We start from the raw sequence: 72089 nt of genomic DNA on the forward strand, positions 1-72089 counted from the left end.
GCGATAGATGCCATCGCGCCGCTGAAGCTCACCAAATCCAAACCTCCTGCCCATCTAAAGGCCGCACATTGGACTGGGTCACAGACATCAACTACGTTTCCCTCATAACAGCAATTGAACCTTGCATATGGACTGATCACTATCTGATCTCATTGACCATTTCAGATCTTCCCCAACCTAAATCTACTAAACCACATGTTCCTCCTCCCTTTACCTGCTGCAAATAATATAACACTATCAAACCTCCTCCCTCTGATCCAACCTATCACTAATCACTCTAGCCTGATCACCAACCCTAATGATCTAGCTGACCAGTACAATAACACCATCAACTCAGCGATAGACGCCATCGCGCCGCTGAATCTCACCAAATCCAAACCTCCTGCCCATCTCAATACCTGGTTTACCCCTACGCTAAAAGCCCTACGCAAAGAGAAACGGCATGCAAAAGCCTGCTGGAGAAAAAAACCCTTCTCCCCACAACAAAATCCTCCTTGCTGCCCTCAAAAACAGCTACAAAAAAAAAATCATTCAGGCAAAAAAAGAGACCTTCAACGACAGAATCAAAAAAGCGAATTCTAATACCATGGAAATCTTCTCCATCCTGAGAGAATTAGAATCCCCAATTGCACCTTTAGACTCCTGCACCAAAGATAAAGCCTGGTGCACAGACATTCAAAATGCCTTATGCAACAAATTCACAATGTTACAAGACAAAATAGCAGCCAAAAAATCCTCCCTCCACAACATTGCCCTCTCCACGCAAGAAACCATCCTTCAGGAACTTGCCGCCAACCAAACCAAACCAAACCTCTTAACCAAATCAGTTTTAGAGCCATTTCTATTGTGGAAACTAAGAATATCATTATATCTCTTAAACCCTCTCGATGCCTTGGTGACACTTGTCCATCCCCTATTATCAAAGAGGCTGCACATGAACTAGCCCCCTTCGTCACATCATTTATCAACGCATCATTCAAATCATGCTCTGTGCCAACCAACCTTAAAGTTGCTTGGATATTACCGCTCCTAAAAAAAGCAAACCTGGACCCCAATGTCCCAACAAACTATAGGCCCATAACAACTGTCCCGTAATTCATCAAAATCTTAGATAAAGCTGCATATCTACAGATCCAATCTTACTTGGAGATCAACAACCTACCAGGGACAAGACAATCAGGATTTAGACTGAGACATGGAAACGAAACGGCTCTCCTTGATCTCAAAAACCAACTAGATGAGCGTAAAGATGGAGGAGACATTTCCATTTTCCTACTCCTAGACCTATGAGCTGCATTCGACCTGGTAGATCACAAGGTTCTCTGTAATCACCTCAAATTGGCTGCCAACTTCTCTACAAAAGCCACGGCATGGATAAACTCATTCTTGGATAAGAGAACCATAAGAGTCTTCTCACCTACATCAGCAGCGGATCCAGTCCCCATTACCTGTGGAGTCCCTCAAAGGTCATGTGTTTCCTCCACTCTGTACAATATTTTTACAAAGCCTCTCTTTGATATCTTGGACAAACTAGGGGTCTCATATACCAACTACGCTGATGACACACAGATTCTTATCCCAATCCAGGGAGACTATGACAATGACACCAGCCTCATAAATGAAGTCTTCCAAATCATCCAAATCTGGATGGCCACACATGGCCTATGTCTTAACGATGACAAGACCGAGCTCTTAATCATCGGGTCCACTAGTAAACTTATCCCATTTCTGCAATTCCATCACGATTGATGGCATCAAAAGGAAGTTAAAACCTTAGGATTCTACTTAGATTCAGCTCTGACCCTCGATAAGCAAGTACATGCTACAGCCTCAGCAACTAGCTACAACTGCAAACTTATTCACGCATGCAAACCATACCTGTCCACAGACAGCTGTACCACCATAGTGCGAGCACTCATCCTCTCCAAATTAGACTACTGCAATGCACTGTACCTAGTCACCAGTAAACACAACACCAACAAACTCCAAACCCTGCAGAACAATGCCCTTAGGACAGCATTATGCATTCCTAAAGAGCAACAAATATCTGACCAAAGAAGAGCCGTCAACTGGCTGGCCATCAATGACCGTATCAAACTTAAAACTCTGAACATTACACACAACTGTATGAATAATAAAGCACCTGCATACCTCACAGAGAAATTCACAAAGTACACCTCTGACCGACCCATCAGAAAGGCCCAATCAAATAGTATCAAAATTCTGGAGGGTCCAGCTTCCCAATACTAGCAGCTCATCTTTGAAACTCCATCCTAGACTCACTTAGAGCTACGCCTTCCGTCCATGTGTTCAAAGCTAATGTCAAACTCTGGCTTCACACCAATGACTGCTAAAGCTTCAACTGTACCGAATATTCTGTATATTTAATGTAAAATATTTGAAACTGTAACATATCCTACATCTAAGCTATGTGACACTGTAACATAAGAAATGCTGTATATGTGATCCTGTAACATAAGAAATGTATAATATTTATGTACCTGTAACCTAAGATTCTACTTCCTGCAAGTGCCCAGTTGCTTAACGGCCTGGTGCACTCTATAAATAAATAAACAATACCAAACAATACAAAAGACAATACAAAAGACATTGCGAATGATAGTTGGTTTGCGTCCATCTTCTCATGGATTGCACAATGGATGGCGAACATTTTCAAGCTTCTTGGAGCAATACTGGTGATGATGATGTTTGGATTCTGTGTGATCACGATAATATTTACACAGTGCAAGAAGACCACAAAGAAAGCAGTAGGAATGAAGATCATGATCAATGTCGAGTCAGGGTTTGGACCCAATGAATTGACAGATGAAGAGATCAGAAGATATATAAAGGCCAGCCTCTTAGCACCTGAGTGAACAAAGTTCCTACATCCAAGAAATCATAAGAATTATGTGGGGTGATGGGTCTACTGCAATCCGAATGGCCAGTGCAGCTACATGACCTGGAGTGTTGATGAATCATGAGGGTCCCTGAAGGGATAGGTGAAAATCTGGACTCTGAAGAAGCACTTCTTCAAGAGAGGATGCCTGGATGTGAAGATCGATGAAGGTGTGGTTGATGGATCAACCAGAGGGGGGAGTGTAGAGAAGCAGTTGAATGCCTCTGCAGGAGGCCCTGCCCCCATTCTTCCTATATGCCAGAAACCAGAAGTCCTGACATGCACGACACCAGTGATTGGGCCAATTCCACAGTGAGCCTTCGTGAAAAGGTATCCATTAAGAAGACCCTATATGATGTACCCCGAAGAGATGACAATCTCCTGGAAGAAGCCTCCGAAGGAATATGAAAACAAGAGAAAGAAAAGTTGGTGACATCACAAGAAGTAAGCGTGATGCACTGAGAAGAGTGGTTGAAGAAGCAGATGCATTGACCTAGAATCTGATGACGAAATAAAGAATCGAGTCAGCCTTCATACGTGGGATGAAGATTGCACATGTAAAGAGCACTGCAGAAAACACAAGTCCTTTCATAACTGTACAGATGCAGCAACGCAAGTTTACAAAGTAATCATAAGGCTGGCTATACATAATGAATAGACTGCAGTCGGTGCCGCCATTATATATAGATTCTGGTCATTCTAGGTCACAACTTAAGTAAGTTCAAACTCATGGAGAAAGAAGGATTAATGGATATGTGTGTGTCGTAGCAAATAATAAGTTGAAGAACAAAGAGACACCTAGAAGGGCTGCCTGGCCTGATATCAAAGGCTGAAGCAACCAAGAACTAGTTATCTATTCTTAAAAAGCAGTTATCGTGGGAAGCTGAACCAAGGTACAGCGAAAGAAACCCATGGTTGCCAAGTTCTTCATTTATGAAAATTAAATACTATAAATGGGCTGATTCACAGTCTCCAGTCACATGATCTGTGGATGAAAATAGAAGGTGGGCATGCTGCACCAGACAGAAGATAGCATGTGCTTACACTCCCCTATATTCCCAGGAGCAAGTAGTCACTAGTCACTACAAGGCCAATTTCAAAGACAATTTTATGGCAGAAAGCATGAGTGATGAGAGATCCGGGGCTAATTGGATGGGGAGACATGATCAAGTCCACCCACTGGCACCTGGGATACCAGCTTATGTGCTGCTAGTGAGTCAAATGTTCTAGAAGGTTACAAGCATGCCAACCAATTGTAGAAGGGCGTATAATGAAGGGCCTTATAGCCTGATAGCCAATGGCATACCATTTATTTTATAACTGATGAAGATTTCTTGCACTAGGGGTGGGCATAAGTTGTACACCTGACTATAGAGACCCAATCACAACCCGATCCCTTATAAAAAAGTATACTTAGATGCTCCCCTTAAACAAACCACAATTCCCCGTAGGTTTGTCTTAGTTTGCCATGTAGTATGATGTCACATATGATGAATTTTTGCTATATAAGAATTATGCTTTTTTATGAAATGCATTAAGACTATGCTGTGCGACATCCGTTGTTGTCCGTTGTAACTCCCTGTTTTAGAAAACTGATAATAAAACAGTCGGGAGAGACTTTTTTGCCAACTTCCTAAGTCTGTGTTATTATTTGGTGTTAGAGTTATTCTTCATCTCATCCATCGTACGATGTGTTATCTAATTTAAGGACCATAAGGTTTCACTTGATGTTTTTTTGGACATTCATTTTTATTTAGAAATAACATGCTTAGTACCTTGTAGAAGCTTAGGGTGCAAAGGAACTGATAAAACGCATAATGAATATTTGAATGTTATACGTACAAGGTTTTCAAGGCAGTGGTGTAACTGGCAGCTCTGTAGGCCCTGCAGTGTGTCCCAATGGCTGCATATATCCCTGGGCGGCAGAATATAATGGCCCTCGTGAAAACAAGCAATGACGAAGCCTTTAGTTATGACTGATGTACACGCATTGTTTAGGCATACTCCTACCATTCACTAGCTGTTGCAAGAATATGCCTAAGCATTGTTTGGGCATTGACATCTTATCACCATCTTATTCACCAGCTGCCAATCATCATCATACACCCTGTAAGTTGCATCATTTGTCAGGTATTGGCATTATGTATTCTGGTGCTCACCTCAAATGTCAGATATCAATTCTATATATCAGGTAATAACATCAAAAGCACTGGTACTCAGACCTTTTCAAGAGATTGCTATCAGGGTACAAGATACCGACACCTTTGCCAGCAGCTGTCATCAAAACCCCAAGTACTTGCAATATCCAGTGAGCAGATGCATTGTTAAGGCTATACATAGCATAGCAATGCCAGGTCCCGCTATAATCAGTGAGCAGAGCATTGCCAGGTTCCATTAAGCACAGATTGGAAATGAGTGTCAGATTGCATTATGTCCAGAAGGAAAAGGGAACCACGTTTCATTATGCCCCCATTGTCACCGACATGCAAGATTCCATTATGCCCAATTAGGAAAGCAATTCCAGGCTATATTATGATTAGTTACAGCAGCAAAGCCAGACACTATTATGAACAGTTAACACAGCAATCTCATACTTTACTTTACTTTATTGGATTTATACCTCACAACCATGTACCCGTAGGCTTATCGGTGCCCACGAATCAACAGAAACGAACAAAACAGAGAGAATGGAAAGAAAAGAAAACCAACAGAGAAAGATTAAGCAAATAGCAGTATTTTTAATTTTTTCCTAAAGTCTCAGTGGACTGCAGTACTCTGAGGTCAAGCGGCATAGCATTCCATGGTCTTGGGGCTGCATTCTGAAATGCTCCCTTCATAGCTTTACTGGTGTTGCATCTAGTCATGGCTAAAAGATCAGCATTATTGGATCTAAGAAGTCTTGTATTAGTTTTCTCTTTCAGAAGAACCTGTAGGTAGGAGGGCATTTACCCATGCAGCATTTGTGTGTTATAAGCAAATGGCAATACTGTATTCTCAATTTTACTGGCAGCCAGTGGAGACTCTGTCTGGCCTCCGAGACTTGATCTCTCCTTGCAAGACCATTGACCACTCGAACCGCACTATTTTATATCACCTGCAAACGGTTGCAGTCCAACTTTGTGATGACATACAGCAATCTGCAGCAATAATACATTGTGGCACCCACTATGGCCCTTGCAATGGTCTTGGCACTCGTTTGCATGATGAATGGGTGAAGATGGGCTAAGAGTTTAATGTAGTATGCTGAGGAAGAGACCAGACGACTAACATCCGCCTTCAATTTCAAGTGCTGGTCAAGGGCAATGCCAAGCGTCTTAACCTTCTTTTGTGTAGGAATTTTTGTATCTCCTATAAAAAAGTTCTCGTAAGAAGGTCCAAGTTTCCTTACCGTATTAGAAGTGCCAACTACCATGAGTTCCGTCTTGTCTCTTTTCAGAGCAAGACTGTTCTGCAACATCCATCTCTGAATGAGATTGTACACTTTACTGAGAAGGGATTCATCTTTATCATGTAAACCTTTCAGCAGAATGACACACTGGGTATCATCAGCGTAATTCGTAAAGGCCACACCATTCTGTTCCAAGAGGGCAAAGAAGGGACCGTAAAAATATTGTATAAGCATGGAGAAATACAGGCCCCGTGCAGGATGCCATATTCAATAATAATAGGGGAGGCTTCTGCTTCTCCAGAATAGACTCGACACTCCCAATTGTTAAGGAATGAAGAGATCCAAAGGGCCGATTCACACGCAAAATTAGCAACGTCCTTCAACCTGGTGATCAAGATGGAATTTTCCACCAGGTCGAAGGCCGCAGACAGGTCTAGTAACTTCAGGAGAGATGGTTTACCATTATCCATATGGTCCAAAAGTCTGGTCTTGAGCTCCAAAAGAGCAGTCTCAGTACCATAGCCTTGTCTAAACCCTGACTGCTGTTTATTGAGAATATAGTATTTGGAGAGGCGGCCAGAGATTTGAATATATGCCACCCTGTCCAGAATTTTTAACAAAAAGGGCATACTAGTAATAGGTCTATAGTTTAAAGCTATTTTAGGACATCATCCTGGTCTTTTGAGGATGGGAGTTATCCAGGCCTTTTTTATTCCCAATGGCATAGCGCGTTCTGCGAACAAGGCATTCACAAATTTACAGATCGAGTCCAACAGAATAGATGAGCAAGACTTAATGATCATTGCAGAGCAAGGATCACTCTTAAATTTGGTGGATTTCAGGTGATCAATGATGTTGGCTAGCTCAGGCACAGTTATGGGGGAGAACCGAAAATGCTGTAAAAAAGAATGATCCGGGTACTCAACTTAAGCCCTAACTTCCACCTGGTTATCTTGAGCCCTGTTTTTTAGAGCAATGTCCACCTTGATTTTATCAAGTTTTCCTTGCATGGCTTCTTGAATAGATGAGCACCAGGCCACATCTTTTCTCACGGTGCCAGTATCCTGAATGTGGGGAGTTTCCTGCTCTTTTAAAATTTTGAAGATCTCCTTCACTTCAGACTGTGAGTTCTGGATTCTATTGTTAAAAATTGAGTTATGCTCAGTTAGCATTGTAAGTCCGCATTCTATGTTTTCAAATGTATTACAGCAAAGCCACATATCACTATGGTAGCCAGCAAAAACAGTTAGCACGGCTGTGGTAGATTGATTTAAGCACAGTTAGCAAACTAGTGCCATAGTCAGTTATGTCCAGTACAGAAATACGCATGAAGATCACGTATGCCCACTCAACTCAGAAGTGCATTATTGCATTACGGTCAGTTATGAAAGCAACAACAGGTTCCAGCATGCCAACTTAGCACAGTAACGCCAGAGCTAGTATACACAGATAGCACAGCAATGCTACATTCCATGGGGTCATATGCGTGTATGCTGGGGGTTCATATGAATCTGCTGGTGTGGCAAAGTAAGAGGGTGTATGTGTGTGCAGTGCGGTTCCGGGTTTGATGAATGTGTGTGCAGACCAGTGCTGGTGTTGGTATTTGTGTATAGAATGCAGTGCTCTGGTTGATATGTGCACAGTTCTGGTGCAGTCTGTGTTAGTGTGTATGTGTGTTTGTGTGCTGGTCTATTTTGTGTGTGTCGTCTTGACAAGGTGGCGTTGTGTGTGCAGGTGTGCGCACAGTGCAGTGGTGTGGGTGCTGCCTCAGTGCATTGCTTTTCTGCGGTGATATGTGTGCAGTGAAGTGCTCTGGGTGGTGTGTGTGTGTGTGTGTGTATTCTTGGAGTGCTGGGGCAGTGGGAATGCAAATAAAGTCGGAATAGGCTCGTGTCCATCAGGATATTCATTTTATCTGGCATATCTGGTCAGATAGCACAGCGAGTAGAGCCCTCGCTTTGATATATATGCAGAGCCTGCTGACCCAGGTTCGAATCCTAGCAGGGCCAAACTTAGCTTTTCATCCTTCTGAGGTCGATAAATGAGCACCGTGCACCGTAGGTAATAATAAGGCAGCGCTCAGATACCCGAGGGTTAGCGCTATATAAATGCTAAATTATTATTATTAATTTTGCCTGACAATAATTTACATTGCTCTTTGCTATAGAAGCTCAAAGGAGATACCTCTTTCGCAATACGTGTTCACAAATAATACAAGAAATACACTAGAACCGGACTCAAAGTGCTTTCCTAATAGGCTAATTCTAATAGTCCTTCATACTTTTTAATTGGAACATACTCCTACAGTACTGTTCATCCACACCGCCATCAAGGCATCAAGGTCGAAAAATACACTCGCAAGCCTGAATTCATTGACTTATTGAACGCCCACATTACATTTCGATAGTAAACTCATTTAATGAAATGACATTTTAAAATTAGATTCAGCATACCTTTCTAATTTGCAAAATCCTCATGTATACAGATGTCGACAGGAGCCGGTTGCAAATTGTCTCATGTTTAACACCTCTTTGAGATTTGGGAAAATTCTGCCACATTTTCAAGCTGTGAAGGAGAGGCAGTTTATTAGCCTGTAGGAAGCACACGCGTGTGATTGCCTTTTCATGGCAGCGCAATTAACCTGCAGTAAATGCACACTGAAATTCCGTTTTTTTTTTGTGCTGGCATTAAATGACACCTTTTTATATTTCCCACAATTGAACCTTTCAATCAGAAAGAGTGCTGCTGAGTTTTAGAACATTGTAGCAAAGACCGATGGCATTTATAGGCGCGTAAAATCCACTACATAAAATCACTATTATGATGGTCAGGCACCATTCCTTATTTTCCGGTTTTGAGGTAATCAAAGACATCTTCCGAGGCAAAGAATATAATGCGAGTCCTGTAGGATTAAAAAGAAAACTAAAAAAAGCCACGGGGGGTGGAGGGGCCTTCTTCCTCTTAGTTTTGTAAGGTCTGGTTGAGGACTGGAGCACCTCGGAAGCCAATGACAGAGACGGGTTGCCTGCAATTCTGCTGACTGGCCGGTACCTACTTCCACCCTAGGCAATACCCGCTCAAAGGGATGAAGCAACCTGGGGCCGCATTGCACAATGTTTGCACTAGTGCAATTTTGCACGGCATTAACACTTGGGCAAACATTTCCACCGTGCAAACAACACATTCCTCAAATGAATGTTTGCACCAAGGCTAAGTCTGCCCTAGTGCTTCCTTACTAGTACTAAGACAAACATTGACCTGTTTGAAAAATGCATTGGAAGAAGGTTTTTTGCACTGAGGTATTTTTTGACCTTGTGCCAATACTGTGAAAAATTGAACTTGCAACATTGCAAAGTTTTGGTTTCTGTATGGCCCCGAGTGATGTCAGGGTTTTGATCAATTAGGACAGAGCAAATTAACTTTGCACCACGCAAGGGCAATTTGCATAAAATCAAAGATTTCCAAAGTGGGAAAAAAAACATATTCTTTCAATGCATTTTTGCACTTGGGCAAAGGACTATGGCTAAGGGAATCCCTGCCCTGTTGCACAAATGCATTAAGAAAATAGCATCATGTTTGCTCTAGTGCTAATTGCCCTGGCGCAAATCGTCTAGAATAACAGATGTTGTTTGCACTAGGACAGTTTTTGCAGTAGTTCTAATTGCACTTGCAGTAGTGAAACATGTCCATTCTACAGCCTCTGCAATTGAATAACATAAACTGCACAAGTCATAGTGCTTCGTAACACTTCTGTAATGGCAAGCACCATTATGATCACAACTTTCGACCATTCCGAATTTTTGGCAGTGATCATTGGGCATTTCAAGTCTTCTATTTTGTTCATGCTTAAATTCTTTCCACTTTGTTTCTTTCTTCTTTCTTTGAGGCTGAGAAATGTGAAAGGAAAGGTGTATTGAAAGGAAGGGAAAGGTTGCTGCTGCCCTTGGGTCATTGGTGAGGTCTGAGGTGAAAGCTCAGCTGCGACCCACTGATATGTAGTCAGGTGCAAAATTGGCTTCAGCTCTGAATAATCACCAATCAAAAAGAAAAGAGCAGTACCAACAGTAGTTTGTGGTTTGCTCCTTTTTCTGCAATGTGCATTGATTCAAACCCCCAGCAACAGGGGTAAACGAGGAATCAAAGGGGCTCATTGTTGGCCCTCCGTAAAAGGGCCATGGTGGGAATCACTAGCATAAAAGCATTGTAATGCGTTTACTCTCTTGATTCCAGCCACAGTACCCTTTCGAAAATGTGTATGGGGGAGAGGAGGGGCCGAACGCAACTTTCACTTTCGTTGCTTTATTCTTCATTGCCATAGCAATACTCCCAGCATACAGGCATGAATTTTCTTGGCAGTGCAAATACTGTGGATCCCCACAGGGTCCAGCAGCTTTATGCGCCAGCATAAAACGGGCAGACCTCGTTCGGGATCCATGTTAAATGCTGCCTGACATATATACATAACATCCCAAAAAGAAAAAGAAGACACCATTTGCACCCATGTAGCGAGCTACATGGGTGCTAATGTGAAGGGGAAGTGGGGAAGGGAAGCGCCCAACACCAATGAAACTACTTGCAATGTGGGCTTTCCTTAGTGAATACAGCTCACGTTCCAAGCATTCTCATTGGTTGACGGTGGCTCCCAGGGTACAAATGGAGATTCAACTCGTGCTATATCCTCAAAAAGCAAACACCAGTGTGGTATCATTTCAATGTCGATCTTGCTTTCACTTTGTACCTGCAAGTTACTACAGCGGCATGCTATAAATACAATGGATGAAAGGGCTAATAGAAATGTAGAATGCTCCAACTAAGGTAAATGATAGCGGGTTAAGACCGGCCACACTACAAAATGTAATCTTTAGTCATCAGTCTGAACATAAGGTACACCACATTCTGTGCTTCAGTTTTCTGGTGTTTTGAAGCACAGAAAAAGCACACAAAAAACCATCCAAAAATAAAACTATTAGGAATTCAAAGACTTCTATAATTGCTGCAACTGTTTTTAAACATGACCTCGATGTGTTGAGTCACATAAGTATCGTTCAACATGTTGGGGGTATTTCTAATGTCCTTCAATGATTTCCATTGACAATGCAATCACAATCGCTATTTATTTTGACTTTCATTTTGTTGTCAGGGTTGAAGAGTGGAAGAAAGAAGAATTGAAGATTTTTAACTTAACAATTGACTTCCATAATTCTGGCCATGAAATCGTTGACTCACACTTTTTTCCTTATGTATTTTGACGTCCTAAAACATGCAATGCCTTCCAGATTCATAGGAGTGTAGTCATATGTCATTGCCTTTCCAAAAAGTTCAGTGAATCAAAACACAGTTAAGATACCCCAAGCCCTGAAGTCTTATGACAGAGAAATCACAACTCATTTTGTTGTTGGTGTTGCTGTTAAGATAATGAATAAAGTGGTCCATGTCATTATCCCAATCTCTCCCAATCACATCAATGAACACAGAAAGCTTCCAATCTACTGGCACATCCAAGAGCACAAGAGTGGTACTTCGATCCAAAGTTGTGTGTAAATCTTATGGCTTTTTGCAATTCCTTAAAAGAAATAGGTGACGTAGAATGCACCATTCGGCCAGTGGATGGGTTCGGACGGTTGTTAACTCATATCACCTGGAAACTGCCCTTCAACTCAACACTATGCACACACTCCTGTTGAGTTCCACAAGGCTCATCCTCTTACCACTTCTCATCAACATTTAGATAACCCCACTCATCAAAGCACATGGACATGGTTGCTGCTAGCATGCAGATTACATACATATCATCTATCAATACCAGTGGAGAAATATGCCAAACCCTTACTCCGCCACTTAGAGGAATTGCCAAACATGGCAATATGCAATTGTGCATTTGAGTACAGGACGGTACATTTTGAATGGACATGGTTAATAATGGGGTGTGTATAATTATGGATAACCTAAGCATTGAAATCAGGGATGGTACCGGACTACAACCGATGTATCCATCTACTTACTTTAATGGTTACATAAGATAAAATAATTTTTTCCACATACAAATAATGGCCAATGAGATGAAATATGAGTAAAAAATAAAGGTCAACAAGACAAGAATTAAACCCTTCCTAAATAACCATGTGTAAGAAAAAATGTCATTTTTTGCAAACATTGTATAATTGCACTAGTTAGTGTCAAGAATACACTAAGATCCATCATTTTTGAAATTACTATGATAAGAGGTATCAGGAACAAATTACACGTCAACCAAAACGTGAGCAAACAATGGAAGGATACATACAGCTGAGAGTCTAGCAATAAAAGGTTAGGCTATTTTGCCATGATTCAGGGATGCTTGTCAATGAGCATTATAGAAATCTAATGGTTTTAACTGCCCCCACTTCTATGTCTCTTATTCCTTTTCACCCTCCCTTTTCTATCTTGTCCTAGACAACAGGGAACAGAACTTAAGAGCTGCCTTGACAAAGCCTTAGTGGAGAAACTAATGAGTTGGCTTTGACTTTTTAGGAATTATCCAAATTATTTGTTTGGTTTTAACTCTTACTGATACAACTATTTTATGTGGTCTTGCAGATTAGGCACTGATCAAAGAATGTTCTAATAATGGCTTCGATTTCTTAGGCATTAACCACTGTATGTGTAGAGATAGGGTCATTCCTCAGACATATCCCAATGTATCCATCTTTGGAAATAAACACACAATATGCAAGAAAGAGACATTTATCTTCCCCATGGCCAGCCGGAGCATTTGTTTAAGCTACCATGGTACAAGCTGACAAAAGCAAGTCTCAATGGCCTCCTATATCTAACATATATTTATAACTAAAAATATATGATATACCAGTTCTGTTCTAACATGAATCTTACAATATAATTGGTCAATTTTCTATGAGTAAAATACATTGCCCTTTCTTATTGGGTACACATGCTTCCTGAAATACATCATTATTTCCTCTCCCAATGACCTCATACTCTGCTGACCAGCATAAAACCTGTTTTTCCGATTTCCAATGAATCACAGAATCTATTTTGCAACTTTGAGCTGGATAAAAGTGGTTCTGAGATGACGCAGGCTCCAACTAGCCTGCCAAGGACATATGGCTTGCTGTCATATTCTCATTGGTTCATCTGTCTAGCTTATATATTTCTTACTTTACTGCCAAGTCCATTTATACAAAACTGTTGGGAAACACTGCTGAGATCGTGTTCTCTCCTATTTGATTCTGTTTTCTACATGATATTTAGCCAAAATCTGCCTGCAATTCATTTCTAATGCATGCTGTGGCGTCCAGTTTGGAAAGGATGGCTACCTTTTGCTGTAGCATTTCTATGTTAATGACATATATCCACATGTTATTGATGTTGTACACAGATGTATCGATTTCTTTATGTATGTGTTTTCCTGCATGAATGAGTGCAGTGTAATATTTTTCATATCTCTTGAACGTGGTGCACATGTGTACTCATTTCACCTAGCCTTTCCACGTTCAATTTTAATTGTATCTATTGCCTAATGCACCTGCCTGGAATAAGAGTGGTATGGCTGCTTCAATGAATAATGCTTCTCACTTTTTCAATGTTGGACGGGAGGGCAGGGCACAGGCCCTGAGTGACATGTTCACCTGTCCATCACCTGAGGGGAAGAGGTATTTTATTTTGGTCTACTCCTCTTCATATATGCCTGGTTTTGATGTTTATTGATCCAACCATTGTATTTGGTTTTCTTGATTAGGCATTGGTTATGTAGTACAACTCCCAGTGATCAAACCAAGAAAATACAACCCACTAGGGAAAAATGATAGTTGCACCCTTTTTCGAGAAAGACAAAAGCTTTCATTATTTATACAAAAGGAAAAAGTGACAGGCTACTAAAAATCCACTGCCGAAGAGCTCTCTGACATCTTTCATACAAGATTCAGGTTATAAACTCACAAATCGTCACGTATGACACACTTAATATAAAGTATTAATCCCCCACCCTCATTGGCTGCCACCTATGTACATGCTAATGATTACATATAGCCCATCCTTCAATTCATTCCACTGTATTCTTGCTACTCTTGCCCACACATGGGTAACATCCTCGTCCATCAAGGAATGCTGGAAAGAAATTGTTTAACATCAGCTAGCAGCACCCTACCTTCGATCCTAACCATATGACATCCTCCTGGTTATCAATATGAGCTGAGTGGGCAAGGTCAAGGTCAGTCTGGTCCTTGCAAATAAAGCAGCTCTTTTCTCAGCCCAGACATGTTGGCATCCTCATCATGCCCTCCCCACACTATGGGCATAGTTCTTAGCTCTCCTTGGCACAAAACATAGATAATTGTGTTCCTTGATTTCCCCTTTATCAGTTCCCCTACCCAAGAATGAGAATAGTGTCCCACTAATCAATCCAATTCATGAAGGATTTAGAGCCCATTTCCCTGCACATCTGGTAGGTCAACTAGAGTTACCATCGTTCTGGGGGGCACTAGTGTCTTAAATCTTGGTTCGTGTATTAGCATCCTAAGACCTCTGCCTTCGATCCCAGAGGTTCGACCTTGGTGCTAGGCCATAGCCCTTCAATTGTCCAGCTGCATGCATTCCTACCTAATTAGTGCAAAGGCTTAACTGATGTGGAGGTTTACGCATGTTCCTTTGCCACGCATGGGAATTGAGATGCAATGGTGGGGCAAGGGATAAAGCCTCTTTGTTCTGTGTTTCGGTGAACCCATGACACACACCTGCCCCTTACACCATCCCATGCTCATTTCCATTATTTTAATATATTTTTCACAATATGAATCGCCTAGGAGTGACGGTGGTCTGAAAATAAATCCCAACAGTTACTACAATATAAATGATACATTACTTGATGTCCTGTATGTTTTGACGGATCCTGTAAAAATACACAATTTAATGTAAAAGGTATTTTGGTATATCCTGTGAAGTAACAAGATATATATACTGTAATAATACATTCCTGTGTGAATCTCAGCATTACTAGTGTTGGTTGCATGGTACAGTATATGGGTAGGAGCACGCACATAGGAACACTCAATTTTTACATAAATCTTAAGTAGCACAGAGTTTAATGCAAGTATTTCCAGTGCTTCGCCACACCTTTGATAAATACTTTAGCATGGAGCAGAACTCTGTGGTCCAACAACCCACCTACACATACACCCTTACCAACTGCGTCTCACAAATCAATGGATGGATGAGCAACATCAATCCAGACAGAACTGAAATTATTATCACTCCCAACAACCCTCCACTCAACAGCACATACCATGGCCTTCTGAAATGGGAAATAGACCCGTAGCACCCATATTATTTAGAATTATTGTAATTGGATGGACAACAACCTAACACTAGAACCCCAAGTCAAAACAGTAGTGAAGAAATGCTTCTTCCCGCTAAACACAACAAAATGGATACTACCTGTTGTGAAGTGCTTGGTTAGTCTGATGTGGTTTGTCATGTGATTTGTGATGTCACCTGAGTGCCTGTGGAATGTTGATGTATGAGTGGGAGAATGCTGTGGTGAGTGTTCTATGGTTGAATCAGTTGAGCCCTCCCTCCCTGGGTGATGGGTGCCGGTGTCTTTATTGCTTATGTCTTAATCCTGTAACTGTAACTTATGAACTGAAGTAAACTTAAGAAGAAGTAACTCAAAGCGATGTGGACATTGCTTTATAACAATGGCGACGAGGATGGGATAGTAGAAAAGTATCCATGCTGCAAAGGGAAGGAGAAGACTGAAGAGGACTGCTGCGGGGGGTGCAGGAAAAATCAGGATCGGAAGAAAAAGACAACACTGCCCCCAAGTAAGCAAACCCATCACCCAGGGCGGATTAGGGAGGAAATTACATAGATCGTATTAGATTGTATCAGCAGCCCATAGTTCTTGGGAGTGCTGAGCCGTGAATATAAGAAGCTGGAAGTGGTCTATGAGAGGAGGGTACCCCTGGGATTATGAGGCTGGACCCTGGGACCATTTGAACACAATGAGAACCCCTTAAGAATTTGGGAGTCACGGGCCCTGAGCATTAAAGGAAGGAGTGACATTACGCTATGCGAAGGAAAGACCCTTCTAAAATGCAACTGCAGCTTATAGTCGTGTGAATGCTGGGTCCGGGGGTTGTGATGATTGTATCATAAGGAAAGCGCAGTAATGAGCAAGGGCCCTGAGAGCCAGAGCTGCTCAAAAAGTTAAAACGAGCGTGAGACTGGTCAATTCTGAAATATATGAAAGATTAAAGGAGACAGCTCATCATTGTTATGGAAGCAGGGTCATCCTGTGAGGGAGAAGCGTAAACATGATGTTCCTTTTAAGATGTCTCTGTGTTCAAAGATTAGAGGCCCAGAAATTAGTGGATTGAGGGAAGTGCTTGCTTTTGACAGTTGGCTTATGGATCATCGTAGGATCTTCGCTGTCCTCGGTGAACTGTTTGAAAGTGATGACGTCGTCATCCTACAAGGGGGATTCGGCGAAGCTGTGGAATGTTGTGGCTCAACGTTCCGAGAGAGGTTTCCCATCTATAGTGCAAGGAGCAACGAGACAAACAAGTGTTATCGAGTAAAGGACCGTGTTTTTTTGGCGCAACGCAATGTCACGTTACACCATCCAGAAGTCTTAAACAGGACGTGTATGCTACGAGAGAAGGAAAGGTGCTGCAATGCCGTTCCGCCTATTAGAGGTGTAGGATAGCGGCCAACGGTAGAAATTAACAGGAACACTTGTAAGGAAGGTCGCCTATTTTTTTTTTTTCATTTACCTCATGTTGAATAATAAAAATGCTGCTCCGCCTACTAGAGGCGTTTGGTAGCGGCCAACGGACGCGATGTGCAGAGCAAGACAGTATTTGAATTTGTCTTTTTCCAAGGCGTTGGGGCGCATCGTTTAGGATTTATGAGGCCATTGGTACTCAAATTGTGGCTTTTGAGCATATGATGTATAGAGATGCTGGGTGCAGCGTTGGTTCGTAATGTGTGTGAATTTCAAAGTATTGTTGGTTAGCAGCAAAAAGCAACATGCATGGGACAATTAGCCATAGCGGCGCAATAAGTGAATACAGCGTTGTCTTATATTGTCATAATGTTTTAGGCACTTTAAGTTTAATTGCTTATCGATGTTGTATTGTAAACTGAAGAGAGCGTGATGGCGGGTCTTAGTGAATAAGGCAGTGTTTGAATGAATGGTCATGTTAGAGTGTGTATGACAAACGTTAAGTCACTGCTTTTGGAATTCCCACCATATGTTTTTGTGTCCTTGTAGGTAATTGGATTATAGTTAATGTAGTATGATTTAAAGGATACAAGTATTTGTGTCTGCATACCCGTACATGTATGAGCTAGATTAACTTTTTGAGGATTTCTAGGAATCGAAAAGGACTAATGTAACGTTATGCTGAAAAGGGTGTGAGCATATAACATGCATACTCAAAACAGTTAGCATAACACTGTGAGGATTTCTAGGAGTTAGGTTGTTTATTTAACAACATGGACTTTTAGTGAAATGCACCTACCATAAAACATGGCCTGTGTTTGATGTTAGAGTTTAAAAATGTTAAATGAAGATGTAGAAATGCCATTTATAACCACGTACTTGAGTAGTATGGAAGTGAAGACATGTCACGAGTATATTTCCTAATTATTAGGTATGGATGTGTAAGAGAATGAGTGGGTGCAACATTCCTCTTTTTTATTCAGTGTAACTTTTAGATATTAGGGAGGTAGCGCCTCCGTTGGAGTTAACAGTAGGTAGTTCCACTGTTTTGATGAGTATTGTTAGGTGGTAGCGCCCCTCAGTAGTGTACTCTTTTAGTGATGTTAGTAGCACTGTTTAGGTTATGGAGATTGCGTTTTGTGATTGCGTAAGGTGAGGTAGCGCCTCTGTAGGTTTTATGTGTGAGTAGCGTTTGGTGATGCAACTAAGGTGAGGTAGGCCTCCGTAGGTTTTATGTGTGAGTAAGGTGAATCCTGAGGGTAGCGCCTTGTCAGGAATTTTAATGAGTGGTTAGTAAGAGTTGCACTAATGTGAATGGTAGTGGAAAGTCTAGTGCCTTTGGTATGGCAGTAGTGCACTCTTTGGAGAACCTGATTCTTATCCTAAGGGACAGCTAGTAGAAGTTAGATGAAGTTTTACTGGTAGGGGATGCCCTCTAGTTAATAATATGTTAAGGTTAAAGATGCTGTTCTAGGTGAAGAGTCGCAGGGTGATTTGTTTATCTTTATGTGTTATGTGTTAATCCTGGCTATTGTTATATGGTCAGGGTTTGATTATGGGACTGGATTGAACTGCCGTTGAGAAGAGTGGTAGAGTTAACCATATGTTTTTGTAGGTGGTCTTGGAGTTGACTGGCCAGCATCTCCAAGCAGTTTTTAGGAGCTTTACACTATGGTATGGTTTGGTTTGTTCGATTGGCTTGGTCCATCTGTATATCTGTGTTTCTGAGGTATGCGTGTTGCTGTTAGTGAGCTGTAGAGTTTTACTGAATTTCTTATCTGACTATGGTGATTTCGTTGTCATCCTGGATGACTAGTATTGCGTCAGGATGACAAGTGGTGCATCAGGGTGGCAGCCTGATGGCTCGCCTGTGGCGGGGGCGGGCAGGAGGACCAAAGTTTATTTTGTGTTGGTCATGGTATTGTTGGTTAGGTATAGCCTTGGATCTGGGCTGGATTGTGTCTAGAGTGAGAGTCTAGAGTCTGCCTGTGGCAGGGGTGGACGGGAGGTGGTTAGTGTTGCTAATGATGGTGTTTGAAGAATGATAGGCGGAGTTCTGGAATTGCGTAGTTGGGGGTTTTTCATGTAGAACATCCACTGTACTCTGGTCTGGATGTAATGTATGTTGTTTTGTGAAAATGTCCGGTTGCTGTAAGTGTGTTTGGTAAGGAGGGAGATGTGTTGTGAAGTGCTTGGTTAGTCTGATGTGGTTTGTCATGTGATTTGTGATGTCACCTGAGTGCCTGTGGAATGTTTATGTATGAGTGGGAGAATGCTGTGGTGAGTGTTCTATGGTTGAATCAGTTGAGCCCTCCCTCCCTGGGTGATGGGTACCAGTGTCTTTATTGCTTATGTCTTAATCATGTAAGTGTAATTTATGAACTGAAGTAAACTTAAGAAGAAGTAACTCAAAGCGGTGTGGACATTGCTTTATAACACTACCCTTTCTCACCTTCCACATAGAACATTGTCTCTCTCATCATGTCAACAATAGACTATGCCAACATCATCTACCTTGGAATGCTCGACTTCCTCAACACAAAACTGAACATTTGACCTCTCCTCATATTTGCTAAGAGAGAGCATATCACGGCAGCACTAAGATCCCTACACTGGCTACCAGTCATGAAAAAGAGAATTACATGACCACGCTGCACAATTCCTGCAAGAAAAAAACTCTCCATCTTTAGTCCGAAAAGAACCCTGGAATCTAGAAATAACATACACCTGGAAGCCAAACAATATTTGAAAATAAAAAACAGTGGATCAGCCTTTTCATTCATCTCAATGAAACTCTGGAACTCACCCCTCCCAAAAACATAGACAAAAAAGCAACACCCGACCTCCAGGAAATCACTAAAAACCTGGTTCTTTAATTCACCAGCCTAAAAAGCCAAGCCGTGGTCTAAGAGAAGCACGCAACCTCATTACAAAGAGGTACACCATAGATTATGGGGCACCGATTGGTGTGCCAAGGTCAAGTCAACCAAGCTGTTTAGCCCCAGCAAAGTACAGATGTAGCATTGCTATTCACCACCAAATGGATATCTGTCATGATGCCCGCTCCCGGGGAGCCGGTTCAAGCCCTGCGTCCCCGAAAGCGGACATCCAGTCCCCAAGGAAGGACCCAGCAACCCCATATAGGGGCCCTTTGGACAGTGTCCTGGCGCCTATGGTGCCAGGCTCATAAAAGACATCAGTCCTGGCGCCATAGGCGCCAGGCTCATTATGGGAGTGCTTGGGTGCACTTACCTGATGCAGACCATGCTGCAGGATCCCGGCCTCCTTGATGCCTGAAAGGAACTACTTTGCCTGTGGGACTAATTTACCATCCGGGCGTGGTCGGGAAAGGATACATACCTGATTGGAGGAAGGATACATACCTGGAACTTCTTCCAAGGCTATTTAAACCCCACCCGAACAGCCACACATGCTTTGCGTTGTTCTGCATCTAGCAGCTGGACACTCACCGTGTCTGCTCCTGCATCCTGACTTCTGCCACACCTGCCAGCATCCTGGATCACCTGCAAAGGAAGAGAAGAAGAGAACAGAAGAAGGAAAATTCCCTACCTGCTAAAGCCCGCATCCCGGTGACATCTCGCCGACAATCCTGAAAAGGAAGACTTTTATTTAAAAGCTCATCGCGTCGATCGCTGCAGCGCCGCATTCCACTCACCTTTTCAGGGCGCCTCCATGTTCAGCAGCGATCATCCGGATTCGCAGTCACGCCCCAGCGCCTAGGGAGAAAAAGACCAGAACAAAAGGTGAGAGAGAGAAGGGAATAAGGAAAGCTAGATCTCCATGTTAAGACTTACCAGTTGATTCATTCCCTCTTCATTTTGGGTCCGCGCCGCATCCTGGCATTTCCGGACCCCGGCCCCTAAGGGGAAAAAGAGACATCAGCGTTAATGAGCGAATGAAAAGACATTACCAAAAAACGCTCATTAAAGACTTACCTGATTTCTACAAGGATTTCATCTCTCATCTCGGGTCGGTGCCTGTTCCCCGGCATTCCGTACCCCGGCCCCTATGGGGAAAAAGACACTAGCATTAGTACATTAATGCATGGACACAAGGGGAACATCTTATCAAAAAACTTACCTGGAAGCCAAGCAAGTTTGGTTCTCACCAATCCGAAAATCCAGTGAAGTAACTGGATACCAACGCGCCCCTGCATCAGAAGCAGGATGCAGAGCTCGTCCTTCCAGACCCTAAGGTGAGACGCTACGAGGAATCACAGAAGGGTTTCGAGGAGGGTGAGAGGGGAAAGTGGGAGGCCGATTGCATTACCCCGCAGACAGTTAATCCCCTATTTTCGCCTACAGAAGGATACTTCTGCGAGCCAGACAAGCCAGAATTGGGGGCCCGGTCCAGTCCGTCTTCCGAACCCTGCGCATCACCTTAGAAGAGGTCACAGCAGCACGAACCAGGCCAGCGCCTCCGTGGGAGTCAGGTGAGCGTTACAATATCACTCTAAACAATAAACAAATTATGCAACATTGGTACAAGGATGACCCCTTCCTACCATTAAACCTTCTAAAAATGTTTATATGCATTCAAACACAACACACACCAACCAAATACAGAACCCACACATGGCAACCACAACACCAACTGTAAGACCATACAGAAAAGTCCACACCTCCTCCAATAACCTACACAATCGCAACACACTCAAGTCCAAACCTACACCACAGCCACACAAACCACCACTACAGATTCGAACGCCGACCAACCCATCCTAACTAGCAGCAAACCCAACAAACCGTGACATGTTTTTCTGAACTGAAACTACCAACAGAACAGCGAAATCACTCTTGTGCTGTCCCTTTCCTCCCACTAACAAACCCAGCCCTCTGCCTTTACTTTTCAGATCCACCAGAACGCCTAGTGACCATGAAAATGGCAGCAGTGCATGATATAATTAAATCTAACATAACGAGGCTCAATTCTTAAGGTTCAGTAGGTAGTATAGGTAGGTCAGTTGCATGCCACTGTAGTCAGTCTCACTACAGTGCTCTTCAGAATAAAAACAATATTGTGAAGTTGGGTGGTAATGTCTGCCAGCTTGCTGTAGACCAGATATTCTACCACTGTTTTGCTACTTCAGATATACTGTAAAATATGGCCTGGGATTCACTAGGGATGGTAGAGGCATCCTGTAGGTGGAAACAATGTCTCACTGCATCAGGAACACGGTCACACACTTCTGATTCAACATTGTGAAATTCAAACATCACACTTAACAGGGGGACAGGGTAAATCCATGTGCATCTGCTGAATTTAAGGGCAGGGTACCCCCACCACCCTTTACAGGATTGCTACAGTAGCCCCTGCCATGGTTTCAAGATGGGTGAAGTTCCTTGGACTTAAGAACTGAAGTATATTTAAGGAGATTGTGCAGTAGCACCTGGAGCGTTTCAAGTGCCAGATGGAATTACCAATAAACGATCTCAGACCCAAATAACCGGACAGACCCAAAGAATATGGCAAAAGATTACTTTATTATCAGCTCAAAAGAGTAGGGAAACCTGGTGAACAAACATATTGCAGCTCACTCACTCTCAAATACATTTCCATTACATCAAAGCATTATATATCGATGTAGGTCAGCTATGACATCATCCTACGTGGCAAACAGTAAAAACCTATCGACAGGAGGGATTGCTTAAGGGAACATATATACCTATATTTTGTTTAGGTGTTAGTAGCATAATTGGCTGCTCTCTATCTGGTAGGCATGCCTTGAATTACCTCTAACTCCATATAATATCGATTAATAGTAGAATAACAGCAGCGGATTGCCTTCTGCAACAATGTATGATTCATTGAAACATAGGTCCTCATGATTGGTTGGCATTCTCTCCCAACCTTGGACATTCAGCTCGTTAGCAGCATGTAAGCAAAACGAAACCCAGGTGCAGAGAACAACTTCAGATCACTGCCCACTTGACCAATCAGCCTACCATCTCTCATCAGTTATGCCCTAAGCCAAGGTTTCTTCTTTGTAGTTGACCTTGCTGACTGCTCTCTTCCTCAAGACTTTAAAGGGAGTTAAGGTGCAGTGTAATCTTCATCTGGAATGTAATAAATAGACCTTGATTTCCAGGCTTGTACCACGTGTGAGGAGACCATGATTTAGTCCTTTCTGACCTTTTATTTAGTGCTATTTCGATAAATTATACTCAGTACTATTACTCCTCTTGTGCTCTGGAGACTTGGTTGCTCCATCATGCATACGCTTTCTGCATCTTTGATTATTCAATACTTGTCACATGCAAATGTTCACGCCTTTACTTAATGTAAGAGAAAAATATTGTGCATATGTAGCTTATCTTCTTTGACTCCCCTTGCGCTTTGCAGTTACCTCTTGATGTGGCATCCTTGATCCCAAGCTAAACGGATAACATTTGTTCCTCTCACAAAGCTGTTTTCCATTGCCTTTCAGCTTCTGCAGCTTCCTTCAGACTTCTTAGCTCACTTTTATATGAAACCGACATCCGTCTTTTCATCATGGCCGCTTTACTTGCATAATATTTTCTACTGCAGCAAACTTCTATTTGCCTGATCTACCTTGCGTTTCTGAGTATATACCTGGACTAATTCTCTTCTCACTTATTTTCTTAGTGTGTAGGATTTCTTCATATTTGCATACATGTTTACTTTGTTGCTTCAATTACCTCTTCATTTGTTAGGTATTCTTATATCGTTTCAGTGTGTACTCATTTCTTCTCTTTATGACAACACTTTACTCTTGCCTAACTTCACTTATAGCTCTTCTTTGTCCAAGGGTGTATGCAGACATCCTTCCACCATATCAGTGTGAGGGTACATTCGATATGGTTGTCTGAGTGCATGACATCTCTCGTATCTTCAATGGGGTATTGGGATAATAACTGGTGTCATGTACCAGATATTATCTTAGTGTTCTTCCAATATGACAGAGGTGAGGTGGCAGGCACTAGAGATGGTGTGTACATCTGCTTCTCTACAGTTCTTAGAAATCTCAAAACCTACTTTCTTATGGAAGAGTTTGGTGAGTGCTTGCCGCATCTTAGTCTGCCAGGAACAGTACCTGATATTTTCAGCCAAGAAATGTGATCAGTTTATGAATGTTCCCTCTCCCCTCCATCTATTTTAGTACCCTCTCTCCCCAGCCTTGCACACATCAAAGCGGTTGTTTTGTAAATACCCCGATTCAGCTCAGATAAGTCCATGTTGTTCCATCTGAAAGTACTATGCACATGCATTTGGTTTGACAAAAGGCTCAATATGGCATCTTGGCCTAGGGGGTAAATACTGTTGGTAAAAGTTCAAGAGACAGGTCAGACAACCAACCGCAAGAATACTGATGGCTGCAGAGAGGAAAATCGAAAGGTAGATGAGAAGTGGGTGGATGGAGGCAAAGCCTTTCATAAGTGGTACAGAAAAAAATACGACATGTATTTATAAAAGCCTTAGAAAGACACAGGGGACCAGCAGTGCTCAGAAAGCATGGGACATTGCTTTGTCTTGGCGACAGAGACTAGTCACGAGAATGGAACAAATGGATAGTCATACACCAGTACAAATATTATTTGGAAAGCTATTGTGCGAAATATGAGAAAAGAAAACTGCAGCCCTTCACTTCCTTGCTGTACACGGTTTCATGTTTATCATCCCTGTCATGAACCACCTGCTGGGACAAGAACCCATTCTGCTTACATGAAAGCAGATTCGGAATCAAGACACAGTACATTAACCCTGGCATGAAGTACAATCAGCGGAGAAATATTCTATTTACTTCAACAGTAATTACTGGATTGAAAATCAGAGGCAGGGCCAATGTGAGTTCTGCTTCACAGTGTTTCGATGGAGAAAGCAGTGCCCATCATACACACCTCTTGTACAGCATGGGTCCTCAAAGTGCACAACGCAATGCCAACAGACAAGCTATACACGCACGTCATCTGACAATCTCTCTCTCTGCTCTCTCTCTCTCATCCCTTCACTGTCTCTCTGTTGGTGAGAGTTGTAATGTCAGGTATGCATTTGCCAGCACCACAGCAGCATTGTAAGGGACAACAACACCTATCTGGAAGGGGGTGGATGGTGCTGTGTGTTATATATTTAAATGTGGAGCGGCTATGGCAGAGGCATCCCATGAGGTGGATACTAGCTTGGCATATGGAGACATATATCATATCACGTGTGTCCTGCAATAATGTTTACATCACACAGTGGACTCATTCTCTATTCAAGGGGAGGTGAAGTGGATGGAAACAGGTTCTGCAGGGGAGCAAGCTGGGGTTTGGACAGACACTGTAAGGGACCAGAAGGCAAGGTTACAAAGTGCACAACCTGATGTGTTATGTTCTATTTTTTTTATTATTATTGGTTATGCATTCTGTAACAAATGCAGCACTGCCCACCAAAAACACAAATATCTTGAAGGGAGAGGAAGCACTGTATTTTAGTATGGGTAACTGTAAAATGAAAACAGCAGTAACAGAAGTATCCTCAGTGTTTGGGATCAAACTAGAATTTGGAAATATACATAATAATCAACAGGAATTACACCACTCCTCTGAGGGTGCATTGCCCATATGGAGTATGTTAGTGGGGTGTTTAAAGGCTGTTTAGGGGTTGCATGGGTTTCAACAGACTATACAAAGTACTAGAGTTCCAGGCTGCAACATCTATAACTACATATGTTAGTTCTAGTTTTTGGGAATTATGAGTGTTTATGCATACTGCAGCAAATGTTATGTTATGTTATTGTAACTTATAAAGCGCACGGTCACCCTAAGGCATCATGGCGCTCGAAAGGGAGGCTGCTCGAACGAGAAACCGAAGAGAGACCAAAAATTAAAACAGGTAGGTTTTCAGAGCTCTTCTAAAACCAAGATGGTCAACAGTGGCTTTCAGTAACAGGGGAAGGCTGTTCCACAATTTGGGAGCGGCAATAGAAAACGCTCTGCCGCCAAGCCTTTCTCGATTAGCTCTAGGAACGGTCAAACAGTTGGAGGTCATGGAGCGAAGGTCCCGACCTGGTATGTATGTGAAGGTTCAATAGCACTACCAACCAATGAGTGGTTAGTGCAAAAAAGAAAATGTTGCCATTGTGGTCTTAGAAGAAACAGATCATTGATTTGCATCTTGAAAAAAGCTGAACCTTTTCAGGCAGGAAAGATATTTCTAGAGACAATATGGTGTGCATTGTCTCCAAAAGAAGCTATTAAAATGCAAAGTATTGCATTAACATTGCAAACTCTCTCCTTTTAAACATGTATATTAATAATTTTTAATGCTAGCTTCCAGCATATATTGTAGTCATAATAACAAAGTTGCACTTGTCTTGTTGAGGAAAATAAAATACCTCATCAAAGCAAAGAATATACATTTAAATTATTTTCTGATAGATGTACATGATTCCCTGTCGGTCAGTCTGGTAGCCTCCTAAAGTACACTCTCAAAGTCACCCTATGTGAAAAAGAAGGAGACAAACGTCATGAACAAGGGTTCCTGTCTGATTTGCATACAATCAAAGAGAATTTTGGGAACATACACATGTATACAGATGTATAAAGTTGACAATAAGTCTGAGATCGAATAGTTGTATGCTTGAATTACAAATTACCTAATATGCATTTGGCGCTGTGCTAATTCTTTTTTTTATTTTAATATGCATATAATATTACTGTGTCATCTATACATTTGAAGACTGTTTTGCAATTTGTTCTTTAAATATAACCCATAGTATGTAAAATAGCATCCTCATTGGACAATTTGTAGGATACATGAACCGATGTAAGCCACAGAGTGTTCTGAAAGGTACATTCAATGGCTATAACAGCACAGAAGTTTTCACAGCCCCAATTCCTTGCAACTGTCGTACTCACAACTTGTTTTTACTTACATATACTATAAACTTGCAAAATTGGTGAGGATTTTAATAGCTTTCAAGATCCCTACTCTCGAACCTTATTGTGTGTTTTTGGCCCATGAACATTGGTAAATGATCTTGCTGCATTCAGGTCTCTATCACGGTCTTGAAGGCCCATAACACTTGGTACAGCCCTCAAACTAGGTCTAAAAAGCTGAATCACAACCTCTATAATGTTATTTAAGCATTATCATTGGGCAATCTGCAGACTATTCTAACCCTCATATTGTGAAGTACTGCCACCAGCAAAGGTTGTGAAACCCCTGTTTTTTAAATGTTTATTAAATATAAAATTATATGGTTAATTAACCCTCAGGGACAGCGGTCTGCTGACCAGAAGCCCCTCGCCACAAACTCCATGACGAAAACATAGTGTACACCTGTGCCTGATCAGTAGCCCCTGGTAGAGCAGGTTCAGGTCACAGCTGCAGTGACAACCTAGTACCTGCAGCACGAGTGGGGCATGTAGGGTTTAATCAAAATCTCCAACAAACATAACTGATGGGCCCACTGGAAGAATTACCTGCCAATCTAAAAAAAAAAAATAATAATAATTGCACTGAAAATTGGCATATTAACCCCTTAACTGCCAATGGTTTTCCCTTTCAGTGAAAATATCTTTTTTGGTGATTTCAGTATGTCGCCATTCAAACCCTTGTGACTTTATTGTTACATGTGTTATCTTGGCCAACGTTGTGCCTTTTCTTCCCACATGTAGTCAGTCATAATGCCACAAAGGAATCCTAGTTTGCTGTATGCGACAGAGAGAAAATAACCAAAAAGTGAGCACATTTTGTGTTTTTTCATAAAATGCCAATAAAATGATGTACATAGAAGCCTGTGGTTTTTTCCTTGTAAGAGCTAGGGACAAAGGGTTTGCTGTTCTGAATTTGCCATTTTCCAGGCTTTCAATTACAGGTTGAGTGGCAACCACCCGTTTTGTGAGAGGTAGGCTTTGTTGTGTGGACGGAATGGAAGAGGAGGGTAGGAAAGGTGAATGGGAAGACAGAAAGGCATACATTTCTGAAAAGTAGACAAAATTCCAAGTTTAGGAAGGGGTCATTTGCGCAGGATAAGCAACAACTATGTAGGCAAAATCCCCATAGTGTGGGGAAAAATTTGAAAAATGACAGTAAGAAAGGTATGTGCTGGACATGGTTTTACCTGTAAGGTAATGGCTTCTGTGAATATTGATAAAAGCAATGCACCGCTACATTCCCCTGACTCTTCTAGTTAGGAAATCACACATTTTTCATAATTTTTAACAAAACAAGCATTACGACAAGCCAAAAAATGAGCCATGGTGCACAGGATTTTTATGCTGATGGCCTAAACAGACGTACTTAGCATATGTAAATAAGGAAAACAAATGTGGTGAGGAATGGCAAACATACGTTTTTTGAAAGAGCACAGGCAGTCCTTTTGAAAGGTAGGTGACTTGCGCAGGTTACAAAAGCGTACAGTGCATAAAGCAGTGACTAAATGTAGGTTACATTTGGGAAATTAAAGAGTTGTGGAACAAAATGCAGTAGCAAATGTATGAAAACTTTATGAAAACCAATAGAAAACAACAAATGTCCTACCTTCCCACATTCCTACAGGTGTCCCAACAAAAACAGTACCTCACATGTGGGGATGTACTTACCTAGGCGCAAAAGGAGAAGTCTAAACCACTGGTACATCAAATGCCCTGGGGAAGACTGGATTTGGCTTTGTGAACAACCCACAGATTTGGGGTTTCCTCAAGTGTGTCGGGAGAGCATATTTTGCAGGAATTTGAATGTGTGGACATCCTACAGATTTGGGTTTGGGGTGTCGCATGCCACCAAAGAAAACGGAACCCCATGCCTTTCGGAAAAAAAAGACACCTGTGGGGATCCACAGAGGTCTGACTTGCGCAATATGCCCTAGAATTTATTACCCACAAGCCATGGCAAAGTCTGAAATTTAGGGAAAAAGACACAATGTTCAGACATTTTCTCACCTGGAAACCACCGAAACATGCCGCCAACAACAAATGTCCTACCTTCCCGCCTTCCCACAGGTTTCCCGACGAAAAAGGTACCTCACATGTTTGGGTGCACCTACCTGAGTGAATACACTAAACCACTGGTATCCCCATGTGTAGGGAGAGCAGATTTTACAGAAATGTGCTCTTGTGGACAACCTACTGATTTGGGCAGGGAACCCCATGCATTTCTGAAAAAAAAAGACACCCGTGGGAATCCACAAAGGTCTGACTTGCGCAAATCGCCCTAGATTGTATTACCCACAAGCCCTGGCAAAGTCTGAAATATAGGGAAAAAAAACAATTTTCAGACATTTGACACCTGGAAACCACCGAAACACACTGCAAAAAACACATGTCCTACCTTTTTGCATTCCCACAGGTGTCCCAATGAAAATGGTACCTCACATGTGTGGGTGGATCTTCCTCGGCGGAAAGGGGAAAGGCTAATCCGCTGGTATCCCCAAGTGTGCCGGGAGAGCAGATTTTGCAGGAATTTGATCATGTGGACAACCTACAGATTTGGGCCTGGGGTGTTGCAGCCACAAAGGAAAACAGGGAGCCCCATGCATTTCTGAAAAGAAGACACCAGAAAGAATCCACAGAGCTCTGACTTGCGCAAATCACCCTAGAATTGTTTACCCACAAGCCCCGCCAAGTTATGAAATGTTTGGAAAAAACCTCAATTTTCAGACATTTGCCAACTGTAAACCAACGAAACACGCCACCAACAACCCATTTCCTACCTTCCCACGTTTCTACAGGTGTCCCGATGAAAACTTTACCTCACATGTGTCCGTATATCTACTTGGGTGAAAAGGGTAAAGGCTAGACCACAGGTAACCCCAAGTGTTTTGAAATAGCAGATTTTGCAGGAATTTGCTCTTGTGGACAACCTACAGATTTCGGCCAGGGGTGTCGCAACCACCAAGGAAAACAGGGAACACCATACATTGCTGAAAATAAGACACCTGTGGGAATCCACAGAGTTCTGACTTGCGCAAATTGCCCTAGAATGTATTACACACAATCCCCAGCAAAGTCTGAAATTTAGGCAAAAAACACAATTTTCAGATGGAAAGCACCGAGACACATGGCCGAAACACATGTTCTACCTTCCCGCGTTCCCACAGGTGTTCCGACGAAAATGGTATCTCACATGTGTGGGTGTATTTACCCGGGTGCAAAGGGAAAAGGCTAAACCACTGCTATCGTCCAAAGGGTTTGGGGAGACAATCTATAGATTTGGGCCTGGGGTGTCGCAGCCACCAAGGTAAATATGCAACCCCATTTATTTCTGAAAAGTAGACATCCGTGGCTATGTACAGAAGTCTGACTTGCACGAATCGCCCGAGAATCTATTACCCACAAACTCCTGCAGATTCAGAAATATTGGGAAAAAACACAATTTGCAGACATTTCCCACCAGGAAAGCACCGAAACACGCCACCAACAACACATGTCTTACCTTCCCACATTCCCACAGGTGTCTGGACAAAAATGGTACCTCACATGTGTGGGTGCACCTACCTGGGCGGAAAAGAAGAAGTGTGTACCATCCACAAGTCCAATGGCAGTCCCAAGGTGCCCCTGCAGGGTCCGCGTTCGTTCCCGGAGGTGGAAGCTATAACACAGGCCAGCCACAGCTTCAGAATGGTAGGGGGTGATGTCCCTGGCCTTGGTCAGCTGTCTCCCATGTGAGTTGACCATCCCCAAGCCCAACGGTGGTTCCTGGAAGCCCTGTGAGTGTCCCAGTCCTTTCCTGGAGGGCAAATCTATAATGCAGCCCAGCCAGAGGTGCAGCCTTGGCTTGCGGATTGTTGACTCACAGGGGAGACAGGTGCCAAGGCTGGAGGCATTACCTCCAACCATCCGGAAGGGAGGGGACTCTGCTGGGGCTCCCTGGAACCACTGCTGGGCTTGGGGATGGTCAAACCACTTGGGAGACAGTCGCCCAAGGCCAGAGACATCACCCGACCATCTTGGAGCGATGGCTGGGCTACGTTACAGCTTCTACCTAGGGGAAAGGTCGAGTCTCGGCGGGGCTCACTGGGGCTGCTGCTGTGCTTCGGGATGGTCGTGTTACGCTCACCTGGTTCCCACAGGGGTGTCGATCGGACCCGGACAGCTGCGGTCTCCACCAACGTGATGCGTAGTGCCGAGATGACTGTCTGGACTGGCCCGCCTAATCTCGTCTGCTTGATCCGTAGAAGTATTCTCCTGCAAGTGGAGAAAGGGATTTAGCCACCCGTGGATTTTAGTGATGGCCCCCTCCCTCTGTTCTCGTTCTCCCCACTTGTCACCTCCGATATCCCCTTTTAGTAACCTCACCTTATGTTTTTAAATGATGAGCTCTCCATCCTGCATGGCATGCAGGGGCGCGTAGATACCAGTTACTTCACTGGTTTGAAGGTACTGGAAGAGTTCCGGAGGAATATTGACTCCGGGGTTTATAAAGTTCAAAGAGTTCAATATGTCCGATGTTCACTCTTGTTCCATTCCCTTGTTGAATTGCAGCTGGTTCAAAAGAATGTTGCCTGGAGGCAGCTGATGGCGTTCAGGTAAGAGTCTGTATTACCCAACACTTTGCGGTAAAAGTTGCATGAGTTTAACTTGTTGTTTTCTCTCCCTTTATAGATGCGGCATATGAAGATGAGGCGTATTAAAGGGTAATGCCTCCGGTGGTAAATCAGGTAAGCCTATGGTGGTAAGAGATTGTATTTGTCGGCTCTCTTGGCTCACCTTGTTGTTTCTTTTGTTTCCCCCAGGTGCTGGAGTTCGACGAAGAAAATGACGAAGGCAGCGCCGAGTCGAAAGATGCTGTGGACTGGTGAGTATAACGCAGCGCTGCTGCTGGCGATGTGACGCGTGCTTGAATAATGTCCTTTCCAGGCTCGGAGATGTGCTGGATCCGGAATCAGGTAAGGAATTAAAATTATGTCCGTGATCTAACCTTTTCTTCCTTTTTCCCCTTTTTCTAGGAGCTCCGGATTCGAGGCAGGCGTGGCAGAAGACTGGATGCTGACTTGCAGGCACTGTGAGCGTTACGCTGCAGGATGCAGAATAATGCGAAGCGTGTGCTGCTGTTCGGGCGTGGTTTAAATAGCCTCCAAAGTAGTTCCAGGTAAGAAGTTCCCCAGAACCACACCGAAGTAAAAAATAGTCCCTGTAACAAAATAGTCCCATCCAGGCCTCACGTTGGCTTGGATTCATTTGCAGCATGGTCTGCATGAGGTAAGAAATGTCTATGAGCCTGGCGCCTAGGGCGCCAGGACTGGTTTCTAAGATGAGCCTGGTGCCTAATGAGCCAGGACTGAACCCAAACAGCCCCCACCCGGGGCTGCTGGGGTTTTAACAAGTATCTGGATGCCTGCTCCCAGGGCTGATGGACTCGATCTGGATGCCCGGGGGTAGGCATCATGACAGCACTCCCCACCAAGGCCCCTCCTAAAGTTATTCTTCCCCTTGGTCCTGGCTTGTCTGGGAAGTTCCGATGGAATTTTTTCACCAACCGAGGAGCATGAACGTGGTCACTAGGTTCCCATGACCTTTCTTCTGGTCCGTCACCTTTCCAGTCGATTAAATAAAAAAGTCTTGATTTAACCCTTTTAGAGTCCAGAATGTTTTTACCTCAAATTCTGTTTCTCCATCTATCAAGATGGGGTCAGGTGGTTTGGTTAATCTTGTCCCGGGTTGAACTGGTTTTAGAAGTGAGACATGAAAGACAGGATGAATTTGCATATTAGAGGGTAATTCCAATTTGACGGCCACAGGGTTGATAATGGCCTTAATGGTGTAAGGTCCCAAATATCTAGGATTAAAAGTCTGAGTTCCTTTCTGAAGAACTCGGATTTGTAGCCAGCCAAACTTGATCTCCAATCTGATATGGTGGAGTCTCACTTCTTTGTTGATCAGCATTTTTCTTGTATTTTTCTTTTGCCTGTTTCAAATGTTCTGTTGCCTCCTTAAAGGCTTGTGTAATAGAAGAGTGCAGATGGGTCACTGCCGGCATTTCTAAGTGCTGGGGTGAATCGAGTTCTGAGGTTCGAGGATGATGTCCATATATGGTATAAAAGGGGCTTTGTCCGGTTCCTGAATGTACAGAGTTATTGTATGCGTATTCAGAAATCCATAAAATATCCTTCCAATTACCTTCGGTTTGATGAAGCATACAACATAGGTATTGTTCAAGAGTCTGGTTGGTTCTCTCCGTCTGACCATCGGTTTGGGGATGGTGACTGGTTGATAACCTTGCGTCGATTTGCACCAATTGACAACATTTCTCCCAAATTTGCAAAATGAACTGACTACCTCGGTCAGAAATTAATACGGAAGGAAATCCATGTATTCGAACATTGTTTTCGAGAAATTCCATGGCCAAAATGAAAGCGAAAGGTAATCCTTTCAAAGGAATAAAGTGGCCCATCTTGGAAAAAAGATCCACAATAACTAGAATGGTGTTGAATCCATTACATGGCGGTAAATCTGTAATAAAGTCTAAAGACAAAGTGTGCCATGGTGTGGGTGGAATATCTAAAGGTTGTAAAAGACCAGCTGTTTTTTTCTTCTGACTTTTGTTTTGAAGAAGCAAAAGTCTTGTGGCGCAGATGCCACAAGACAGTACAAATGACTTTACGTCTTTCCGCCAGGTGGGCCACCAGAATTGTCTTTTAATTTTAGCTTCAATCTTTGCAATACCTGGGTGCCCTTCCACCAGAGCATCATGGTAAATGGAGATGACTAGTTCTCGCAGTTCCTTGTGTGGTAGAAATAGATGCCCTTGATAGCAAGGTAAGTCATTGATGACTGAATAATCTTGGCCCTTTTTCACCCAGTCCTGTAGGGCTGCTGAATCGAAAAGTTGGTGGATTTTTAAATGAATATCTTCTAAAGTCTGTGGAGTAGTTATGCCAAGAATTCCTTGTTCTGGAATTATAGGCACCGGTTCTGGGTTTGAATATACTTCTCCCATCCCTATTCGGGATAAGGCATCTGCCTTACCATTCTTACAACCTGGTCGATAAGTGATCACAAAATCGAATTTGGCAAGGAATAATGCCCATCGAAGTTGACGCGATGATTGGGCCTTGGCTGTTTTTAAATACTGCAAGTTCCTGTGATCGGTGATTACAGTAATCATGTGCCTGGCACCGAGAAGATAATGCCGCCAAGCCTTGAAGGCAGATTTGATGGCTAACAACTCTTTATCGGTAACCGCATAGTTTAACTCGGGGGCCAAGAACTTTCTGGACCAAAAGGCTACTGGATGAAGTTGACCGGTTTCAGGATCCTTTTGGGACAGGACAGCCCCCATGGCTAAACTGGATTCATCGGTTTCAACTATGTATCGGAGCTTGGGGCGTGGATGCTTTAAGACAGGTGCCAACGTGAATTTCAATTTCAGCTCTTGGAAGGCCTTTTCAGCCTCTTCGGTCCACAAGAAGAGTTTGTTTTTTCGCAAAAGTGCTGTGATGGGGTGTACAACATGTGAGAAGTCAGGAATAAATCTGCGATAGAAATTAGTAATCCAAGCATGCTTTATACCCCTTTAACTGAACTGGGTGATGGCCACTTGAGAATTGCATCCACCTTTCGAGAGTCCATTCGGACTCCTTATGGAGTCAGGATAAATCCAAGGAATTCAACTTCAGTAGCATGAAAAACACATTTTTACAATTTTGCATATAACTTGTGCTGGCGTAGTTTCTCGAGGACTGCACGAACGTGCTTAACGTGGTCTGATTCTAAGGAGGAGTACACTAGAATACCGTCTATGTATACGACAACACAACGTCAATGAGTTCACAAAGGAGATCGTTCATAAAATACTGGAAGGCTGCTGGTGCATTGCACAACCCGAAGGGCATCACCTGATATTCGAATAATCCGTATTTGGAATGAAAGGCAGTCTTCCATTCGTCACCTTTCTTTACACGTACCAGATGATATGCCCCTCAGAGATCTAATTTAGTGTAGATGCAAGCGTCCTTTACTTGGTCTAGTAATTCAGGGATCAGAGGCAATGGGTATCGGTTCTTCACCGTGATCTGATTTAATGTGCGGTAGTCTAGGCACGTTCTGAGGTCACCTTCCTTTTTAGGCACGAAGAACAAAGCTGAGGATGCAGGGGACTTGGATGGATGAATGAAGCCATTAGCAAGGTATTGGTCCAAGTATTGTCATAGGTGAAGGTTTTCGGGTTCCGTAAGGGTGTAGATCCTACTACATGGAGGTTGTGCACCGGGTATGAGGTCGATTTGACAATCGTATGATCTGTGAGGTGGTAAGGTGTTTGCCTGTTCTTTTTGGAAAACATCCTGGAATTCTTGATATTCCTGAGGTAACTGCATGACTGGATTAGCGACTGTGGCCAGGCCTTTGTTCAACGTTTTTTCCGGGTAACAGGTGTGTGCACAATCTGGGAAGGTTATTCTCTTCTCTCGCCAATCAATACAAGGATGATGTGTTTCCAACCAAGGTATCCCCAGTATTATTTGGAACTGCTGGGCTTTGATTAAATCAAACACAATAGTCTCTCGATGCCTATCCTGACCCAACAGTGTCATCTCTGTGGTGGAATGAGTTACAGGCCCAGAGGCAATTTCAGTTCCATCGACTGTGGTGATGACATCTGAAGTGGTCTTTTTGCAAAGAGGTAGATTCATCCTAGAAGCCAATTCGTGGTCCATATAGTTTCCTATGGCCCCGCTATCAATGTATGCCCTTTCTGCGTGCATACGTGATGGCTGCCTTGGATCAATAAGGACCATTGGTATGATTAGGTGCGAGGTCTGAGTATCCTTCTTCAAGCTCGGCAAGCGGACCTCTACGCTTGCCGGGCTTGGTCGTTTCCCGAATCACGCTTTGTTTGATTTCTATCAGCCACTCCGACTACTGTCTTGGATGGTTTTATAGGGCAATCCCGTAAAAAATGTCCTGAGGCCCCACAGTACAGACACAATTGCATCTGCCATATGCTTTCTTTCTCCTTTTGAGTCAAGGGTCCCTTAACCCCCCCGATCTGCATCGGTTCTGATGCATCTCTTCCTTTGTGGGTAACATTGGGTTTAACCAATACCCGATTCTCGAACTTAGCTCGATCAGCCTTTCTATTCTGAAGTCGGTGGTCTAACTGGACCACTAAGTCTATATATTCTGCACAATCCTGATGTGGGTTCAAAACATCTTGAACATCTATGAGTTCACCCCGAAGTCCACGATAAAATAATGTAATTCGTTTTACCTCTGGCCATCCGGTTTCCACCACCAACCTATTGAAGGTTGCGATATAGGTTAGTAGATCCTGGTTACCTTGTCGTAAGGATAAAAGTTTGTTATCCAGGGCCTGTCCCTGTGAATGTCTGGCGAATAGTCTTACCATGCTCAATTGAAAACCCTGAAAATCCTGAAGAAGAGCGTCATCCTGGTTGACTAGTGGGATTGACCAATCCGCTGCGCTGCCACTAAGGTATGATAGTACAAAGGCTACTTTGGCTTGGTCATTTGGAAAAGCTCCAGGTCTGCATAAAAAGTGCAAGCGGCATTGGTTCCTAAACACGCCAAACTTTTTCGGGTCCCCAGCAAAACGTTCGGGTGGAGCTAAAGGAATGCTCCCTGGTAGAACCACTTGCACAGGATTGCTCGATGAAACGGGAGTTGGATTCCCCCCGAGTCCAGGTAGTGGTGTTTGCCCAGCTTGGTTTTGCAGCAATTGTCTAGCAAGATCATCAGTGCGATCCTTTGACACAATCAGTTCTCTCCTGAGGGCATTCGTTTCTTGGCGCGCGGAGTGCACTTCTGCCCTAAGTTCCCCTAACAATAGGGCTAGTTGGTCGGTTTCTGAGGTTTCCATTACGCCCGGGTGGGGATTTTTAGATAGGCTTCGCATTCTGTTACGCTCACCTGGTTCCCACAGGAGCGTCGATCGGACCCGGACAGCTGCGGTCTCCACCAACGTGATGCGTAGTGCCGAGATGACGGTCTGAACTGGCCCGCCTAATCTCGTCTGCTTGATCCGTAGAAGTATTCTCCTGCAAGTGGAGAAAGGGATTTAGCCACCCGTGGATTTTAGTGATGGCCCCCTTCCACTGTTCTCGTACTCCCCACTTGTCACCTTCGATATCCCCTTTTAGTGACCTCACCTTATGATTTTAAATAATGAACTATCCATCCTGCATGGCATGCTGGGGCGCGTAGATACCAGTTACTTCACTGGTTTGAAGGTACTGGAGGAGTTCCGGAGGAATATTGACTCCGGGGTTTATAAAGTTCAAAGAGTTCAATATGTCCGATGTTCACTCTTGTTCCATTCCCTTGTTGAATTGCAGCTGGTTCAAAAGAATGTTGCCTGGAGGCAGCTGATGGCGTTCAGGTAAGAGTCTGTATTACCCAATACTGTCAGGTAAAAGTTGCATGAGTTTAACTTGTTGTTTTCTCTCCCTTTATAGATGCGGCATATGAAGATGAGGCGTATTAAAGGGTAATGCCTCCGGTGGTAAATCAGGTAAGCCTATGGTGGTAAGAGATTGTATTTGTCGGCTCTCTTGGCTCATCTTGTTGTTTCTTTTGTTTTCCCCCAGGTGCTGGAGTTCGAAGAAGAAAATGATGGAGGCAGCGCCGAGTCGAAAGATGCTGTGGACTGGTGAGTATAACACGGCGCTGCTGCTGGCGACGCGTGCTGGAATAATGTCCTTTCCAGGCTCAGAGACGTGCTGGATCCGGAATCAGGTAAGGAATTAAAATAATGTCCGTGATCTAACCTTTTCTTCCTTTTTCCCCTTCTTCTAGGAGCTCCGGATTCGAGGCGGACGTGGCAGAAGACTGGTTGCTGACTTGCAGGCACTGTGAGTGTTATGCTGAAGGATGCAGAATAACGTGAAGCGTGTGCTGCTGTTCGGGCGTGGTTTAAATAGCCTCCAAAGTAGTTCCAGGTAAGAAGTTCCCCAGAACCACACCCGAGTAAAAAATAGTCCCTGTAACAAAATAGTCCCATCCAGGCCTCACGTTGGCTTGGATTCATTTGCAGCATGGTCTGCATAAGGGTAAGTAATGTCTATGAGCCTGGTGTCTATGGCGCTGGACTGGTTTCTAAGATGAGCCTGGCGCCTAAGGTGCCAGGACTGAACCCAAACAGCCCCCAGCCGGGGCTGCTGGGGTTTTAACAAGTATCTGGATGCCTGCTCCCGGTGCTGATGGACTCGATTCGGATGCCCGGGGGTAGGCATCATGACAGGTCGACCTACATGGGAAAGTGCCACACAAGCCGAGGACATCAACCCTGACCATCCTGGAGCTCTGACTGGCCTGTGTTACAGCTTCTCCCCACCGGGTAGCCCCAGCAGTGTGCCAATACCTCCCTGGAGGGAGAAGATGTAATACAGCCCAGCCAGAACTCCAAGATGGTTGGAGGTAATGTCCCCAGCCTTGGGCATCCGTCTCCCATGTGGGTCCACCATTTCCAAGCATAGCGGTAGTCGGAGGGAGCCCAGGCAGGGTCCCCATCATATCCCAGAGGGAGAAGCTGTATCACAGGCCATTCAGAGCTCCTGGATACTCAGGGGGGTTATGTCTCTGGCCTTTGGCGGCTGTCTCCCGTGTGGGTTGACCCTCCCCAAGTGCAGCAGCAGTTGCAGGGAGCACTGGCATGATCCGCATCCCTTCCCGGAGGCAAATTTTGTAATGCAGCTCAGCCAGAGCTCCAGGATGGTCAGCGGTGATGTCCCTTGCCTTGGGCAGCTGTCCCTCATGTGCGTTAACTGTCCAGTGAGCCTCGGCAGGGTACCCATCCTTTCCCAAAGGGGTAAGCTTTAACGCAATCTAGTCAGAGCTCCAGGGTGGTAGGGGGTCATGTCCCCAGCCTTGGTCGGCTGACTCCGATGTGGGTTGAACATCCCCAAGCCCAGCGATGGTTCCAGAGAGGCCAGGCACTTACCTTGTCCTTTCCCCGAGGGAGAAGCTGTAACGCAGGCCAACCAGAGGTTCAGGATGGTGTGGGGCATGGCCTTGGGCACCCATCCCCCATGTGGGTTGACCATCCCCAAGGGCAGCGGCAGTCCTAGGGAGCCCTGGCAGGGTCCCCCTCCCTTCCTGGATGTCAATTCTGTAACGCATCCCAGCCAGAGGTCCAGGGTTGTTGAGAGTGATGTCCCAGGCCTTGGGCACCCTTTTCCTATGGTGGTCGACCATCCCCAAGCCCAGCCTGGAGCTCCGGCTGGTCTGCGTTACAGCCTTTCCCTGCAGGGAAGAATGGAGACCCTGCCGGGACTCCTCCAAACTGCCAGTGGATTTGAGGATGGTCGACCCACATGGGAGACAGGTGCCCAAGGCCGGAGACATCACCTCCAGGAATTCTATCTGGCCTGCATTACAGCTTTTCTCTCTGGCAAAGTACGTGGACCCTTCTTGGGCTCCCTGGAACCGCTGCTGGGCTTGGGGATGGTCACCCCACATGGGGGACTGTCACTCAAGGCCAGGGATATCACCCATGATCATCCTGCATCTCCCCTATCCAAGGACAACTCCCTCCATCTAAACGGCACAATAATGCCAGAGATCGGGGAGGAAACTTACCTTCTCTTTCACTTTCACGTCAGCGCTGACATGAAGTTGCAGGAAATCCAACTCCCGGTCCGTGAGGAGGAACGTCCTCCTCACATAGCCCGGGGGTTGGATTTATCTCACTGCAAACATACTGCTGATGACGAGCTACCTTGTCCTTGGCACTTAAGTGGTTAAGGCAAACTGTGGGGGTTTCTGCAGGTAACATAATGAAGTTATACGTGAAAAAGGCCCATCTGGCATTACAAAAGGAAAAGAAGCCTTTCAATTAACAGTGGCAGAAGACATTTAAAGGCCCGATTTACATGAAAAGCAGGATTTTCAAACAATGACACTAAAATGGCTTTGCATGTGCTTTTGCAGTTTTCAAGCAAGTCATGAGAAAAATCTTCCCCTGCTAACAGAAAGCGATTTTGTTGAAATAAAATTAATCCAACTGTTGAATTGGTGGAGGGTAAAATTAGGTACCTGGAGTGTAAATTGCAGCTTTATTTTTTATTATAATTTTTTATTTATTTATTATTGTATTTGGTTAACATAACCTTTTACAATCATACATACCTAAAACATAGAAATATCCTACAGAACAGGAAAAAGAAATCCAAGAATAACACTCCGAAATTCCGATTAAAAATATCTAAATGGGCAATTGAAAGAAATAAAAATCACATTCTACTTCTCCAATAAAAAAAGAAAAAGAAGAGAAATAGAAAAAAAAAGAAAATTTTTATCTAAACATCCAAACTATTACAGTTCTCAATGCATTTTGCATTTAAAGTCTAAAAGACAGAGTACATCCCTGTCAGGTTTCATTTTCCTCTTCCATTTTTTGCACATCATCTTGACCAAGGGAAAATCGCAGGGTTCCTAACGTTACCATCATCCGGTTCATGATCCCTACCACTCAAAGCACTATCTTACATATTTCGAACATTTGGATCACTGATATTGTCATGCCCTGTAAGTGACCATCAATCAGCCTCTTGCAGAAAGATTCTGGCATATAATGTGGTGATTCGAAGCTGAATTTACCAAACAGGAGGGCTCTTACTTGTCTTGTGTCTTCACAGTCCAATAATAGATGTTTGGTAACTGTGCTTCTGGATTTTTACAGACCTGGAACAGACTGATGGCATTTTCACCCAAACCTCTTTTCACAAGTACTTCTCCTGTGTGGATGACATTCAGTCGTAGTCTCAGGAATATATTCCTGATTCTCCAGTCCGGGAACTTTACTAGATATTTACTTAGGTTCCACAGTTTCCGATCGACTTTCTGAAATGGGTTTGGATTGATCCCAGAGCGCACTTCTTCAATTGTTTGACTCCAATCCATTTCATCCCATCTTTTTTTTTTGCTTTCAAAGGGTTCTGCAGTAGGGCTTTCAACTCTATATCTGCTTTATGTAGGCAGGCCACCACTTGAGTACTTAAATTTGATAGAATTTTTGATTTCTTTTTTTCCATGTGGCTCTTTATGTCTACCTGGGCTATTCTTCTCCGTCGAAATAGTGAAATTATGTTCCACCCTGCTTGTGCTTTCAGTGATCTTAGGCCCAGTTCAAACCTAATATTTGACATCGAGAGACACATTGGTAACCCAAGAGTGTGTTTCCACAAGAGACCCTCACATTTTTGTCACAATATATTAAATAACTGGGGTTTTGCTTCCACCCCATACAGTAAAACAGGAATTACAACATAGTACGAAAATGGCTGTTGTCTTATTAAATCCCCCATGATTAGCTGAAGCAGAATAAATATATATATATATATCATGGCATTTATTAGTAAATTGCTATGTTTAACCATGAAGGTACTTTTTGCTAAAGAGTTGACATAAAAAAGGGATTTCAAATGGGAGTTGCAATATTTCTAAATCATTTCCTAAATCATTCTTTAGAGAGAGTCTGGACTTGGCGGGATAGATAGGGGTAACTGTCCAATCCTGTTGTGATAATTCTAGCAGGGCACTACCCAATATTGAAATCTTGATGGTGTCATCACGGGTATATAAAGTGGATGCACAATGAGAGATGGGGAGAGCTGCTAAAAATTACCAACTGACAGTTTCTAGGATACTGCAAAGGAGATTTGCTGAAATTGCATCTCGGTGTAGCTTGGAAGAGGGCTGGAGCTGTCTATTGTTGGGGAGGCCTAAAAGCTGACTGGGCCCTATCGTAAAGAGCTGGTGACCATCCTTGAGAGTGGTGTAACCAGACCCCTACTGAAATGCAGCTGACTTTCCAGAACTTTTTACAGAGGTTTTCAATTTAAGTAGAATTGAGCCATTTGAAATCAAAAGGTGGCAGAATCTGCTTGCCTTAAATCCTTTCCCTTTATAGTGGGAGGGGGTGGGCACAACTGTGTAGATCCTTAGCCTATTTGACTGAATACTAACTTAATTAATACCCCTTTAGCAAAACACAAAGGGGTGATTTTTGTTATCATTCAAAATTAAAAAAGCTAATTCCCAGGGTACGCTAAAAATGATAGACTGTAATGTAAGTGGGTATTCCTATTTTCCTGTTTACCCTGATTTAGCGGGGTGTCCTTGTCCATAAACTAAAATCCCTAAACTGTCAACTTCCCCAAAACAGGCCTTTAAGTGGAGGGGGGATCTGAAAATCCAAAATTCCTAAATCATCCCAATTTTTCTATCCAGCTACCCCAACACTGGCCTTTAAGTGTAGGGGGTCTAAACAGCAAAAATTCCTAAATCATCCCAATTCTCCTGTCCGGCTTCCCCAACACATGCCTTTAAGTGGAGGGTGCTTGAAAATCCTAAATTCTAACATCATCTCCATTATTCTGGGCAGCTTCCCCAACACAGGACTTTAAAGGTGAGGGGGTCTGAAAATCCAAAATTCCTAAATCGTCCCAATTCTTCGGCCCGGCTTCCCCAACACAGGCCTTTAAGTGGAGGAGGGGGGGTCTGAAAATCAAAAATTCCTAAATCATTAAAATGTTTCTGTTGGACTTCCCCAACACAGACTTTGCATTTTTACACATCTGTAAACTAAACTGCTAGCCTGTTTAAGCATGCTGGAAAATCGAAATTGCACAGCCCTGCTTATGGAAATTGATTATGTTCATTAGCCAGTGTTGATTATTTCTTGAACTGAACTGAAAATCCCAATGAAGTAAAGTATTGTGATTTGTGTTTTTCCCAACCAACTCATGTGATTTACTTATGTAAAAAGAAGTTGAATTGGGTGCCACAAAGAAGGTGGCATGTGCAGTTTTAGTATGATCTCCATAACCTATAACTCAAATAAATAGAAGTATATTTTCTGCACACCAGCCTGGTTCTTCACTCATTGGTGGTACAGGGCGAGGGATCCAAGAGGCATGAGATTAATCTGAAATAGGGCTGAACAAACTATTGACATTAAACAGTTTGTTGTGTGACACCTTAACTGAGGAGGGAAGGAACTCCCCCTGCTGGGGGTGGCCTCTAAATAAGCCGTTACAATACCAAAAGGGCCTTTGTTGCTATTGGCAAGGGAAGGAGATGGGGTCTCCTCCACTTCCTTTTGCACAAAGCACTGCAGCTGTGACATCAGAAGACAAAATATTGGACCCTTAAAGCAGGCATGCTTTTATCCAATCATCTGTGGAACTTTGCCTTTAAAAGAAATTGTCTCCAACTCCTTCTCAGGTCCACTTTGGGACAAACACCAAAGGCAGAATCAATTGGATCTCTCTTTGTAGAGTTGATTTTTCAAAGCCCTCCACCTGTGAAGAGAAGACTGAGTTTCCAATGCAGATTTGACTCTGTTCCCTACCAACCACAAGGACACATTGGGGGTGACCTGCTGCTGGAACAAATCTGCATTACTGCCAGACACTCTGCTTCACATTATCTCATGGTGATGGACTCCTGAAAGTGTGGGCCAGTCTCCCGTGCTTGGGAACACTAGAACAAGGACTGAGCTTGTTCCTTACGCTCCAGAGTGGAGCTCACATTATCCTGAGAGCCAAGATAGCCAGCATACCTGTTTTTCATTGCCTCACACCAATCAAACTTCCTTACAATCTCAAAACACAGGACCTGCCGATGCTACCTTTGACACTCAACTGAACCTTTGGTTGTGCTTGCAACTTTGAACCAGCTTAACGCAGCAATGCATCCTTGTAGAACCATCACATGCTCAGCTTTTATCTCTTGCTCATCACCAGAACCTCACTCAACCCACTGAAGTGTCACTAATAGACTTGAAGCAGCAGTTACCAAACTACCCGATCCAGCTCAACATCAGATCACTGCTTTACCGAACTGACCACTGGAACATCAGGATCACGGCTTTGAACCATTGTCACCCTTTGAATTGAACCGCTGGACCATCACACATTGACTCCACCCAGCAATTTCTACAGATCTCAAACTGGCTCCACTCTGAATCGATCCTGGGGAGAACTGTGACCTGCATCACGGAACGATACACTAGAACCACTCTGAGCTACAGTATTCAACCTGAATCAACGCGAGCTTGCTGCCTGTGCCAACACGATCTGCAGTACCTGAACTGAGCACAATCTGCTTGCACAGCAGCTGGGAGTCTAGATTGATGCTACTGTAATGCCAAGAAGGGACTATTGACCCATAACTGCCCCCCTGATCCATTTAGAGCCCTACAGATTGGTCTGGCCACTTGTACACCTTTTTCCTCAAACACATATCATAACATTGTGGTTATTGAATTGCTGTTCAGCCCTGTATTCCTGCCCGTAGTGCTGCATTCTCTCTTTTTTGCATATTCTTTGTTTTTTCCACAGGTGTGGGTTTATTACAGTTATTCTATTTCATGTATTTGCAGATGGTGTGTGTAACTAAAGAATATCTATTTTTATAGAACCTTGATTCGACATTCCTTTTATTTTGGACTGATGAAATTTACAGTTTGCGTTGCTACTGAATCACATTCAGACCCCTCTTAAAAGTATAATCTTTCCACTGCTCATGTTAACCCAAAAGGCAAAGGAGGTATATCTCTTAAATGTGTCTGTATTAACTTTATGATTGGGATCAGTGTCTTTTTAGAAGTATGAGGGTTAAGTAAGTGGTTTTATTACTGCTTACACTTATACTCCTGCAGAGCAGAAGTCCTTTCAACACATTGGAAAACTTGTGAGGAACGTTTTGTTGTGGATACTAGCAGGTTGACCTCAGCGCCCTAAAGATTAAATCTGGTTGACAACAGGTGGGGTTGAATGTAAATGACAAGCAAAAACTGAGATTGTTTGGTTCTTCCACTCCGTTTAACAAAAAGTGATGATGTGATATTGCTTCATATTTTTTTCATGCGCCACAGAAAATGTAATTTGGTAAGAGAAACTTATTGGAACTTATTCAAAAGGCAATGACAGTATTACAAACATGCACGCTTTCTTTCTTTTGTGTGCATGGAAATTACCAAAATGAACACTAAGGAACATGTATTGATGTTCTTTTTCATTTTTTTATTCTTTTCATTTTTTCTCCTAAACATCCCTCCCTCGTGTCTGTGATATAACGAATCATTGGATATTGAAATTATTTGAAATTCTTTTCTTTTTGGGCCTCATATGTGTTATGATTTGATGTAATTCTGCCAATGAATGTGAACTACTGCTTTCATGAACCCATTGTTAAATATGCATGTGCATATATATCATCTTTGGTTTTTGGTCACTCACAACACTTGCATTTGTTTCCTTATATGTTATTTTATATATTGTTCTAAAAAACTCAATTAGATGGATAAATCTATGTTTGAATTTAAAGATTAGCCCTGATTTGAGAAAGGCAGTGTTTTCCGCCGAAACACATTTTATCACAAAGGGCCATTTCAGGTAAATACAAACCACCACTAAAAATAAAAATGTGAGTGGTCTCCACATGAACTAATGTGTGTATTTTCATTTTCTGTGGTGCATGAACAAAATATGAAGCAATATCACATTGTCATTTCAACACGTAGCCAAACTTCTTACACCTTTTTTTCTCTTGAATGAGTGAGCCGGGTTAAAATAGCTTTACAGACCCTACGGTTGGGCTGTACTGGATACGATGGGCCCATAATCGTCATTAAACACCCTTGCTTTGCTTTGGCCTTTAACTCAGTCTTCGGGGCACATAACACCCAGTACAATGCTTGGAACATGCCTAGGAAGCGCAATTTAACCCTAAGAATGTGCATTAAGAATTCTCGTTGAACAATCTGTGGTTTATGTGAATTGTTACAATAAGTAGACTGTTCACAGAGGCAGATTACAATTCTATCAGCAATGCAGGGCATACCCAAAGTCATCTGCATGCAAATGTCAAATGGGGATTTTTAAACAATCCGCTGGCCGGTGCATATGTACCCATAGCCAGTTCCCCATGGCTAGGCAGGCAGATGTTAATGTTATCAACAGACACCTGCCTACCCATGTTAATGAAAATACCAAAACCGGTTTGGGCATTACGTGCAGGGAGTAGAGAAAGCTAACCCGCCTGATAAATGGGAACATACAGGCATTGTTTGCAACCACCCTTTAATCTCCTTTGACGCCTTTATTCCCTTCACATAAAAGACTGTCACATGGTGCAATGGCATTTTACTCCATGCACCAGCACTGTAGCAGACCGTATGGCCTGTAAACCCTGTTAAACTCTCTCTCAAGGCTCTCACCATTAACTTAGTCTTCAGGGGGCATATCACCCAGTATGGCCTTCTGACTGGGACTATAAAGTCCAAATATTATATTGGAATGGTGACAATTCCATTGCTGGTATTTCTTTTTTGTTATATTTTTTTGCTCCAACATTCAAGTGCTTCTCTTTTGTCTTTCCTATTTTTAAACAGAAGATTGTACCCTTATTGAGTGGAGTGTTCCAATATCAATAATGGCCCCCTCTCCAGTAACACTATTATTATTAGTGGTACATTCCTTGGTCCACATTACTCAGGACTATTAACTCAGGCAAAAGGTTGTTAGCACCTGGTAATGCAATGGGAAGGTGGCAATATATCTTAAATAATCACGAAGATTCACAACCACTTTGATGGGATACTCATTGGAGATGGGAATTTAATTTGAAAAGTCCTTGGGTATTCTGTGAATCCCAATGACACATTGACTATAGTGAGCAACAATCCATCCAGCGTGGTTCTCCTTAGCCCTTTGAATTAGCTCAATTAAATACTTTGGTCTTAAAATGTCTACCACCAAAATAATTAACCAACACCGTTGAGGAGCTCCTGATATTGCATAGGTACCTGATGGTTATGCCCAGATTCCTGTACATTTTACATCTTCCGCATAATACAACGTACTCCTTTCATGAGCAGAATGGACTGGAGTTTGTTTTCTTCCCATCAAAGACGAAGGTTCCTAGACTATTGTATGATTTTCTCCCTCATTTGTATGCTGAGGAGGTATTTGTCATGTTCCACTTGGAGCTCTAGAAATGTGCAGAACATAAATGAGGTTTGGGCAATCTTTGGTCCATCCTTGGTGTGTTAAGAGGGCTGGTTCTGGGAACCACTCTGTCCATAATCAGTCATTGCAATTTAGCAATATCTTGAGTCAAGATAAGGAAAACGGTCAATAGGAAATACTCTGATGCCAATCATGTGAAGCTCAAAAGAGGGAGGTGGGGTTATTTCAGTTTGACAGCAGGTAATCTGAGCTCACTTTTCAAGCATCGTCACAATAAGGGAATTACATCCTTCAGCCAAAAATGTACCAGTATCACATTCATCACATCTGTCATTCTCTTGGATATTACCTCAATGTCTTGCCTGCATCACAAGTGCATGTGCCTCATTCCAATGAGGCTGATTTTCCAAGAGGCATAACATAAATTTGACGTGTACAAGTCATGCGTAAGACTTTTGCGCATTATCTCTATGTTACACCTCATTTACATTTGTGTGTATGGAGGAAAGGTGACACGGATCGTCAGTTACAATTCCACCTCTCATTTCCTCTGCACCGTGCAAATGCTCCAGAATTTACATCAGCATGGCATTTACATGCTGCGGTAAATGCTGTGGAAACCTATGGAATCCATTGTAAACACTGTCTGCCATGTATGAATGGCTGGTAGCATTTACTCAATTTGCAAGCTAATTAATACAAAAGGATAGTGTAAAGGCGAGTGTGTCACCATTTTAAAATCCTCGTTTTCACTCTGATGCGCAAAGATAATTATGCACAGGACACCTGTGTACATCAATGTGCATATGCAACATACCTGTAAGAGGATTCAATTCAACACTACAGCTAAGTCAATGCCTAGTCTGGGATACTGAATGGAAACCCTTATTGATATATCTTTATGTCCAGTTCATGCGTTCTGGATGACTACCCCTATATAACACCCCTCTCTTGGAATCCCCCTGACCCCACTGAGCCAAGAAGTAGTTCTGTTTTGCAAGTTAAAAAGTTTATTTGAGAATTTAAACAATATATATATATATATATATATATCACACTTTATAATAAATTAATAATTGAATATCACACTTAATCTGATATGATAAAGATTAACAATGGAGAATCTGGCACTAGCCCACTTCTTTATAATCACTAAGGAGTTGACATGAAATGGATAAGGTAGCACACTGGTAAATAGGGACAGAAGAATAATGTGGTAGATAATGCTTTATAGGGTTCAAGGAAATGCAAGGTTGAATGAATGAAATGCAGAATAGAAGATAAACTGATATGGTTTCACAAAAGACAAGGTAATCATTTTCCCTTTGTGGCAATTCACCCCCCTATACAATGTAAGGAGATGGAAGGAAGAGCACACAGTTCAGGTATACAATCACAATGTAATACAGAGTTCCAGTTTCCCAGCAAGCTTAAAGGAGAATAGATATGAGTTTTACACAGGCTCAAAATGCTTTTAATATGGTAGCAATATATTGGAAAATGTGCTAAAACGATTTTAATTCCCTCTAGAGGTTCAGGTTGAGGATTAGTTGGTTTAAATTAGTTCAGGCTTACTTTAGCAATGTTCTAGGAATGATTGGCAGGTTAAACGAATTTTTGGCAAATGAAAGCAAGGAAGCTGCTGTTTTCACACGTGGAGAAATTTGCAAATCGCGGCAAATTCGCGAGTGCGTTTTTCAGAGGAAAGTTACTGCAAGTCTCTAAGACAAACGGTCACGGAGATATGAGCGATATGGTAAAGGTCGTTTTTCAGATTTTAAATTTTAAAAGTTCAAAGTGACAAGTTACAGCTAGCAACTAGAAATGACAGGTGACAGCTTTGCAAATGACAGGTGACAGTTAGGAGACAGTTCTGGTTAGATTAAAATAGATTGAATTATATTATTTTAACTAAGAGATTGGTTCTGCACAGTTCTGCTAGGTACTCACAATATATTTAGAAATAGAATGGGCCTCGCCACGGATCTGGTCAGGTTTTCTTCACTCGCCACGGACGGTCTCTGCGCACAGTGGTCTGGGTGAGCTCTCTGGTTCTGCGAACAGCGGTCTGGGTCAGCTCTGCTCTGCCTCTGGTTCTGGATACTGCTCTGCTTTCTCTGGGTACAGCACTGCTTCTGGATCTTTCTGCACAGCTTTCTCTGGACCCAGCGCTGATCTGCACGGCTCCTGGATGCTGCTATCGCTGTTAGGTTTGCTGGATGCTGAGGCCCACTGAGAAGAGTTCTCAGTTTGTGGGTTTAAGCCCTTGCTTTGAGTTCTGAATCAAGTTCTTTGGAGTTTTAAAGTCTAAGTGTTGAATCTAGTATCTTCTGGATGTTGTGTGGTCCGGCAGAGCGCATTGCAGCAAATGTAATTGAATGTCCCTATCTGTCCTGACTGTCTGCTTTTATGTGTTTTGAAAGTGGGTGGAGAGGCTAGCTTTCTAGGCCCAACCCCTTCAGAGTTCTGATAGGTTGGAGAATTCTTTGCGTTCTCACTGGAGAGCAGGATTGTGTGTCAGAATGATGTCATTTAATGGCTTTCAGAAAGGACACTCCCCTGTCAAATTGCACACAATCTATATTTGATCAAAAAGACATATTTGCACAGGTACACATTTGTTTAAAATTACATGCACCCATCACATATCACAAGAGGTATACCCTGTCCACATCTGCTCTTCCTGAGAGCTTGCATTGAGAAATGGCAACATTTGCACTTTTTAACTGGTTTTGCAATATCGGACATTAACCCAAATTTACACACATGTGCGCAAGGAGTATGGACATTAATTGATGAAGTGTCAGATTTTTAACATGCATACATTTTAAGTAATACCCTCTTAACTGCTAGCTTGCCCCCAGATCATACCACCGGTTCTAAAAACCTCTTAAAATGTGGGCAGAAAAATCACAAGAATTATGGTTTCATTTAAATAATTTTCACAAGTCCGCTCTATGAATGATCCATCTTTTTAGAGTTATGTTCTGGCCCCAAAGGGGTGTGGTTTCCCCCCAGCACAAGGTTGAATTTCTGGTTTTTCCAGTTCTGCCAAGCCAGCTTGCTCTCACAAGCAGTGCTCCTCCCCTTTCCTTCCAGGAGGAAGCCACATTTACGACTCCCACCAATAAAACATTTGCCTGAGTCAGGACAGGGCTTTGTTCAATTTCCTGCAGAGCCCAGGTAATTCAATCAGAGAAGTGTCATATCCCTTTTGGTGGGAACAGTAAAAGGCAGCTAGGCCTGGGAACACAGCTGTTGTGCAAGTCTCATCTCCTGTCGGGGGTAGCTGGTGGGCAGAATTCAGTTCCTTAAGCCAGGCCCCAGCTAATGTCACTTTTAGTTACCCAGTTTTCTGCATTCAAATAAAACTAACCATTTTTACATATGCAGCTAGAATGCTGATTCTCAGTTTAAAACTATGATATTTAAACACTTGAAACCTATGTGCACTCAAAAGTAGGTCACTCATTTCTTTTAAACATTTAGATTTTTAGTGTATTTCAGTCCAAATTTACTTAAACTGCTGAAATCCACAGCTCAGCCAGTCTTGTTATAAACCTTCAAGTCACTTCAGAATATAACTTTACATTGGATCCACCTCTCAGTAAGTCTTTCTTTGGCCTGCTTTGGGTTCATTTATTCAGTTTTACACAAAAAAGTCTGGTGTTGTTTTAAAACGCCGGCTTTCTGATAGTGGTGAGTACTGGTAATGCACCCATTTTTGGGATTTAAGAAAATGAATTCCCCACAATTCTAGGTTGCTCTTGGCAATCAGCATTGCCATTCCCAATGGTTTCAGGCTACTGTGTGGGTAGTCCAATGGGGTTTTAGGCAGTGCCCTTCTGTGCCCATAACATCGGAAAAAATGGGTGGCAGCCTATTCTTCATGCATTTCCCTGGGCATTTTCTGGGAAGCTCTGGCCATCATGATGTTTTCAATGCCAGTACTGCACAGTTTTTGAGGTAGGGCTCGGATGCATGGGTAAAAACATCCCACAAGCCCCCCTCTTGCGATGGCCATTCTGTTTCACTGATGGAACTCGCAAGACCTGGGATGTTTCCTCATCTTCTTCCAATAGATGGCACAGATCAGCATCTTTTCCTCCATCCGGTACTGATCGATCGGTTCTCCTCGCCGGTCCTGATGGGAATATTGGGCGGTACACTGGCCCCCTTGCGTCTCTGCTCCCGGTCTCCGGATCGTCCTCCTTGGCCAGCCTGCAGGTTTTCCTTCTCCTAGGACGACAAAGGAAGAGCGGCAATACCTATTCATGGACATTTCTCCCCCACCATTGATATAGTGGGGTGGCATATAAATTTATAGTCAAAACATATGAACATGCACATTTCTTTTTGCATTCAAAAACAAAAACACCCACATTGAGAAACTCAGAATTTGATAGGCGATATGTAGGATATTTTAAGTTAGAACTGAATTAATCTGAGACAGTACCCTCTAGGATTCCAGAGGATTCCTCCAGTTGTTGCAGAGTGTGCCTGGGATGGCAACACTTCAACTGGTTAATGTGGACCCACTTGTCTTCCCCCTCTGACAAACCGCCTTTGGGGATGCGGATCTTGTAGGCCACAGGGGGGATCTTGTCTATAATCTCAAAGGGTCCCTTCCATGTAGGCAAGAATTTTTGCTGTTTGGCCTGGTTCCTCTGGAAATTGTATAGATAGACCCGGTCCCCCACCTGATATTCCTTCCTGGAAGTTTTCAGGTCATAGTGGGTCTTCATACTCTCAGCTGATCTTTCTAGATTCCGCTGAGCATAGGCAAAAGCATGTTGAAGGTGTTTCCTTAAATTCTCCTCATACTCATGAGTTGTGGAGGCATTTATCAATGTCTGCTCTTGGGTCCTATAGAGCAAATGCTGAGGAAGCACGATCTTGCGCCCAGTCATCAACCAAAATGGTGACATTTTGGTTGCAGATGAAGGGGTAGATCTGATGGCCATTAGGACCAGAGGTAATCGGATATCCCAACTTGGCCCAGAATCTGCCACAAACTTCTTTAATATGCTCACAATGGTTCGGTTATATCTCTCTACTGCCCCAGAAGAAGCTGGCCGGTAAGCAATATGCAACTTCCTTTTGACCCCCAGTATCTCCCACATCTTTGTCATTACTTCACTGGTGAAGTGGCTACCCCTGTCTGACTCAATCCTTTGAGGTAGACCGAAACGGGAAAAGATGTGGTTAATCATCAGGGCAGCTGCAGTTTCTGCCTTGCAATTTGGTGCTGGGAGACATTCCACCCACTTGGTAAACAAGCATGTCACAGTGAACATGTACTTATTCCCCCTAGCAGAGCGAATCACAGGGCCTACAAAGTTGATTTGTAAATCTGACCATGGCAGTGTCATCCCCCTCTTTTGGAGAGGCGCACGGTGCGTGAGGGATGATGGCTGAAATTGTGCACACACAAGACACCCCTTCAGGTATTGGTCGAGGTCCTGCCCCATGTGTGGCCAGTATGCAACCTCTCTTAAAATTTCCAATGTTGTGTGAAACCCCCTATGACCGGCGGTGGCCGCATCATGGGCGTGACTTAACATCAGGCTTCGGAATGAGGTAGGAACCACCCACTGATCGTGGCCAGCTTTGGATTTCCTTACCAACAAGCCATCTTGGATCCGGAACATTTTTGGACATTTCATCAACACTCTTAGGTCCTCTTTCCCAGTGTAATCGGTATCCGTCATGGGAAAGTTCTCAGGGTCCTCAAGGTGCTGGTAAAATTTACCAATTATTGGATCCCCCTTCTGAGCGGTAATCAAATCAGCATCAGGGGTCTCCTTACTCCATTGGGCAGTTGAAAGGTCGTTGTGAGGATTTGTCTGGGACCTAGTGATAGCAGTGACCTGGATTTCCCCCAACAGGGACTCAATCTCAATTGGATCCCCTTGGATGGCCCCGGTTTTGGCCAGCTGATCAGCTAAGTCATTTCCAGTTTGTCTGATCCCTCTACTTTGGAATGACCCTTGATCTTCGAGGTGACCAGATCATCAATGTTTTGGATCAACTTCCCATGTTTCAAGGGTTTGTTGTTAGCACATAACATGCCTCTGGTTTTCCAATTAACCAGGTGCTCCACGAACCCGTTCCGTACATAATCCGAATCTGTGATTATGAACAGTTTGTGGAGTTGATGCTGGACAGCAGTGAGGATGGCCTGATGCACAGCCATCAATTCTGCCACCTGACTACTTCGGGGACCAATTTTGTATCCAGCGGAGGGTTCTGGGGACTCATTCACCCATGCATTCCCTACGCCGGCCACCAGTTCTTTCTCCCCGTCGTTGTCAACATGGTAAGAGCATCCATCCACATACACAGTGGGCATTCCCTCACACTTGTCTTCTTCAAAGACTTTGTGGGGGGGATTAAGGTATGCCTCCATGTTGTCCTTTATTTTTAGACTTTCGTCCTCGAGACAGTTTTCTCTGGCACAATCATGCAAGTCAGCCAGACCTTGCGCGAGGGGACTCTTCTTGTTTTGGCCATATCTGACCTCCACAGGAAAGCCTTGCATTGACAGAATCCAGGAAGTAATTCGGGAATTACTCACGTTTCCGGCCCGGATTCTGTCACTTTGGAGATATTGCAGAGGCTGGTGTGGAGTCTCCACTATGATGTGTTCCCCCTGGATAAACGGGCGGTAATTCTTCAATGCCCACACCGTTGCCAGGAGTGCCTTCTCACAATCGTTGAATTTTTCCTCCACAGAGGATAAAGTTTTGCTCGCATAGGAGATTACTTTATTGACCTTGTCATGCTTTTGGTATAATACTGCCGTCAAGCACGTATTAGAGAACGTCGTCTCCAGGAAGAACTCCTTGTTTCTGACAGGGTAAGCTAGGCAAGGCGCTTTTGAGAGGCTTCTTTTGAGTTGTTTTACCGCCTCGGCTTGTTCTGGACCCCATTCCCACTTGACCCCCCCCTTCAGGAGATGAATCAGGGGTCTGGTGATCTCTGCGTAGCCCTCAATGAACTTTCTGCTGTAATTAGTCAGTCCCAGGAGGCTCCTTAGTTCCCGCAGAGTTGTGGGGTCTTTCAGTTTCTGAAGTGCTTCCACTTTTTCTTTTCCTGGGGACAGAGACCCTGAGGAGTAACCTCATGCCCCAAGAAATTAACACGGGTTCTACACCACTGTGCTTTCTGAAAGGAAAGTTTTGCTCCGGCGGCCCTCAACTGCGTCAGAACATAACGGATCTCCACTATGTGTTCCTCCACAGATGAACTTTTGATGAGGACATCATCTACATAAGCCAGGTTACCCCTCGCACCCAGGTCGGGCATGGCCTTATGTAGGAAAATATTGAACTCATTACCGGAGTTAAGGTATCCGAAGGGAGTCCGGGTCCATGTGTACTGCTGGCCCCCAAAGGTAAAAGCCAGTTTGTATTGGTCCTCCCTGCTGACAGGCACGGTCCAGTATCCATTGGTCAGGTCTATTGCAGTGAATACCCGTGACCCCTGAATCTGGGCCAGCCCTTGGTCAATGTAGGGAAGAGGCCATCGGGAAGTATGGACCCGTTTGTTGAGCTCCCTAAGGTCGGCGCAGAGTCTCCACTGGCCGTTTGGCTTCAATATTCCCAGCACCGGATTATTGAAAGTGCTGTAGACTGGGCGGATTATTCCCCGGGACTCCAGGTTCTTAATTATTTCAGTAAGGGACTCCATTGATGCGAGAGGCAAGCGATATTGCTTCACAAACACAGGAGTCATGTCAGGGTCCGTGGGGATTGTTGTTGTGTGGATGTCAGTGCGACCACAGTCATATGAGTCTACCGCAAAGAGATCTTGGAAATCCAAGAAAACTTGTTTCAACTTTTGCTTTTGTTCCAGAGTCACACAGGCATCAGCTAGGTTGACTCTCTCTTCCACCATCTGCCTGAAGCCTGGAAAGACTTCTGGTTTGGCTATTTCAGCGGCCTCCTCCAGCTGGGTGGAGAAGTCCCTGGTCAGAGTGCTGATTTGGACTGGAGGCTTCAGGTGGGACAGGCAGCCCTCATGGACCTGGAAAATCACCTCATCCCTCCTGAAGTCACAAGTCACATCTTCCTTACCATAGCGGCAGGAAGTGTACACCAGGAAGTTCCCCCCATGCCGGGTAAAAATCCTGTCTGGTGTGGTATTGTCCTCACTGTCACTGTCAAAACAGTCCTTGGGGATTGGTCCTAACCGTTCATTTCCTAAATCGATCGAAAAATGTCGGTCATCAACCGCCATTCCAATAATGGTGCCTGCGGCTAGAGTAATACTCTTTAAGTCGCTGTTATCCACCTCTATTAGAATGGTGTCATGTTCTATGTTGACTAATGGAGTTGGGTTTACCCCCAACCCTTGCTGTTGGAGAGAAGCGTTTAGATGTATGTAAGCATCAGGGTTTTTCATATGTTGTCCTCTTTTAACTTTCACTTCCAGGGAGAATTGTCGGGTCCTTTCTGGGATGGTGACTTCCTCTTTAATCTGAATTTCAACTGCATAAGGTAGCAATTGAGCTGACCTAAATGCTTTTTCTGGATCATCGAAGCCCATGGGATTATCCGCTAATCGGGACCAAGCTTTGAAGTTTATTAGGTCCAAACTAATGGCAAAGCGATTGAGAATGTCACTGCCTAAGTAAAAGGCGGCAGTGACGTCTCGCACGACCCAACAATTATGGACTATGCTCTTGTTGCCAATGGAGATTTTGAGCATACACCTGCTTGGCAGGAGATGTTTGGAATTAGGCGCTTCCAGGTCCATTTCCCATTTGTCTATCAGTTTGAATGTGGGAATGGCTGGATCTTTTGGGAGTTGGCGGAACATGGCTTCGCTGATGAAGCTCTTACCGTTGTTCACACACACTCGAGCGAGAACAGAGTCCTTCCCATCATTTAACTGAACAGGGATGAACAACTGATCTCCAATTTGCTGAATCTCAGCCAGGCTCTGAGCTGATTTCACATCTTTCTGGACTATAGGAGTGGGAGTTTCTGATTGTGGATTAGTATAGAATTTCAGAGTGTTTCCTTCCAGCTTGGAATACCACTTTAGACTGGAAAGAAGGTTGATTTTCAGAAATAGAGAGGACCCCCCATCATCAGTCTGTTGTCCTACTGCTATTACTGTCACGTCTGGAATTTGGTTATTCTGGAAGTGGAATTCTACTTGGTCAGATTTTTGTTCAACCATGTGGCATGTGCCGTTTAAACTAACATGGTTGACACTCTGTTTTAATTTTATGGGTCGGCTAGTCTGGGTCCAGAGGACCTTGTTTACGCAATCTATTAGGGGTGACAACCTTCTCAGGAGGTCATTCCCTAGTAAGCAAGGGGTGCCCTCTGGAGTCACAACTATGACCGGGTGTTTCAACTTGTGTCGCCCAATTTTAATGTCCAAATCTGCCGTCCCCTCGACGGGAATTTCCTTCCCGTCAAAGTTCTGGAGTTGTCCAGGAAGTGAGGTGAGAGGAATTTGGTAATTCCCTCCCCTTCCTGCATTCAGTTCATCAAAGGCCCTTTTGGACAGAAGGGTAGCTTGAGATCCTGTGTCCACCAGCGCCAAAATTGTACCCTGCCCCTTTACTTGTACCGGGGCATAGTATCTTCCCTCCTTCTCCTCAAGGGGGCACAGATAATGCACATTTTTGGACAACTGGTGGGCTAACTTTCTGGTTTTGGACATTGCAAGAGAAGAAATTTGGGCAGAATTCTGTGGAGAGCCTTGGGAATCTGAAAGAAAAAGTTGGCAACTGGAGATCAGAGCCATTGTGGGTTCCACTGGCTCCGGTTCTGGGCCGCCCCCCCCCTTTTTGGAGGCAGTCACCAGGATTGGTTTGAACCAGGGAATTTTCTTGCTGTTGGTTCTGGGATGAGATGGTGGGCGGCGGTAGCTCAGTCTCCCTATCTCCCCAGTCTGGATTTGCATCCCTAGGGACCCATTTTTCTTTGGGAGGAGTTCCCCCCTCTCTGAAGGAGAAGATCCTTTTCCCAGGATCCTCGGAGGATCCCTCTCCCTCAAATTGGAAGATCTGTACCTCCTCCTCAAACTGAGTCTGTTTGGGTCTTTTGTTTCTCCTACCCCCTCCCCCCCTTTGCTCCTTAGGAGGCAGACCTTCAGGGGCAAGAGATTTTGTTTCCAGTTCCTGGGTTTCCAGGGGCTGTTTACAAGTGAGGAAGGAAGCTTCCTCCAAGGCTTTACACCCCTGTTCCCTTTGTGCCTCCTCCCTGGGAACCGGTGAGTTATCGGGGTGCTGCCCCCGTCATTGTTCTGGAGCACCAGGTCCAGAGTTGGGTGCGTTCTGCGCCGGCATGCCGATCTGAGGGTTCTGCTGAGCCCTCAGTATGTGACCCAGATCCCGCGCCATGTTTTGAACCTGGCGCTCTAACTGGGAAACCCGCTCAGGTTGATACGGGGCCCTGTTTTCTCCTCTAGGCTGATCCCGGGAAGGGTAGCTATCCCTTCTTTGGTAGTACCCCTGGTTGGGAAGATTTGGATACCCCTCCACCCTTGGCCTCCCCTCTCCCGGATTCGGTTGTCTGGGCTCAGGGAATTGGGGAAAGAAGGGTGGAGGATTTTGGGGCTGGAAGTTGGGTGGATACCTGGGGAAGAAGTTCTGCCCAGGGTTTGGTGAGTTTCTGCCCTCCTGTGAGAAGTTGGGAGAGAAGTTCTCTGGGTTAGGTGCTTGGCTGGATCCCCCCCCTTGGGCTGGAGGAGTCCACACATAACCCAGGATGGGTCTGTTTCCCTTGTAACGGGGGCTTACATAATCAGGAGAGCGAGGGACCCCATTTGTGGGGCTGCCTCCCTGGCTCCCTGTCTGTGACTGGCCCGAGGACCTTCTGGGCCTAGCATTATTAGGTGCAGGTAGGTTTTTAGGCCCCCCCATCTCCAAATCTAAAACGGGGGTGTCCTTTACCTCTGCCACCTTGGCAGCAGCAGGGGTGTTGTTGGCTTTGGGGTTTTTGGGCGCATTATTTTTATTTTCTATTGGCTTCTGCACCTCATAGATCCGGGTCGCCTGTTCAATGACCCAGTCTAAAGATCTTTTCTCGTGAAAATCCCTCACGAGCTGGGTCATTATGTATTTGGGCAAGGCATGGAAAAACGTATTAATAAATTCTCTGCTATCCGTGCGCACCCTTCTTGTGGTCTGTGCAAAAGCACGCTTTAACTCCTGCACAAATTCTTGTGGGGCCTGATCCTCCCCACATTGTAAATTGTAGGCTGCCTTGCGAGCCTCTTGAGGATTTCTGAGTAGAAAAATGTTTCAAGATGGCCGCCTTATAGGTGGACCATCTTAAATGATTTTGGTCCTCCAGCCCCGCAAAGAAACTGGAGTATTCCGGGGAGAAAGTCCCCTTTACATATTGAATACAGCTTTGGCTGTCCTTCAAATGGAAAGTCTCCATCATTTGCTCAAACAACTCTAAGTGCTCCCAAACAGAATGCTTGGCGTTCTTATGATAAGGCGTGATGACGCTCCTGATTGCCTTAATCTGCTTTAAGGGGTCCTTAATCAAGGCCCTTTTTGTCTTATTGGCCCTTTTGGTCCGGGTAACCCTGGTCCATTCATCTTCTGACTTAGAGGCACTGCTCCCAGAGGTTCCAGTCTGTTCTTCCAGGTTTTCCCGGATTCTGCGAGCCTGGGAATGGCTGGCACAATGTGGGGACCTGGTCTCCTGTGTCCTGTACCGCTCAGAGGAGTCTTCAGATCCCTCCTTGCTGCCAGGATTTGATGGGTACCCCCCCACTGACCTAACTGGGCAGAGGTTTTCAGGATGCCCTTAATGGGCCTACTCTCCTGGGGTTCCCCATTAAATTGCACTGTGCTTGGGTGCCCATACCCGGATGCCCGACCCCTCCATTCCTGGGTGGTACTGGCCTATGAGCCCCATGCTTCTGGCTGGATAGTAATCTGCCATCCCTGTGGCCCTGTGCTCATGTGCGCCAGGGGAGATGGGGGTGGCAGAGTCCAGGGACTAAGAGAGATAAAGGCCTCTGGTACTAGGGCTCCTGGGGTTATGCTCAGGAGTTTCTCTTTCCCAGCGAACCTCATCTCTATCCGCCCCTGCTCCCTGTTGCAATGCAAGAGCCTGCGCCTTCAGTTCCTCAGTTAAGGCCTTACTAGACTCTATCAGTCTCTCCTGCATCGCTACCTGTTGTTGGAGTCTATCATTGTGCTGGCAGAGAGCCTCATTCTCTCTCTGTGCCTCCTGATTGGTCCTGGAGCACTGGGCCAGTTTTTGCTGCAGGGGGATTACCTCCTGAGCTGTGTCCCTATTGGCCTGCTCCTTTCTTGCCAGAGCATCCTCCACCCTCCTGGTGTGTTCTAACAAGTTCTGGTGTTCTTTTTGGAGGTCACCCAGCCCCTGGAGGGCCAAGTGATTTTCTTCTGTTTTTCTTTTTAAATGGCAGACTTCCTGGCCCAAGGCGTCTCTTTCCTGACTAAGAGCCTGCATTTGTGCCGCCAGGTCGTCCCTCTGCCTTTGAAAGGCACCAGCTTTCTGGCGTTCTTCATCAAACTCTGCCTGGGTATCCATGTCTTTCAAAATCAGCTTGTTGCTCTCTGCCTTCACTCTATCTAGATGACTTTGCAGGGTGGCTACCTGCTCCGTGCATGCCCTGTTAAAGTCTAATTGTTGCTCCAGCTTTTTCTGGCTCTGCAGTAAGGAGTCCAAACTGTCTTGGTGCTCCTTCTGCAGGGCCAGAAGTCTAGTATCCTGGTCAGCCTTTTCCTGTTGCAGTATATCCATGTCCTCTTTTATTTTAATGATTTACTGCCTACTATCATTTTCTGACTCCTGGCTCCTCTGCAGCCTCTGCTCAGAAGAGTCCAGATCAGATTGGGCCTTCTGTTATGCCAGCAGTTGCCTATTCGCCAGATCTTGGCCTTCAGCACATTTGTCCTGCATGGCTCCCATATGTAAATATAAATATGCCGCTACCCTGGCAATCTTGTTGTGCTCATCCTTGGCCTTAGAGGACATATATAGTTCACTCAGGGCCACATGTAAGGGACCCTGGTCTCTCCATGTATCTGACCCTGTTTCCGTGATCTGGGGTGCGATTGCTTGCAACCAGACCGTCTGGTCCTGATGAGTCCACTCACCTCTCACAAATAGCTTATGTAAGAAGTGCTCTCTGGCTATTTTCATATCTACCAAGGTCGTCATTCTGGAATTTGAGTTCCTTCCTGACTTACAGAAGTTTGTATTTTATTTTTGCAAAACAGACCTTTTCCTTAGAGCGTTCCTTTGAGGAGTGCTTTACAGCGTAACACAGCGTGGTGATCTGACCGGATATGTGTATCTGGTCAGCTGGCACACTGTATTAATCTGCACAAGTGATAGATCTAATCCGGAATCCCCGGCTACGAGCCCCCAATTTGTAAGAGGATTCAATTCAACACTACAGCTAAGTCAATGCCTAGTCTGGGATACTGAATGGAAACCCTTATTGATATATCTTTATGTCCAGTTCATGCGTTCTGGATGACTACCCCTATATAACACCCCTCTCTTGGAATCACCCTGACCCCACTGAGCCAAGAAGTAGTTCTGTTTTGCAAGTTAAAAGGTTTATTTGAGAATTTAAACAATATATATATATATCACACTTTATAATAAATTAATACTTGAATATCACACTTAATCTGATATAATAAAGATTAACAACAGAGAATCTGGCACTAGCCCACTTCTTTATAATCACTAAGGAGTTGACATGAAATGGATAAGGTAGCACACTGGTAAATAGGGACAGAAGAATAATGTGGTAGAGAATGCTTTATAGGGTTCAAGGAAATGCAAGGTTGAATGAATGAAATGCAGTATAGAAGATAAACTGATATGGTTTCACAAAAGACAAGGTAATCACTTTAACTTTGTGGCAATTCACCCCCCTATACAATGTAAGGAGATGGAAGGAAGAGCACACAGTTCAGGTATACAATCACAATGTAATACAGAGTTCCAGTTTCCCAGCAAGCTTAGAGGAGAATAGATATGAGTTTTACACAGGCTCAAAATGCTTTTAATATGGTAGCAATATATTGGAAAATGTGCTAAAATGATTTTAATTCCCTCTGGAGGTTCAGGTTGAGGATTAGTTGGTTTAAATTAGTTCAAGCTTACTTTAGCAATGTTCTAGGAATGATTGGCAGGTTAAACAAATGTTTTGGCAAATGAAAGCAAGGAAGCTGCTGTTTTCACACGTGGAGAAATTTGTAAATCGTGGGAAATTCGCAAGTGCGTTTTTCGCGATTGCGGCAAAAGTATAGGAAGTAGGAATGCGATTCTAGGTTCGTTGAAAAGCCAAGATTCCCAGCTTTCAGAGGAAAGTTACTGCAAGTCTCTAAGACAAACGGTCACGGAGATATGAGCGATATGGTAAAGGTCGTTTTTCAGATTTGAAATTTTAAAAGTTCAAAGTGACAAGTTACAGCTAGCAACTAGAAATGACAGGTGACAGCTTTGCAAATGACAGGTGACAGTTAGGAGACAGTTCTGGTTAGATTAAAATAGATTGAATTATATTATTTTAACTAAGAGATTGGTTCTGCACAGTTCTGCTAGGTACTCACAATATATTTAGACATAGAATGGGCCTCGCCACGGATCTGGTCAGGTTTTCCTCACTCGCCACGGACGGTCTCTGCGCACAGCGGTCTGGGTCAGCTCTCTGGTTCTGCGAACAGCGGTCTGGGTCAGCTCTGCTCTGCCTCTGGTTCTGGATACTACTCTGCTTTCTCTGGGTACAGCACTGCTTCTGGATCTTTCTGCACAGCTTTCTCTGGACCCAGCGCTGATCTGCACGGCTCCTGGATGCTGCTATCGCTGTTAGGTTTGCTGGATGCTGAGGCCCACTGAGAAGAGTTCTCAGTTTGTGGGTTTAGGCCCTTGCTTTGAGTTCTGAATCAAGTTCTTTGGAGTTTTAAAGTCTAAGTGTTGAATCTAGTATCTTCTGGATGTTGTGTGGTCCGGCAGAGCGCGTTGCAGCAAATGGAATTGAATGTCCTTATCTGTCCTGACTGTCTGCTTTTATGTGTTTTGAAAGTGGGTGGAGAGGCTAGCTTTCTAGGCCCAACCCCTTCAGAGTTCTGATAGGTTGGAGAATTCTTTGCGTTCTCACTGGAGAGCAGGATTGTGTGTCAGAATGATGTCATTTAATGGCTTTCAGAAAGGACACTCCCCTGTCAAATTGCACACAATCTATATTTGATCAAAAAGACATATTTGCACAGGTACACATTTGTTTAAAATTACATGCACCCATCACATATCACAGGAGGTATACCCTGTCCAAATCTGCTCTTCCTGAGAGCTTGCATTGAGAAATGGCAACATTTGCACTTTTTAACTGGTTTTGCAATATCGGACATTAACCCAAATTTACACACATGTGCGCAAGGAGTATGGACATTAATTGATGAAGTGTCAGATTTTTAACATGCATACATTTTAAGTAATACCCTCTTAACTGCTAGCTTGCCCCCAGATCATACCACCGGTTCTAAAAACCTCTTAAAATGTGGGCAGAAAAATCACAAGAATTATGGTATCATTTAAATAATTTTCACAAGTCCGCTCTATGAATGATCCATCTTTTTAGAGTTATGTTCTGGCCCCAAAGGGGTGTGGTTTCCCCCCAGCACAAGGTTGAATTTCTGGTTTTTCCAGGTCTGCCAAGCCAGCTTGCTCTCACAGGCAGTGCTCCTCCCCTTTCCTTCCAGGAGGAAGCCACATTTACGACTCCCACCAATAAAACATTTGCCTGAGTCAGGACAGGGCTTTGTTCAATTTCCTGCAGAGCCCAGGTAATTCAATCAGAAAAGTGTCATATCCCTTTTGGTGGGAACAGCAAAAGGCAGCTAGGCCTGGGAACACAGCTGTTGTGCAAGTCTCATCTCCTGTCGGGGGTAGCTGGTGGGCAGAATTCAGTTCCTTATGCCAGGCCCCAGCTAATGTCACTTTTAGTTACCCAGTTTTCTGCATTCAAATAAAACTAACCATTTTTACATATGCAGCTAGAATGCTGATTCTAAGTTTAAAACTATGACATTTAAACAATTGAAACCTATGTGCACTCAAAAGTAGGTCACTCATTTCTTTTAAACATTTAGATTTTTAGTGTCTTTCAGTCCAAATTTACTTAAACTGCTGAAATCCACAGCTCAGCCAGTCTTGTTATAAACCTTCAAGTCACTTCAGAATATAACTTTACATTGGATCCACCTCTCAGTAAGTCTTTCTTTGGCCTGCGTTGGGTTCATTTATTCAGTTTTACACAAAAAAGTCTGGTGTTGTTTTAAAACGCTGGCCTTCTGATAGTGGTGAGTACTGGTAATGCACCCATTTTTGGGATTTAAGAAAATGAATTCCCCACAATTCTAGGTTGCTCTTGGCAATCAGCATTGCCATTCCCAATGGTTTCAGGGGGTTTTAGGCACTGCCCTTCTGTGCCCATAACATCGGCAAAAATGGGTGGCAGCCTATTCTTCATGCATTTCCCTGGGCATTTTCTGGGAAGCTCTGGCCATCATGATGTTTTCAATGCCAGTACTGCACAGTTTTTGAGGTAGGGCTCGGATGCATGGGCAAAAACATCCCACATACCGCTCCACGTAAGTTACTCGTACGTTACTCAGCCTTTCAAAATGAGCCCCAATGTGAATGTCTCTTTACTAGTTGGTTTCCTATCTGGGAGACCCTGTCAAAAACAATTTGCTCTTCATAAAGTTCTCTGCTCTAAGTCGGACTAGATGAGTCTGGGCGTAGGTTTATATTGTGTCGTTGGGGAGAGGCAGTGGAGGGCAGTATGTCTCAACACTAAGGTGATCATTGTATTTACTGGCCTTGAGATGGGGCATGACTCAAGAGGTCTTGTATGCCTCGAGTTGGACTCACTCAGTTAATAGTGTTGTCTTTGACTTCTGCTGTAAGTGTACTGTGCCAGGGAAACCTTTTTGCATCTTACACAAGTTTTCCAGTGACTTTTACATATTGTGTAGAGATGTGCCTTCCCTTACTCACATCAACTATAACTTATTCGCTGAGGTGGACTGTTTGGGATCTAGACGGGTGGTTTGCTCAACTCAAGTTTCAAACCATAAACTGGTAAAAACCATGAGTTCAGCCCTGTTTCCTCACCCTGTTTGCTCACGCCTCAATAATAAGACAACCCTGTCTTTCCTGGGGGAGTTGTGTGCTGTCTGCTTGACGTCCTGTCTTGTTGCCCCATCACAGGTCTTTGTTCCTGGATACCTAGCAACCTTTTAAGCATTTGCCCACCTCCAGAATCACCATGAGAAGAATGCACATGGAGGGTTAACATGAGCAGGGCCTGACCTCACACATCCTTCTTAATGTGTCTGTTAATAGCAGCTAATTAAGTGGAAAGTTATTTAGGTGCATGGCTGCAGAAGCAGCAGTGTCAAGTGAGTGGGGTATTCCCTCACAAAGCCCCTAATAGTTTGGCATTGGGGGATACGAACTGGATGTGGATGTACCTGCAAACCCCCATACAATCCATAGAATAGGCACGTTTTTCTTTGGCTCCCTCTGGCATTGCGATTATTGGGGTTCCATCGGGGCTGGTGGGGTAAGGTGGGTCTGAGGAAACTTCCTGCGACACTCCCCTGCCCAGGTTCAGGGAACTTCACAACGTTGCAAATATGGCATAGCATCCCCAATTTTGATTGACCATTTCATGCATTTTCAAATGCTAGAACAGGAAAATGATCATGACAAAATGCTGATTAATAGAATGACAGTTTGCAAGCCCCCATATAACATTGCATGGAATCATACTATACACAATGTATGGTTTTGCTATGTACATTTTAATTTTATCATAACTCAATTAATTAAATATGATATCCTGGCAATCTCATGTTTTATTTCATTTTCCTCTGAAGCTGACACAATTAAACATACTGGTAGCCAATTTAAAAAACTACTACACAAATGTACCTTCCAAAGAAGATAAAGCACACTTTTCCCCCTTATCGAGGCAACCGGCTGCGGCTAGGGCGTCTTCTGATCACCAGGCCACTTTCTTTTCAAACGTCCCATCCAGATATTGTTGTAAAGGTCTACGCTTTGTCCGGTTTGGCAGAATTCAGCAAGAAAGGAGGTGAGCATGGAGAAAAGTGGGAGTGAGGTTTAGGGAAAAGAGAACGTATCACAATCGTATGATAGGGGAGTTCTGGTGTGAATGGAGGTTCGTGTGGCTTGAGCAGATGTGCCTGGAAGAGACAGGTCTTCTACTATTCATCTAAATGGGAGAGTGGCAGAGGAAGTCTTATACTGCTGGGAGGTTATTCCTGATCCTCACAATGTAACTTTCTGGTGTTCTCTTATTTTTACACATTTTGATTTCCAGTCTTGTGATGGCACTATTCCTACTGATCTTTGGCCTTTGAGAGAAGCTTTTCTTTCTCTTAAGCATGATGTTTGTTTGGAGGAAATTGGTGTTTGCATTCTTTTGCTGACTTTAGATACCTGTCAAACATTCACTTAGAAAAAATAATTAATTTAGCAAAAATAGCAGTTTCCTATCACAATTACATATGAATACTATTAATGTATTTTGAGATATTGTGGCCACCTATAATCACCCTGTGCACGGGAATTGGGGGTGGATCCAATAGGACAATTGGGGTTTGACCAACAGAAGCATCTTGTTTCAATGGGCTGATTTTCATGCAGAAGTATTTGCCATGAACAGTACCAATGACTTAGTAAGAGCAATGAAAAAATCTGCAGGATATAATACAACTAGCAATGGCGTTAAACCCCCCCAACCTCCGCCCCTACTTAAGGTGTGCATTGAAATATGCCAAGTCATTGCTTCCTGTGTGGCTTATGTCATAATACATCCAATATTATTTTGCACTAAGTTTATAAGAGACAGAAAACATGCCTGAAATATTGCATTTGGCTCATAGGAGTTTCTTGAAGAGGATTGACAACTTAACATATTGTACTACACAGGGTGGGGATCTTTTCCTAAATGTATGAACACATTTAGCAGCAATTATGTCTCAATGTAATACATCAACGCTTGGTAATGAGACCAGTCCTGACTTTCTCCTCATGGACGCTTGCCAGGCAGCTTGAATTCTGCATCACAGATTGCAAGAAAATCATCATTGATTGGAATCCAGACAGCAACAGGTCTTGCTCTAGTTAGAGAAAGATTTGGCTCTCTGCCAAAGGTGCGATATACCAATCATAAAGGATCCCTGATGTCAATCACCTTCTCTACAAAGAGGCAATTGGTTCTGATGGGACCGTGAATGATACCTGACTCCTTGCATGCATTTCTCTGTGTCATCATTATATACTTCCTCCTCCCTTTCATTCTTTGTAGCCAATCAATATTTGTGTTACATCTAATAATCCTGGAGATAGAACATGGATTGCTACATTTCAAAAGAGTTTGCAAAAATATATTTATAATGTCACATGTTTTTAACAATCTGATCCATAACTACATGTTGGACTTTTTTAGAAAGATAAGTTATTCAAGATTTGCTTTATAATTTCTTTTTAATGTAATTTAGGTCAGAATGGGTACATAACATTATGGACTCCAGTCTGAGTTGTTCAGCACATTTCCTGAAGGCGCGAATGTACACATATGGGGCTCATTATGAGTTTGATGGTATTCTGGAGGTAAATTGGCTGAAATGCCAGCAAATGGAATTACTGATACCTCCACTTGGTCAGGTGGTATCACCAGTGGAGGTATTACCTCCGGTGGTAATACCACCATATTACAAGTGGCGTTTGACTTTGTAAATTGCCATTTTATGGAATAATGGAAGTATTACCTCTGGTGGAATTACCAGATGGTACCAGATTGAAGCAATTTACTTCCAATAATTCCTGTTATTACCATCCAGTAAATCGGCCAGAGGTAATAACGCTAAATGGGTAGTTTGGCGGTGCAGGAAAAATGGATGTACACGGAATCACCTCCACATTTTCCCTGCTATGCCAAACTCACAATTAGTGCCCGCAGTCTTCCCAACCCAAAAGGTCAGGGAGCCACATTGCAGGAATCCTTCTCTCTATTGCCCCATAAAGCACCCTTGCTGATTGGCTATTGATAGTCCAAGTTATACATGAAAAGACGTGGGGGGTGGACAATATGCACTGGTGGTCTTTTCCTCTCCCTCAGTCTGTGGGAAGTCAGGTATCTGCAACTGTCCTTGGAAACTTAGTCCTACCAGGAATTGTCATGGCAGTGCCCAGCTGATCATGTAGGCCTGCTTGGGTTTACTAATATTCACCTTATTTCCTCCTGAACCCTACAGCTAAAGTGCTCAAATCCCAACCCTGATGAGGATGGGAAGGGTACACTTAGTGCCACCTCATGGGCAGTTCTGCCTCAAAATCAGCAATGACTGTGCATGGACTCTGTCTGCTTAGGGCAAAGTCATGCCTAGCAGGTCAACTTCCTTAAGCATAAGGCTCCCGGTTCTTTGCCACATATTCAGGACATACATCTGTCAGAATACCGCCCAATGGAATTACCCTTACTGCCACTTGGTCCAGCGGGATTACCACCAGATTAGAAGTGGTGGTGGCAGAGTAAATCCCCATTTTTTCAGAGTCCATTGGGCTTTTTCAGCAGATTTACCTCTGAGGTAATTCTGACAATACGTCAGCAGATAGTGGGAGGATTTACCTGCAGCATTATGCTGGAGGGGAATTCCCCCACTCGAGGGCCATACTCGTAGTATGGTGGTGCGGGAAAAGTAGCAGTTATTCAGTTACCGCCACTTTTTACCCGCACCGCCATACTCGTAATGAGCCCCATCTTAAACTCAATCCGACTTCTGATTGGAAGCCAGTGCAGCAGGCAAAACAAATTGTGAGAGTGAGAAAGTGTTGGAGTCCCCAGTGCCAAACAGCTTGCCGAGTTCTGCAGAATCTGTAGGCTCTGGGGTAAAAAAGATGGTTGGCCAAGGTAAATTCCATTACAGTAGTCTACTGACCCCATAATAGAATAGGTCACCGCTATGGATCCAGATTCTAAACGTGAAAACAGAAAAATCTTTCTCACTATCTTCAGTTTAACAACCAATCAACCTTGGCAAAGTGGATGCTAGGACACCGACTATTCGATTTTTGGCACAGTGCCATTTAATTGCGATTACTGATAGTGATGTAAGTAGCTAGATATTGAAAAATAATAAACATCTTTTATTGATCTACAGCACTAAGATACCCTCTTGGAGGTGGATGTGCACCCTTCAAATACACCTGTTATGTTATGCTATGATACCTGGAATTTCATGGCAATACCCGCATGAGTATATGTTTAATTTGATTGGAATATATAGTGTTGGATCACCTGAATTGAGGTCAGTTCCCAGCATTTGATATGAGCACTTGGACATTTTATCAAAATATATTCCATATGATTTGAGAACCTGGGATTTGATGGGTACAAATACCCTGGTGTAACTGACTATATGATTGTTTTGCTTTTGCTGACAGGGACTCCAATAATGTACCTCCCCAATAGATGGAGCTCATGCATCAATAACTTGTTCAACCCAGGCCTGCAGCCTGGTGATTTGTGGTGAATTCCTGTCCTACTCCCGTTGCTAGGCATCTCCTGAATTCCTGGGGATGATTGACCCATAGCTGTGTATTTCACAAACCCTACCGTGATATAAATACCTTAGGCCTGACTACGTGTTTGGTGGTAATTTGGTAGTTAATCCACCAACATTTGAGGTTAAGTGTAACATTTAACTGAAGCATTTTGCTGCAAGTGAATCCTACACATCACCTCAGAAATTAGCAGTGCAGTAAAAGTGGCAGTAATTCTGTTACCACCAGAGAAAGTGGGGGGCAACAAAATTACCCCTCCGCTGAACTCGCAATGAGGATCCTTTTATTGTGTTCTGATTCAGAGCACGTTTCCCCATTCGAATCTGATGGGAGTGAATACATTTAAGAGTAATGTATATATAAGCTACAGAAGGGCACCATGGCGCAAGACCTCGTGCACCAGAGGCCATTGGAGGGTGATCATCCGACAGCACAGCTGTGGCAGATCTGTGAACACTTGTCCAAATCCTCGGGTCATTTTTTGATTTTGCTGTCATGTTTTGTCCTTTCTTACTGCGCAAAGCATGTAAAGGTAACAGGGGTCGCAACAGAGAACCTATGCTGCCTGCGTGTGCCTTATTTGCATAAAAATCAGAAATTTAAATTCCGCCAAAATATTCTGTACAGGTTAAGGATGAGCGACCAGACATGGGCTTTTTTGAGGTACAAGGTACGCGATTCGAGGCACTACCATTGGAATCCCCATGTTCTTCCCACAGCATGGGGGTAAGGGCAGAGTGTGGGTTAAGAAGTAGTGGTGATTGAAGTCTGAGTATCCACTCGAGTGGATACTTGCAAGAATACTGTTGGTCTTGGCTAGAATAATAGTGGCCTGATGGCATTGTTTCAGCACAGGTGTGTATAGCCTGACTGAATGGAAATCTTCATCATCAACGTTTGTATCAACCGCTCCATATTCTTTCAAAGAGGCCTTATTCTGTACAGCAGTGCCTCAGTACTGATGCTTGAACACAACTCCAAACAGGGTAGAGGTTCTCTGCTCTATGTCACAGTGAGAGTGTGAGTGTGCCCTGCAGGAGATGAGGGCATTCTCTGTGACTGGCGGCAGGACTAGATCGTGAGTACATCTGGTGCAGGGGCAAAATATCAGTAGAAACTAACAAGATTTTTTTTTTATTGGTTTGGAAAATGTACAGGAACAGTGGAACATACATTTGGTTTGGATATCAGCAAGCTTGCGACACATGTTTATGCCCTATTAGCCTTGCCACTCTGCAGTATACATTTAGAGAGGCGGCATGGCACCCATTGCTCGTGCAAGTAGAAGAGCCTGCTTTCCAGATGCCAGTTTATGATTTACCCACAATTCTGAGGGCTGAAGAAATAACTACCTACTCTCTTTGTAACGTATATAAAACACTCCTTTGTAACTCGAGAGACGTAGCCAGTGCAGTGTCCTCACAATCAAAGCGTCCTTGAATACAAGCAATCATTTGGCCATTTTGGAAAAAGACACTGCTGCTGCTAAACAGCTTCCCTCTGAATCCATCTTTCCAGGCTAGATGTTTTGCACACGGAGATTGGATGGGAACCTGTGAGTACACTGAATGCTTCTAATGACAGTGGGCCTCATTACGACCCTGCCGGTAGAGTGATAATGGCGCCAGTAGAGCTGCCGGCGCCGTTATCACTCTACTGCCACATTATGAGTTCTGCTCGCGGGGCCGCTCTGTACGACTGGTCAGACCAGACATGCAGAGCGGCACCCGCTAGTAGAACAGGATGGTAGCAACGGTCCCGTTGTTACCATCCTCCCCATTCCTATTGAGCCTTATGGGGGCTCAAATGGGAATGGGGACGTACCGGGTCCGGGTCCCGCAAATGAGAATTACCGGGCCCGCAAAGGTCGGAATGGCCCGGTAATTCCCATTTTTCGGGACCCGGACCCGAGTTTGGGGGTAGCCATCCCGTAAAAAAGGCATGGCTACCTCCAAACTCGTAATGAGGCCCATTGAATACAACTATTGGAGATTTATTTTCAAGCCAGAAGAATAGAATTGCCTTGAATATCGCCTTGGCATAGTAGGGTTTGCTTCAGTATTTCACCGTGCCATCAAAGGCATTACCCAAGAATGATTAAGATTCACAATGTGTAATATTGAACATGTCTTCCGAGTCAAGAAGGATTATTAAGAGTCTGAATCGAGCTCTCCCCATTAATCACCCATCCATAGCCAATCCATTTCAACCAGCCCATACATGTGTTGAGAACTGAAGCAGGCACAAGGGACTGCAGTTTTTATAAGACCAAAGTCAACACATTTTTCACTGACCACCTCCCCCGCCCGAAAAGAGGACGCAAGCTGAAATGTTGCCCATGAACAGCTCATGGCCTCGACCAACCTAGTAAGGCTTAGTACCATGGACATAAAGGCCACCATAAAGGACCTCATGATCCAAGGTGACTGTTTTATCTTGGAATGAGAACACAAAGATAGAGATTGGGTCGGTGTTGGATATGTAGAGAATCCTATACAATTATCATGCATTTGTATGTAATAAAATGAATACGGTGCCAGTGCAATGCAGCCCGGAGCTAGCGGCGCACAACCGCTTCTGTATGTATAATAGATCAGAGAGTTGTTCATGAATAATACAAAGGCATTGAGCAGATACCAGTGAGTGAGAATGTTTGTCGTTGCATGGAATCGAAGTGAACATGTAATAATGCAGTAATATATATTTGATGAATTCAGCCCTGACTTGCCTTTGCCACAGCCTGCTAATTTCCTGACAAGGATTGCCACAATAATTGAGTTTCCAATAACATTATGATTATTTGCACATGATAATTGAATTTTGGGTATTTTTTAATATTGTAATATTGTAGATTTGTGATGATTATGCATTTGCATGCAGATTTTCCGCAGTGACTCGGAGCACATCCCTACAACTGTAACTTAATTTGAAACAATATTGCACATATATTTTCTGGATTCGCTCATTAATGCAAACTGAAAAATAAAAATGGAACCAAAGGTCTCTTTAGTCACCGTGCTTGTTCTATTTTAACTAGCTGAGCACCCTGCTCAATATTTTACATGAGTTTTAGGATGACGATAAGTGGACGCAGGTTAAACATTAATGCAGATTTGTAATCCTTTTCATAGTAATTAGACATGTTTGCAGATTTAAATAATGCTGGCCCGTAATGTGCTCGAAATTGCCTAACGGTGCATGCTTTTGCCTATACTTGGGGTAAAAGAAGGCATGCTGGGCTTGGGAGTGAAATGCTATTCCTTCCCTGCGGTCATTCTGCTGGCTGCCTTCTTCATTGGTCCTGCTCAGGCCACTGGCGCAAGTCGCTGAGTAAACGCAAACCATGTTTGGTACTATGGTTGAATTATCATGCCGGATATAATGTGTGGTAGCCTGCAATATGTTGTGTTAAGGAGATTTATTAAGCGCTTGTTCACCCAAGGGCATCATGGCACTAGGGATAGCAATAGCAGTATACAAGCATGTTAATGATGTTCTTATCATAAACGGAGGCCTGCAATATCAGTATAAAAGCTCATCACAGGCTAGGTGTGACA

Source organism: Ambystoma mexicanum, chromosome 5p (genome assembly GCF_040938575.1).
Source record: "Ambystoma mexicanum isolate Mex_15411 chromosome 5p, UKY_AmexF1_1, whole genome shotgun sequence".
Taxonomy (NCBI): domain Eukaryota; kingdom Metazoa; phylum Chordata; class Amphibia; order Caudata; family Ambystomatidae; genus Ambystoma; species Ambystoma mexicanum.